Source organism: Lotus japonicus, chromosome 5, assembly GCF_012489685.1.
Source record: "Lotus japonicus ecotype B-129 chromosome 5, LjGifu_v1.2".
In the NCBI taxonomy this organism is placed as follows: domain Eukaryota; kingdom Viridiplantae; phylum Streptophyta; class Magnoliopsida; order Fabales; family Fabaceae; genus Lotus; species Lotus japonicus.
In genome coordinates, this window is record NC_080045.1 from 34756942 (window position 1) to 34820092 (window position 63151).

Genomic DNA, 63151 nt, shown 5'->3' on the forward strand with positions numbered 1-63151 from the left:
CATATTTGAGGAATTTTCGCCCTCGAACTTCGGTGTCGTTCGCCACGAACTATTGTCTATCTCTACAGGGAGCATGGCGTCCGCCCCATAAGTCATTCTGAACGGAGTCTCCCCTGTAGTTGAGTGTTGTGTTGTATTGTAAGACCAAATAACAATTGGGAGTTCATCTAACCATGCCCCCTTGGCCTCCGAGAGTCGGCGCTTCAAACCTCGCAGGATGACTTTTTTCGCCGATTCTGCTTGTCCATTTGTTTGCGGATGCTCCACCGAAGAGAATCTCCTCTGAATGCCCATCTCTTCACAGAACTCCTTGGTTTGATTACTTGCGAACTGCGTCCCGTTGTCCGAGACGATCGCCCTTGGTACCCCGAACCGGCAGACGATTCTCTCCCAGTAAAAACCTATAATTTTGGCCGTCGTAATGCTCGCCAAAGGCTCAGCTTCCACCCATTTGGTGAAGTAGTCCACCGCCACCAGGATGAACTTCATTTGCGACCTAGCGGTGGGAAAGGGCCCGACGAGATCGACTCCCCACATGGCGAAGGGCCATGGGGAACTGATTGTGGCTAGTTGCTCTGGCGGAGCTCTGGGTAGGTCCGCAAATACTTGGCACTTCTCGCATTTCCTCACAAACTCTGCACAGTCCTTCCTTATCGTAGGCCAATAGAAACCCGCTCTAAGGAATTTGCTCGCCAGTGACCTTCCTCCAATGTGGCTTGCACAAACTCCCTCATGGACCTCTGTCATAACAGCCTCGTACTTCTCAGGCGGAAGACACCTTAGGAGGGGCGAACTGAATCCTCGCCGGAAGAGTATCTCGTTGAGTAGCGTGTAGTGCCCCGCCTCCCTCCTTTGCGCATTTGAGTATTTTATTACGTCACTAGGCTCTCCCGCCAGAATGTCAACGATGGGATTCATCCAAGTTTCCTGGCGAACAACCGAAGCCACCAAATGCCCCTCTATACTGGGATTGGCGAGGGTCTCCTGAATCACACTCCGGTTGTTGCCAGGCTTCCTAGTGCTTGCCAGCTTTGCTAGGGCGTCCGCCCTTTGGTTTTGTGTCCTCGGCATGAATTCAACCACTACCTGTTGCAAACGACCCATGAGCTGCCGCACGCGCTTCACATACTTTATCAAGGCCGGCTCTTTTACCTGGAACTCCCCATTGACCTGGCTTGCCACTAGCAGCGAGTCCGTTCTTACCAGTAGACTGTCAATTTGCACCTCAATTGCTAGTTTTAAGCCCGCAATAAGAGCCTCATATTCTGCTTGGTTATTACTGGTTTTGAACTGGAATCTGAGGGACTGCTCCAACACCAACTCCCCGGGCCCCTGCAGCGTGACTCCAACCCCGCTTCCGTTTTCGTTCGACGACCCATCGACAAACAATATCCATTGCATGCTCACCTTTTCCCCGTCTTCCGGCGTCAATTCCACCACAAAATCCGCTAAGGTCTGTGCGCCGACCTTTCCCCTTTTGTCATATTGCAATCCATATTCCGACAACTCCACCGACCACACGACAAGCCTCCCTAAGAAATCTGGCTTCTGCAATACCTGTCTCAAAGGAAGGTCAGTTCTTATTTTTACCTGAAAGCTTTGAAAATACGGTCGTAGGCGTCTGGCGGTGACGAGGACGGAGAGCGCCGCTTTTTCTATCTTCTGATACCTGACCTCTGCCCCCTGAAGTGTATGGCTTACAAAATAGACTATCTTTTGCTCTCCATCCACCTCCTGAAGAATCACCGAGCTTATTGCGTGATCGCCAACAGAGAGGTATAAATGCAAAGGTAGGCCTTGGACAGGTTTCGAAAGGATCGGTGGGGCGGACAGCATCTCCTTGAGGCGGGTGAAAGCTTCCTCGCACTCTGATTTCCACTCAAATGCCGCGTTCTTCTTGAGGCATTTGAAGAACGGGGCTGACTTGTCGTCCGAGTGAGGGAGGAAACGGGATAAAGCCGCGATCCTCCCGGTTAGCCTCTGCACTTCCTTCACGTTGCTTGGGCTTTTCATCTCCTGGATCGCCTTGCACTTGTCTGGATTGATTTCGATTCCTCTAGACGTAATCATGAAGCCTAAAAACTTCCCACCTCGTATGCCGAAATAACACTTTTCCGGATTAAGCCTCATGTTATGCTTCCGAATCCTACCGAAGGCCTCCATCAAATCCTCATGATGATTCGATCCCAGAACCGATTTGACGATCATATCGTCAACGTATACCTCCATGTTCCTTCCTACTTGGCCTTTAAACACTCTATCCATCAACCGCTGATACGTCGCCCCAGCATTCTTCAACCCAAAAGGCATAGTTTGGTAACAGTAGTTCACCCTTGCTGTCATAAAAGCTGTTTTGTCTTCGTCCGAAGGATGCATCTTGATTTGATGATATCCTGAATAAGCATCCATTAAACTCAGAAGTTCATTCCCTGAAGCTCCGTCCACCAGCTTATCTATGCTCGGCAAGGGATAGGAATCCTTTGGGCATGCCTTGTTCAAGTCTGTATAATCCACGCACATTCGCCATTTCCTGTTCGCCTTCTTGCCCATCACAACATTTGTCAACCAGGTAGGGTACTTGATTTCCCGTATGAAGTCTGCCGCAAGCAACTTGTTTACCTCTTGCTGGATAGCCTTCTCTTTCTCGTTTCCCATTCTCTGGCGAGTTTGGGTAATAGGCTTAGCCCCTGGATTCAATGCAAGCATATGGCAAATGAAGTTTGGGTCTATACCTGGCATGTCCTTGTGACTCCAGGCAAAAAGGTCTAGATTGTCGCCTAACAACTTTGATAACCTTTGTTCTTGGTCCTAACTTAACTTGGTTCTTATCTTGAGTATCTTCTCGCCGAACTTCAGCTCTTTGGTTTCTTCTATCGGTGTGGGCCTACTGACACGTCCCTCGCCCCTTGGGTCCAAATTTTCTTCTGGCGCCTCAACTTCGCTGCAACGGTGCCCGACTGAAGCATTTTTCTTCCCATACCGATCCACAACATTACAGTAGCATTCCCTTGCGATCCTTTGATCCACAACAATTCTTCCAATATGCCCACTCGGCAGTGGATACTTCACCGCCAGGTGTGCTGTTGAGATCACGGCGCACAGACGGTTTAAGGTGTTTCGCCCGATTATCGTGTTGTATGACCCCTCCGCCTCAAGGATTAGATATTTGACGCTGATCGTCCTAGCGTTCTCTTCCTCGCCAAACGTGGTATCAAGGTCAATTGCGCCCTTCACCCATACTTGCTCGCCCGCGAATCCCACCAGGGTTCCCCCATAAGGAGCAAGACTTCCCTCGCGCACACCGAGCTGAGCAAACGCTCCGCCGTAAATGATGTCCGCCGAACTTCCCTGGTCTAGAAGTACTCGCTGCACGGTGAGCTGATTAACACTGAGGGAGATCACGATCGGATCATCTAAATGCGGTTTTATTCTGCATAAATCAGCAGACGAAAACTTGAAACACATTGCCCCGCGTCGTGGCTGATTTCCCTGCTACAATCAGCTTTACCACCGCGCGCTGTAGAGCCCGACATTTTCCAGTATCGTGTCCTAAGATTCGGTGATAAGCACACCACTCCGCTTCCACCTGTCCTTGAGAAAAAAGAGACTCCGGTCGTTGTACGGAATCTCGGTAATGTTGTCTGTCTGAAGCATCAAGCTCCGGCGCTGTGTTTGTGGCGCTCGTTTCCGCATCATGTCGTTCCAGGAGATTTATGACGTCGCGAATCAGCCCTCGCCAACCCGCTCCATCACTCGGTTCTTGAGGTTGAAGCTGCACACCTCCCTCGTTTCTCGAGAAAGAAGCTAAAGACCTTGCTTGCTCATCGTGTCGTTGCGGCGGCTCGCGTGCTCGCTCTAACCTCGCTCCATCTGACAATCGATGCCTCACCATTGAGCTCCACTGGTTTTCCTAGATGCTCCAACAAAAAAAATTTGAGACTTAGAATCAAGGAATCTCTCCTCTCAATCACTATCTACGAAGAAAATTTCAGAAAATCGCTCAGAAAAATGAACTTCACTCCCCTAAATCACGATCCACGTAGTCCGGGAATAGAAATCTACCGATCCCCACAGACGGCGCCAAATGTTCCGTGCTAGAACATAGAGAGGGAATGTAGTACCCAAAGTCTGAGGAATGTGATGAGAATGCTTAGAGAGAGAAGCTCTAACCGCTGAGAGAGAGAATGTAACTGAATTTCAATGTCATTATCATTCCAAATGAGCTAAGAGTCCCTTACAATTGGTATTTCCCTCCTATTTATAGAGGTGGAGTTGGGCTTCGGCGCCTCCTTCCTATTCAGATGGGCCAGTTGGGCCTCGGGAAGGGAGGCCCAAGGTCATGGTGCGTCCCCCGCCCAAGGTCAAGTCTCCTGGGCGAGGGACCCAGGGGTCTCGCCCAGTCCATTTTTAAATAAAAAAGATATTATCTAGAAATTGCTGAGTTGGTTGCGGTTTATACATGCCTCGTAAGATAAATTTTTCATTAACAACTCGTATCTTGTTCGTTAGTGTATGAAAATGTGTGGTGCTAAGCAATTTTGTAAGGAGATCAGCAAGTTGATTATTTGTTGAAACATGAGAAACTTGAAGGTATCCTTGTTGAACTTGCTCTCGAACAAAATGATAGTCTAGTGCAATAAGTTTCATCCTTGAACAAAACACTGATTTGCATAGAGGTAAGTCGCGCCCACATTGTCACGTAGTAGTTGCTAAGAAGACAAAATGGTGTACCAAGTTTAGAGAGAAGATTTGTGAGCCTCAGAAATTAATACTGAAGCAGCTGATGTAGCGACTTTGTATTCTACCTCCATGGATGATCAAGCAAATGTGTGTTTCTTTTTGGAAGACCATGATACTGGATTTCCACAAAAAAAATTAGTAGATGTTGATGTGCGATTGTTTACATTGTCAACCCAATCAACACTGGTGTAAGCCAACATTTGAAGCCATTTTAGTCAACTATATATGTTCATGATGTACGTTTTTCATCCCCCTTCATTTTCAACCCTTATCCAAACAGTGAGGAACAGTGTTTTCCACTCATACTCACTCCTCTCCTTTTCCTTTCTTACCATTTTCAACCCAAACAAACACAGTACTAGTCTTTGACCAACATTTGTGGTCTTTTTAACTTTGGATAAACTTTAAAGCCATATGTGAAGGTCTCCCTAATATGACTTAGGTGTTTAAGGGACTAACAAATCTAACTCTATTCCTAGCAATTAGATTTATTAAATGATTAGTTCTAGATTGGACTCTAGACGTCGTAGCTTCCGCTCTTACGCTGAATCAAGCGATATGTTTTACGTGCATAAACTAAAACATAACATTAAAAACAAGAGAAACCCTTAAATCATGTGATAGAAAAAAATATTCCATATAGAACTCAAGAAAAGCACATCATAGTTAAAATAGTTAAAGGCTACATCCGCCCACATATGCATATTGATTTTAATCAACCAGTTTAGACATTACCAACTTTGATTCTTTTCACAAGAATTTTTGACACCATCTTGTACATAGCCAAAGAGATTGGCCTAAAGTTGTTTAGGCTTTAAGGGGAAGCCACTTTCGGGATAAAGGCTAAAAAGGATGAATTCGTCCCTCTTGGCGTGCCATACCCTGTTTACCTGAAATTCATCAAAAAAAACCTTTTTAAATCATGGTGTAGCAAATCCAAAAACTCCTTAATAAATCTGGCCCATCCAGCTTTGGAGTGTGCCACCATTTTTATTTGTTCTCAATCCAGTTTGGCTTCCCTCAACAGTACAATGATATTAAATTTCCATGTTAAGGACCTCATGGACACATCCTGGCCAATGAGATATCCATTCATAATGAGACAATAGAGCCCGATCCAGTTCTCTCATAGCCTGTCCATTTGGTCTGAAACAAGTAAACTTCTTTCCTACCAACGGGATGTCATCAACTTTCAACTGCATAATTGTTTGTTTGAAGAAGATTGCTTTTCTTGCAATGGACAAAGGAGTGACGTAATAGAGCTCCTTTTGCAGGCCAGAAAAAGATGGAGATTTTGAGAACTTATATAAGAGGGTAGCTACGGTAATTAACACAAAAGGCAGAACCATTAACATAAATTGTAACAAACTAATTAATAAGTGATTAACTAACCACAATTTGCATGCACCGGACAATGTACTTGGAGTAATGTAACCATTTTTTAGAGAATCCATAGTTTGTAACAATTTTTTTAACTATGATATGTTCACTGATCTCTTCTATCTCATTTTTATCTGTTTTTTTTTAATCCTCACATTTCAAAAAAGAAATCACTTCATTTTTACTTAATTTTTATTTCTACCTCTTTTTTCATTTTCTATATATGACATGTTATATCTCATATTTTTTCTCTCTTTTCTTTTCCTATAACTCTCCTCTCTCCACCTCTTTCCCACTTATAATATGGTGTCAAGATAACTTTATTCATTTTTTTTCTTTCTACTTCTCTCTTCTTTTCATAATACATCACCTATATCATATATCTTATTTTTACACTTCTCTTCCTATCTCTCTCTAGAGGTGGAGGTGAAACTGGTGTCAACACAAAATTATTCAAATTTTTTTTCAAGATGCAGTAACAATCGAAGATATACAGTGTTCATGGTAATTATTCAATTTCATGTAGCTAGCACGCCAAATTTATTAAAGCTTAATTATGCGGATGATGGTGACTTTATTAATAAGTGATAATAACAATAAAAGAAATAAGTGCTTCAATTTATAAGTAGTGTTCCTTAATTTCAAATTATTTATCAACAAGTAGCCATAAAGATTAACTTTTTAAGGCTGAGTATCCGAAACAAAACGATATTGATAAGAGCTACTCCCCTTCCAATACCATTATTTCCAGGAATCATCATCATTAACATGAAAATTATTTCCAATTGTACACACACTTATATAATTTACCATTACAGATTATTCAGTAACCTAAACAAATTAACCACTTGGACACATACATATAGCACCTCTAAATACTGATATCATCACAGCTTATTGTTCTACCAATAAACCCCTTTGCTCTTAATCCCTTCATCAGGCTCAACATACACACACTCCTTCGCCTCTCTCCACATTGCTTTAAAAATCGGTGTCTCATCAAACCGATAATAATCCCCCAAAATCGGCTTCACCGCCTTGGTCGCTTCCATCGCATGATAATGAGGCATGGTAGAGAACATGTGATGCACCACATGAGTGTCTGTGATGTTATGAAAAACCTTGTTCAGTATCCCATAGTCCCTATCCACAGTAGCCAATGCTCCTCTGAGCCAGTTCCATTCAGAAGAATCATAGTGAGGCAATGCAGGATGCGTGTGCTGAAGGTACGTAATCAACACCAAAAAAGCATTAACAACAAGCAATGGGACACCGTAGATGGAAAGAACCCAGGAAAGGTTGTACGCCGCGGCAAGGCGGTAAAGCCCGTAAAACACCGCGAGCACGCCTGCATCGGAGATGTATATCTGGAGGTGCTCACGGTCAGTGTAAATTGGGCCGTACGGGTCGTAGTGGCTGGCGAATCTGTTGTAGGGTCGGCCGGACACGTTGAAGGCTAGGTAGAGTGGCCAGCCGAGGGTGAGTGTGAGGGCTAAGGTGAGGACTCTTCCAGGAGGGTTGTTGAGGTATTTAGAGTACCAGCCGATGGCAGATTTCTTCTTCGGAACGAAAACCTCGTCGCGCTCGAGGGATCCGGTGTTGGAGTTGAAGGTGTGAAAAACGACTAGAAGGGGGGGTTGAATAGAGTTTTGAATATAAAAACTTTCCACTTAAGATTTAAAGTAATTCTTTTCGGTTTATCTGAGATAGATGGTGTTGCGGATAAAGATAGAGAGAAGAGAGAAGCACACAAGTATTTTATCCTGGTTCACTTGATAAATCCCTCAAGCTAATCCAGTCCACTCGTTAAGGTGATTTCTTCCTTCTTAGAATGAAGGCAATCCACTATTAAGAGTTTGTTACAACTGCACTAGCAACCTGCTCAGTGACTAACAATACAATGAACTAGTAAACACTAAGATTCACTCTCTTAGTCTTCTCAAGGATACTGACCTAACTGGTCCCTTAAGGAATCACCACTAAGATACACAGATCCTAGTCTTCTTAAGGATACTGACCTACCCGGTCCCTTAAGGAAAATCAAACAACTGTTTGATGTTGGTGTTTACAAAGGTTTGCTTCTGAATAAGCTAAGTGTAAACTAAATAAGAACAGATGAAGAAAGTGGAGGCTTGAATCTTTTCTTGTATTGCAGCTCTTGGTTTCTCTCTCTTATCTTTCTTCTTTTCTTCAGCCTTAAATAGTCCAAGGTGTAAAGGATATTTCTGTTGAGAAAATATGACCGTTGGAGGGCATTTCTGGAACTTCCAGAACCTGCTGTGGCTGAACCTTGGTAGGTAGGCTTATCAGAATAGTACACTGCTCTTGTACTTCTTGATAGTGACATTTGCCTTTAACCATTTACTTCTGATCTGACGATGCTTCATGTTGGAACTTGTGAAGCTTCGTGATCAGAGTCAGAGGGAAGCTTGGATCCTCTGACCTTCGTAACTTCTGCTTCTGGACCTTCAGAGCTTCTAGACCTTCAGAGCCTCTGGACCTTCAGAGCTTCTGGACCTTCAGAGCTTCTGGTCTTCAGATCTTCTGATCCTCAGAACTTCTGATCTTCAGATCTTCAGAACTTCTGATCCTCAGATCTTCTGATGAATATATCTTCTGGTGTCAGAATCAGAACCTGTTTGTCAAAACGCTCAAGACAAATGTTAGAGTACCATAATTGTTCATCCAGAAATAAATTCTTGTTATCATCAAAACATAGAGTTGTACCACATGACCAAATCTTGATCTTACAGGAGTGGTGGCGGTGATGGCTGTATTTCCATGAGAAGTAAGGGACTAAGAGGAATGAGTGGAGGATGAGGCCAACCTTGTCGTCCAGCCACTGGTGGTCGCTAAAGGTGTGGTGGCCGCATTCATGGGCGATGACCCAGACTCCGGTGAGGACACAACCTTGGATAGCCTAGTAGAGGGGCCAGGCGAGGAGGGAGAGGTAGTGGGGGAGGGTGTGGAAGTGGTTTATGGCGGCATAGGCGAGGATTAAGGCGATGGTGAGGTCGATGGCGACGTAGGAGAATGAGCGGAGGGCGGAGCGGTGGAAGCAGTGCGATGGAATTGCCTTCTTGATTTGGCTGAGGTGAATGGTGGTTTTTCATGTGGGACCCGTGTCTCGACGACGGGTTTTCTCTGGCCGGGAGGAACGGAGGTTCGGCCCCCAGTTCCCATGTTCACACACCCTGCATGAAATGAAACAAACACAAAATCAGGTTTATACACACGTTTGGAAGTTGGAACGGTTCACGTTTTCTTTTCACATGTGCCAACAAAAATGACTTAAAGTAGCACTCGTTAGTTACATAGGTGAGTTCACAGCAAATTTTTATTGTGATCAAGTATCAAACCACTAGTATGTAACAAAATGAAGATTGTGTGTTTGAAAATATGTTAAGACTTAAGAGTAACTACAAGCACGTAGTATAATTAGCTCATGGTGTTCACCGCCTATAACAATATTAGACTTATCTCTTCGTCACGGATTGTAAATGAATAATGTTCACTTCACCAATTAAATACACCTCCACCTTGTAAGATAAGAAAAAAAATGATATGATACATATATGATGTGACAAAAAATACAAAAAGAGTTCTAAAGAAAAATATAGTAAAAATAAAATGAATTAAAATGTGAGTGAATCATTACTTGATTGTAAACTATTGTTTTGTTACTATAAAAACTCAAGCCATGAAAGTCAGACGACTTGAAACAAGGCAAACTTGTTAAGATTAATTAACATCAAGATTTTTATGTGGAAAAAGTGTCATCCACGTTTTAAGAAACATCAAAACCATTAAACTACAATAATTACACCAACGAAAATGTGGCATTGCTATGAATGTGACCATTGAAAATTAAAGAACGAAACTTTCAACACAAACAATACTCTACGTAACAAGCATAACTCGAAAATTGGAAATCAGTCAGACAAAGAAGGTATATATGAAAAAAGGGCACGTACGCAAACAAATTCCAGCCCTTCAAAATTACAAACAACTACCGGTTATTTAATTTTACATAAACAAACGTCCAAACTCGTATTAAGAACATTTTTTTGAGTTTTCTGGCTTACTTGATGAACGTAACTACCTTCATTCGGACTAATAGAGATTAATTAAGTTGAATAAAAAACAACAAATAGAGTTTAAAGTCAATGACAAATAAAAAAACCATGTCAAATAAATCACTTAAAATGAAGCAGTAACCCAATAAGGTAAGTTAGATAAGTGTCACTACCCCTCATTTTGATCCTAAAGATAGCTCTTTAAACTACAAGTATTATATTACAATTCTCTTTTGTTATAGGACTACTTGCTTTTAGCTATGAATGACGTGTTTGTTTAGAAATCGCATTTTATAAATGCCCTTTTGCGGTTGAAGTGTGACCTTGCCAACGGAAAATCAGGCCCACCACAATCTAATAAAGTAACTCAATTAATCATCTTGCAAAAAATTTTGGTCGAATTTTGCATAATAAACAAACAATCCACAAGTTTAAAAAAAACAAAGGCATAAAGTCCTACACAAACTTTTAGTTAAATTAACTCAGTTCTAGATAAACTCGTAATTAAGTGAGTTAAAAGTGTGAATATCATTAATTCACCTAAAAGTGTGATGATTTAACTCAAATTTTTTCTACGATAACACAAGCAAATGTCAAAATCTCCTGATAATATAATATTTTATTAATTGGCAGATTTTATTCAAAAAAGACGTCGTGAACCTTATGCTATTTTTTTTTTTAACAGATGCTATTGTTTTATTAAAAACATTATATAGAGCATATGTCAGTTAAATATAAAGAAAAGTAATAAGTGAAAAAATAGCCAAATGATATTTACATAATTTTTTTTATAAAAGCCTATATTGCGAAAAATAAGTATTCCGAGGTATGCACTAAATATCATGAATAAAAAACCAAGCAAACCCTAGTACCCCCTTTGATCATACAATCAAAGCGTACACAAAATGAACCTAAGTGCTCACGTTAACAAAAAAAAAGACAAATAGGCTCGCTCACGGTCACAGAACAAAATTCAACGAAATATAGCTCATTTGTAGGCTTCGTAATGAACAATCACGTGTTTGTACGAGAGAAAAATTGGTAGGTGTATTTGGTTAATCCTGCATATATATATTTTGTAATTATGGGAAAAGTGGTAGAGAATGAAGAAACTAATGATTTCCAGATACGTTAAATCGGCACTATCATTCTAGATGAATTTCAATTACACATGCAAAAACGTTAATTTATGGATAGAAACAACAAATTTCTATTGAGAAAACAGTATTGGGAAGCCATGGAATGATTATAATACGAAACAAAATCAGCACCTCAATTCCCCTTAATTTGTGGAATAGCAAAATAAAGGAGAAAGACTCATGATCAAAACATTAGGCAAGAAATGGTCTATATATCTTAGAGTTGGCTAAAGAATAGTCAGATCGAAAACACCAAAATCACATTAATTAATTGTTCAAATGAATTATTAAGAAATGACAATTAGATCTAAAAATATATGGAGAATTTACCTGAAGAAAAAGAAGGATTGAAAAGTGATGTATCTTTTTTCTCCCTCCTCTGTGAGAGAGAGAGAGAGAGCAGCAGCCGAAGAATTCGCTAATTCGATCGTGTGTGAAGGATAGGAATGAAGGTTGGTTGAGTATTTAAACTATTATTACACTCTTCCAAATGCATGTTTGGGCCAACCATTCATGGACGGTGCTGTGTCTTAATACTTTTGGCCCAAATACAATACTACAAATTCATTTTTCTAGATTTGACTCTCTCACATGTTTCAAAAAAAATAGATTTGACTCTCTCACTCATTATTGATACCGCTATGTTTGGCCAAACCCTAACACGCGCATTTAAATTCTTTTGCGGTGTCTTCATTGTTCATATGCACATTGACTAAGGTGATTAGACTTCACCTAAATTTTAACTGTACCAACCAAAATTTATGTACATATTTGATAAGAATCGGCATTAAAAGGGCTTCAAGGGAAAAAGAAAATAAAGCAACAAGTATAGAAGATGGCTCCTTCTCTATTTGAAAATTTATCCAATTTGGAGGAAGAAGAATTCGAGTTTGTAGATTGCATACAATTGGAAAATATGAGTTCAAATGTGTTAAATTAGTTTGTCTAACCTAGTGACAGATCCAAAAATTTAGTATTGTGGGGGTAATATGAAAAACATAACACATTATTATTAAAAATTTTAAAAGAGGTCATAGTGTGGTAGCATTTTCTATTACATGGAGTGTGTGGAGTAATATAACACTTAGTATCATATTTTTATATTTCTTAGAATTATGTGGAGGCAAATGCCCCTATTATGCCTAATGTGCATTCGTGTCTGCACTAACCCTCGCATTGATACAACTAAATTAGAAGTGAGATTTATATTTTTCGTGAATTTTACATGAATTTAAATCAATCAATAAAAGAGTATTGAAAAGAGAATATTAAAGTACTCGTTACTAGCATTTTCTTTATTTCTTTTATTTATTTAACCACATTTGTAAAAAAAAATTGAATTTCGTTTTCCATCATAATTTTGAAATATACAATTGTGAGAATGTTCTTGAGGTTATATCATGATCTTACACAATTATGAGCACTTATGCTAACATTTGAATTATTTTCACCGCAATATGGTCCACTTAATTACTTTAATTAGTGTAATTTCTCAATTTTGTGTCCTATTCAACGAAATTAACAAAGGTCGTGCTAGGAGAAACTTAGGATAAAGACCTTCAAAGAAATCATTTAGCGAAAGATTAGAATGCTTAAAGATGAATTTGTGTGCATATGCTAAACGCAAATCATTGGCACCAAGCTGAATGAAACCTGTGGGACAAGGATCTAGTCGGAGACTCCAACCTCAATGACATATCTTGGACTCCGAAATGTGCAACAACTAGAAAGTGGCTCATGATGATCAACTGAGAGCACTTCTGAAGTAGGCTTGATTCAAAGCGAGACAAGCTTAAGAAGACCTCGAACTATAACGGTGGTGACAAAAGAACATATGATCCAAGATTCTTGTGTTCGTCTTGAATTTTCTAAGAGAAGTTATGCAACGACTACACCATCTTACGGATGAGAACAATCTTTCAGAAGAAGGAATTGTTGATGCGGAACTACAGAAGACTTGAAGAATGAAGCAACCACTGAAGAAAAGAACGGCTTGAAATCCACAAAGACCACACGCCAGTAAAGATCACAAGTCTCTTGTTGACGTGAAGATCCTCATGATAAGAGTTACTCATTCCTGAAGATTATGATAACTCTTATGATGCAGGATCAACTACAGAAGAAGATGTCTTGATCTAGAATGTCTATTCATACGTCAAGATCATATTGTGCTGAATATTTTCTAATGATAATCAGAGGAAAGAGGATTCAAGAAATCTTATCATGATCAAGACAATATGTCTCCAAATGTAAAACATATATTGAGTTGAAGTCATTGATCAATTGGTTGGGAGAGACTTGGAAATATGCAGAACAAAGGGAAAAGTAAACAACACTTACCAAACGATATGTGAAAACCATGCAAGCCAAATTTTCGGGGATTTTTTGTGATCCTTCATTAGTAAATCACACAAGTATATGAACAACCAGCCAATGAACATCCTGACACCCAATGGTTTTGTGATCCTTCATTAGTAAATCACACAAGTATATGAACAACCAGCTGATGAACATCCTAACACCCAATGGTTTTGTGATCCTTCATTAGTAAATCACACAAGTATATGAACAACCAGCCGATGAACATCCTGACACCCAATGGTTTAATTTATAAGTACAAATAGGGGATGTATCGAATTAGCCAAGCTGTAAAGAAGAATAAGAGGTATTAGATCTAAGGTGTATGCCACACAACCTGTAAAGCAGAATGAACAGCTGGTTTTTGAAGCTTGATGGAGCTTGAAGGTTCCTTTGAAGTGTGAACCAAAATTTAAGCCAAAAATCATGAAAAATCAATAGAGGAGGACGAGTGGTAGATGAACTTTCTAAGGTTAGAGCATTCAACTTTAAGCGGGAATCCAGTCGATGAGATACAAGAAGGACAATATATAGTAGATGATCCTAGAGCTATAAGTAGGAGAGTACGAGTTTTAGATCAAAATAGAAATATCACACATGTGACAGAATCTCTACTCTCCAATTAGGGCTAGAAGTTGCTACAAGCCTAGCCTATTCAAAACCGGGACCAAAAAGAATCCCATGAACAGTGAAATTGGAACTTTCGATTAGAGGTTAGGAGATCAATAATATTATTTTATGAAAATCTACAAAAAATAATTTAAAAACTTTACTATTTTTTGGTTACATAGGAAAATCACACAAAAAATACTACACTTGCATTTCTTTATTATAAAGATACTGAATAACCTTAAAAGGGGAAACCTCCATATGTGTAAAGGAGGAGTCATCTATAAAAGTTTGTCTTGCCAACTCATATGCAACTATGTTGATCTCTCTAGGAATATGAGAAGGCATAACATCTCAAACCCCTCATGGTATTAATCTTCAGAATAATATCTAGAATTCAATGATTTTGGAGTTCAACGTTACTATTAATAGCTCAACAGAGTAATGCACTCAAAGCAGTTACTAAAAGAAACATGGTAATTTATAAAGGGCAGCAAAACACCGAAGTGATTCCAAACACACCTAGAAAAAGAAAAGTGTATGAAAAGGTGATTCAAATCTTTCACATGATCGTTACAGCGACTATTATCTTTTTTTTTGTCTAGCCGCATAAGGTTGCAACAATGACTTTTAAAATGAATGGAGAAAGCATTATGCCTAATCAGCCTAAGAAAAATCGTAAGATTGTGTGTGTACTTATCTTAACAAATAACCAAAATATTAATCCTAATATGTATTACGAGCTGATATTTTTTGATTGAAAAAATTGAAATTTTTTTCAATAATTAGAATTTTTTTATACATAGGAAAGATAAACTACACTCCTTCAAGGTTGACCCCTGTATTTCTCATTTCCCAACCTATATGTTTACTAACTTTTACCACCTGAGCTATCCTTCAAAGACCAATAATTATAACATAAATTGACTAATAAATATTTAAAATTTAATATCAAGTAGATTAGATTTTAGTTAGTATCGAAGAAATATCAAGATATATAATTTTCAATGAAGAAAAATATTTATTTTATAGATTAAAAACTAAGAATTTAAAGTAACATATTTAAAAAACTTAAATAATATGAATATAAGTAACTAAAAATATATGATTAAGCGTCACAATTTAAATGGAAAAAGCACTGAATACATCTCTTCCAAAAGGTCTAAGTAAAATTTCATTAGGAGGATCGAAAATATTTCTTGGTTAATTGAAAGAAAAGGGGAAAGGAAAACCTTCAGAAAATAAAACTAATCCAATATATTTGAATTTGAAGGAACAGAGAGAGACCCCACACAACACAAAATAGTAACTTCCTAAATGGTCGTTGCATTTGCATGAGTCCTTAACTTCCTCTACGGAGGACACGTGGCAATAACCTGTCAACTACCTTTAACAATAGTGGACACGTGTGAAGAAGATGGAGACACACTAAAATCTATATAAACACTGGGTGTTCTCCATTTTCTTTCTCTAGACATTGAAACTGGAATTGTTCCACAGAAAAAAGAAGAAAACAAAAAAGTTGAGATATTTTGATTATTGAGAGAGGAAAAATGCAGGCAGCAAAGAAAGCAGTGGAGACCATTAAGGAAACCGCAGCCAACATTGGCGCCTCTGCTAAGTCTGGCTTGGAGAAAACCAAAGCCGCTGTCCAAGAAAAGGTTTTCTTTTTCATCATAAAATGAATATAAATATTTCATTAATTTCTTTCTTTATTCTTTATCGGCATTACTTGATGAAATCTTAAATCTACCATCATATTTTTACTCAAAATTTTTCTTCAATGTCAACATTGTTTATTTTATTAATTAGTTATAACATATGATATCAAAAGTGCAGGTCAAATAGAACAAAATCATGGTTACGAATTTTTTTAATTGTCAAATATGTTTCCCCTAGGTCATGCATGATGATGTAATAATACTATGATAAAATTAAGGATGATGGTGATGTATTATTATGAATGTTTAACAGACTGAGAGGATGAGCGCAAGTGACCTGATGCAGAAGGATATGGCAACAGAGAAGAAAGAGGAGAGGATCAACCAGGCAGAGATGGAGAAGCAAGAGGCACGTGAGCATAATGCAGTGGCCAAAGAATCTGCCACTGGTGGGCACGTGACGGAGGGCCACTACACCGCCACCGCCGCTGCCGCTGGGCCCGGGGCTAAAACTGCTACACACCACCCCGCTGCGATGGGGGCTAACCAGATGCCAGCTATGCATGGGCATGGGTATGGGTCTGGGCTTGGGCTTACGCATGAATTACTCACTGAAGATGTGATGGGATCGCACCCGACTGGGACTAACACTGGGATGGGTAGCACTGCGGCCCATAATGTCCATGTTGTGGGTGGAACTGGCCCACGAAGTGGGCCTAATATCTAAGTTGAATAATAATTAGTTGTAGTTAGGGGTATGGGTTTGTGACTTAATGTACTCTTCAATCCTTGTATAGTTTCAAGTACTCCTATTATGCTACCAGTACCATATCTTGTTAGTCTGTTGTTTTAAAACCATTTAGCCATTTAGGTATTGAACCAGTATTATACACGGTACATTCTATGCTATGAAGTTGCTAGATGTGTTTCAAAAAAAAAAAGTTGCTAAATGTATTTGTTTTAATAAATATAAGTGTGACAATAATGTTTACTGTATTGTGTGTGTACATTTGATCATGTATGTGCATACCTCAATCAGAGGTGGAATTGTCACAATACTTTCTATATCGCATTGATTTATTTCTTTGTTAGTAAAGTTTCTTACGAATTTCTTTTTTATTTCGAAGTGGGTTCATAAAAAATTGATTTATAGAAATTTATATATCAATCTCGACTAAATTTTTAAGATGGATTATTTAATCAACTGCCACCACCTTCCACCACCACCGTCATCGTTGTCATCGCTATCGCCACCCTCCACCTCTGTCACCACCATTGCTGCCACCACCATCATCAGCGCCACTACCACCGCCGCCACGACCATCATCAACTTCCAACAATACCACCATCCGAACCACCGTCACATTGCCACCACCACCGCCCTACAACACTGCCACCACCACAATAGTCTCCACCATCACCACGACAACCACCCTCATCATCACCACCACCACTACCTATCGTCACGACCCACCACCACCACAACCATCTCCTTCAATTGTCATCACAACTCAGCATCATCATTGCCACCTCTATAACCATCACCCTCCATCACCGACATCATCGCTATTGTCAGAGCCACCTCGGTCGCCACCGTCATTCTTACCACTCACTAACACCATCATCATTTTTATAAATATCTATTATGATTCAATATTTCACGAAACATAAGTTTATATTACTTTAAACGAGATGATAAGTTATACGGTGTATGAACAAACGTTGTATAGTATTAAATTTTTATCAGTCCTAATACTATCAGACCTAATACGATAAGGCATTATACTATCAAGTCTTATACTATACAACATACCAAACAAACTCTTAGGGCTCGTTTCATATGTTGTATTATGCATGATAGTATAAGCTTATACAATACATTATGAACTTATACATTGTTTGGTGATTCTATTGTATATGCTTATCCATCAATCTCTTATCACACTCTTATCATTCCTAATCCACCATATAGATGATGGATAAGAAAAGATAAGAGTGTGATATATACTTATTTGAAATTATTTAATCCACTGCCACAACTACCACACCACCACTCTCCACTGCCACTTTTATCGCCACCGCCACCTGCCATCGGCGTCGTTGGCACCACACTGCCTTCGTCGTCATCGTCGCCATCGCTATCACTACCACGCCCTAAAACAATGTCGCATCTACCACCGCCACCACTGCCTTCGCTGTCGCCATCGCCACTACTACCACTACCACTCTACTGCTGCCACCACTATTGCCACAACCATCAACACCACCACCACCATCGCCGTTGTTGCTACCATTTCCGCCACCACCACCCTCCAACACTATCACCGCCACCACTACTGCCACAACCAACTCCACCACCCTCTCACAATCACCACTATCCACTGCCACTGTTATCGCCACCACCACCCTTCGTCGCCGCCATCACCACCACCGCTTTAAAACAATGTCGCATCTACCATTGCCACCACTGCCTCCATCGCCGCCATTTCCACTACTGCCACCACCACTCTACCGCCAGCACCCATTGCCAATGTTGCTGCCACCACTACTGCCACAACCATCAACACCACCACCACCCTACAACACTATCACCACCACTACTATTGCCACAACCAACTCCACCACCCCCACACAATCTCCTCAACCACCCTCCGCCATCACCACTGCCGCCACAACTAACACCCTCCATCGCCGCCACCACCATCGCTGTCTCTACAACCACCACCACGCTCCGTCACCACCACCATTCATCAAACATATGATTGTATCGATTTAAAGGATATGATAAGTTAGACAGTGTATCACCGAACGTTGTGGAATATTAATTTTTTTTCAGCTTTATCATATTAAACCTAATACAATTAGACTAATACTATCAGACCTTGTATTATACTATATGGGATCAAGTCTTGTATTAGGAAGTCAGTTTGCTTGAAGGTGATCTTTTCTATGACTAGACTAAATCATATCCTACATGAGCGAGCTCCATAATATATGAAGGTTTATCTTTTATTATAATATATGATATAATGAAACATCAAATCTTAGGAGCTTTGGTACATTAATACTTCATGCATATAATGCAAACTATTTATATGCATACTTGGTAATTTTGATAAAATGCACAAAACTTCGACCAAATGTTGAAATTATAGCATAGATTTTCAGTCGTATAGTATCTAATTGCAGTTTGCAACAAAAAATTCATAAACAAGGACCCACTTATTGAAAAGTATTTTGGTCTAAAAATAAATATTTAAAACCTGCTGTAGTAGATAAAATCTCTGGTGCATTGGTGCGCCATTCCTCAAATGGTTCACCATTGAAGAACCCATTAATAAATCAATATTCTGTGAAGCGAAGCTAATAATGAGAAATTGAGGAGGAAAATAAAAGTAGAAACTTTTGTGCAACCTCAAGAAGTAGCTTTGAAAATAAACTCAGGACGAGAAAGCTATGGAATCCGAAGCCATTAATAAAAATAATAGCCCAAGCAAAAATGATGGACAAACAAATTGCACTTGACCGAGGTGAAGCTCAGAGTCTTAGCTTACGCAGGTTAGCTGCTCCATGTGCGAAGTGACATCTTTCGCCATACGCACAAGATCCTTTTGCAAAATTCTGACACAACTTGGTCTTGAAGTTACTTCTAAGTGGCGTCGGAGCACCACGAACAGCTGGGGCTGATTTAGGTGGAGCACCACGAACAGCTGGAGCTGATTTAGGTGGGGCAAGCATTGACCCAGTCAAAATCAACTCTCTTACCATGTTACTTGCATTCTCGATTTGTTCAAAGCTTCCCACGAGTTCAATATTTCTAAGATTTGGATCAGATTCATGCTCTCGAATTGAAAGTTTGGCTCCAGTTTGGTAGCATATCTGCTTCGAGTTCTCACCTCCTTTCCCAATGATAGCTCCGGCCAAGGAAGCTTTTACACTAATCTTGGCCTTCGAACTGGCACCAAAGCTAGAAGCAAGACCAGGAGGAGCAATAAGTCTACCACCCATACCACCACCAGTGCCTACTGTAGACCCATTGAGTACTGGTGGTGCAACAACATTTCTAGACGATTGGGATGTTGCTACAATAGAATTTTTATTTAACATCTGTTCAACAACCTTATAGCCGCCAGGAACATGATGCCTAAAATGGCATGCTTCACCGAATGGGCAACCTGCAGTGCTGCAAAAATACATTACGACACAGTCAAATCACCATCAAACCAAATTATTATAATTACATAAAAAGTGCATAGTAACTAAATAGTTTCCACCTTAAAGTTAGTATATAGGACTATAAATATTGCATTAGATAATCAATTATTTGGGAACATGTATAAACTAAAACCTAGAACAATACAACATAACAAATCATTCAACTATTAACTACATAATACAATCTTAAAACACACGTCACGTTTGAGTAACTTTAAAAACAACTAAATTCTATAACAAAGTTGTTGAAAGGGAAACCACTTATAGTAAGATTATTTAACCAAACATAACAGAAACATAGATGACATTGATCAGAGCAATGCCCACTTATAGAGGACCAACCAAACTACAATTTAACATAGTTAGTCTTTCTTACATCATGTCAAGGCTTAATTGTAAAATGGTATAGTAATACAACTTTATATTCAAAAAATATATTAACTCAACAGAGTCAACATAATCTTAGAAGCCTTGTTTTGATTTTATAAAAACAATGAAATGGAAACACTAAGTTAATTCATCACTACTCCAGAACAATAGTTAGAAATGGAAACTCTACACTAGAGCAAAGCAAATAGTTGGAAACTAGCACATGTTGAAGCAATAAGTTATCATTTGTCCTTTATAATAACATACAAAAATGTAAACTGGTAGAGCAATGCTTAATACAATGTTGGAAGGGAGCTTTGGTGCAAGGATTACAGTTGCTACCATGTGCTTAAGATTTCACGGGAAGCCAAAATCTAAATCCGATGCAATGGATTTTTAATGGGTCCGACCATTCCCTAGAAACCACCATGCCGAGAGCTTTGTAGCACGTGATTACTCTAAAGTTTTGGTAAAATGTTATTGTTTAGCTTATGAGTATATCTTATTGGCTCTACCATACTTAACAAATAATACAACCATTGATGTAGAAAACCAACAGGAGGTTTCCAAATGAGGTTAAGTTGATGAACAATAGTATAATATCCATAAAATTTAGAAATGCATTCAACCCTAAGTCACTTCACAGGATCTAAACCAAAACTTTCATTAGTAATAAAATCAGCCTCCTCTATAGTGGCCTATTTCAAATAGTGGAAGCAAACTCGTTATATAGGCAATTGAAGACATCATTTCATGCACCCACAACCAGAGGATAAGCTTGGCAACTAAGCTGTTATTTATCCAACTCATACAAGACCTTCTAATTAGTACCTTATTTCCTTTCATGTCCAATCATTTAAATATTGACAACATGAGGACAAATAAGTTATTGTCAATTAAAGAATTTTTTTATTGACTTATTAGCATTTGTTTAGGGAGATAAGAAAGTAGACAAAAATTAGGAACAAAGATCAAACTCGGTCATTGGTATTAGATATAAAAAAGCATGAACCATATAAAAATTAATTGTTAAAATTAAGATCCAACCAAGGATCAGAGCGAATGAGTGAGACATGTAAAATGTGAAATCACAACACGAATTCTAAGATCCTACACAATTAAATTTAATCACAACCACAACTTTTCATGTATGTAAGCAAAATAAACTTTAAAATTCAATAAAATTGCATAAACATCATGCATCAATGACTATAAGGTCCTACCCTAAGAATAAAACGGAGGGCAAAAAACGAAGACATAAAATCAATTTGTAGAAGTAGAGAAAAATATCATATAACCGAAGAAAACTTGAGCAATGGCACGAGCACGAGAGAAGTTCAACAACAAAATTGGGAAAAAAAGGACAGATAAGAGCAGAACAATAGCATAATAACACTTGAAGAATGACTATTCCACATAACCACCAAAACACTACAAAGGCACAGTACAACCCCCAAGAACGAGTTGTATAGGGTGAACAAAATCACACAACGTTGATCCACCAAAACCTAAGTTTTGTCTTGTCACACCTCCACTGAAAAAATATATTGTCTAGGCACATTGAACTACATCGATGGATAAAGAGTGCTAAATGAGAAGTGTTAAGATTATCTAATAGCATAGGATTATTAAACTCCAGCATGGCAATTCTATGCTCATTTCACATAAGCAAGATCAGATGTAGAATTGAGACCATCGATCATAACTTGCATGATCCACTTGTTGGATTATAATCTAGACAATCCATGAAAAATGTATATATAAATTTATGTCAACAACATTATCAATCACAATTCACGACCATAAAATTAAACTATGATTCTTACCACCTTTTTCTAAAATTTAATAGAATATTTTATATAATTCTATCAAGTAAAGATAATAATTAACAAGTGAAATTATTGAAATGTTTTTTTTCGTCTATCTATGGTATGGAACAGTTGATCTAATCAAAACCCGCATTCAGCCTGACAAGAATGAACAAACCTAATACACACCAAGCTCTGCACAGAGATCTACCTGCTCTACTTGGTCGGTAAGAGTTTTACCCAAGGTAGATAGAAATTGCCAAGACTATCGAGATAAGAGAAAAAATAATTGGCTCACAGGAAAACTGGGTTTGAAGTAGGTATTAGTAATACTAGTTATAGATTGTACCAAAATTACAGTAATGCATACCAAAGTGTTGAATTCTAAGCTATCCTTGACTTCTAGAAGCAAATTCAAGTGGCAAAATTTCAACATAAAACTGAGGGTCTGAAGCCAAGAAAGGCATCATAATAATTTATGATACAATGCAAAAGTGTCTTATAAAATATGTTGCAACGGTATTAGAAGACCCTCTTAATGTATGCTAATTAAGAACCTAGATAGAGAGTGGGATGATAGGTTAAAAACAACACCCTATGTGAAAATGAAGGAACCAAAAGTTCACAATCCACAATGATTCAACAAAGGAGGCTAAGGTTTCAACGCGGAAGCAGAACTCAAAAGAAATATAATTAAAAGAAAGATTATTTTCAAAAGTTGATATTGATACTATTGAAAATAATATTTTTCTGTTTGATAATTTAATTGATGTGTATTATACATGACTTAGAAGTACAATATACACTATATAAAAGTGTCATAGTCTATTTGCACCCTAATTTTCCTAGTCAATCTCAAACATGACCTGAACAAAACGTATCTCAAATATGATCTTACCCAATCTTATCATATCTAATATCTCAATAAACTATAACCTAACATACAATGTTACACAGAAACATCAATACCTAATAAATCTTTACATTGAATGAATTTTGGATAAAAGAAATATTTGCATTGAAAATAAAGGGTCTATTTAGTTTGAGAAAAAAAATTATATTGACTTGTCATTACTAAAAGCAGCCAATAGTTCTATTTATTCCCTATCATGTCATGTTTTCATGTAGAGGCGATATTACTTCTAAAACCACAACATCTCACAAAGGTTGCGAGTATTGCTACGATATCCTTTGAAAACCATTTTCCATTTCAGTATCTTACCTTTTTTACAAAGAGTTTAATGGTTATGCACTGTCAGTGTAAAATATTTTTACACAGAAGTCCAATAACTGAATGTCACGTATTCAAATACATTTATGATCCTTTTTATTTTAATTAAATTAAAAGCTTATTTTTTGATTTGGCAACCTATCATTGGATGAGTGTCAAAAATGTTTACACTAATGGAGCTTTACCATTACCTCTAGGTGTTTCGTATCAACCCAAGATGTTAACTAGGCCTATCCAATCATGGCTCTGCACTTTCCATTCATGTCCTCTTTTTTCATTTTTCATATCCTTTGTTTCACAAGTTTCTGTTTTGTTAGATTTTTCCACCTTCAATCTATTGTAAGTTTCAAATTCTCATTTCTTTTTTCACTCCTCATTAGTCATTGCTTAAAGGCTCAAATTATTCAATTCCTAATAGGTTGAAACTTTATTTTTAGTTCTGAGTTTGTCTTTAATATTGAATGATGATTTTCATACCATTTACGTGTAATATATATCATTTAACCTATACCTAAAATTTCTCTACTAGTGCCCCCTATACCCTCCAGCTATAGCGTATTTGGGGTTGGCAGCAACACGCCGCAAAATATGTTTTAATTTCCCTTTTAAATATTTCTACAAAAGCAACACAAAATATGTTTTCACTATTTCCTTTAAACATGATTTTGAAAACAGAAAACAAAGTGAAAAGAGAATCTCAAGCCAAACTGACCCAAAAGAACTAAATAAGTCACTATGCTACCAAGCAGTATACAAAGCACATCAAGAAGTCACCATGCTACCAAGCAGTAATCAAAGCACATCAAAAAGTCATTATCATCCGCCATAAACAAAAGGAAGGCTATCAAATACCTATTGAGGGTGGTTTAAAATAATGAAAAATGACTTGAATATTTATTAAGTTCACCTCAATTTCTCAACCCAAATTTTCATACAACTAGAATGAGTGATTGGAGACAATTGACCAATTAAATAATAGATGAAAGCACAAATTTTTCTCATGACAAAATGCAAGAGTGCAAGAGTTTTATATGTATATAACATCATTTTGACAACGGACCCAACAAATTAAAGTTTCCTATTAGCTTATTAATGGCTTGCCAATTTGAGTAAGATTTTGTAAGCAATAGAACACATAACACAGTAAGAAATTGGAAAATTGTTATGTATTAAATGAAAAAAAAAAAACATTACACTAATTAAGGAACAAGTTAACCATAGAAAAGAAAAATGATCTATTTATCTATGATATAAAGTTCCTAATGCCCACACTCATTCTGCAAACTATTGTCCTTATCATATGCAATCAAAACTTCATTACTATGTTACTAATTAGACCAAAGAACTGTATGTACCTTACTACCTATATAAAAGCTTTGAATACCTAGTAATTAGTTGTATGGCTATTAAAAAATTATCTCTTGAAATAACTTAATGGAATTTATGAAGGTAAAAGTATTTGTTTAGATGCGAATGGATTCGAACCTGAAAAACTTGGTACATGGCTCCAATTTGCTTCCTACACCAGTTGATAAGGACTCCATTTCTGTTGCAAAATATTAATTACTTTTTCTCAGTTAAAGTTTGAGAAATAATATATGGAAAACTGGTTGCAAAACATGCTCTTACGTTTGAGAAATAAAATACTGGAATTTGAATTAAACAAAAGACCAAGTTATACTAGGTCAACCTTCAACTCAAGGTCATGTGAAATTTACATCCATGTGATTCCAATTGAAGAATCATCCTAAACATGGAAAACTGTGAATGATACTACTTTTTACTATTTGTTTAAATCTTATGGAACATGATGTATGTGGCGTTAAAACAAACTCGAATCTAACAGAAAATCTTTTTGGGGGAAAAACTCAACTTCTTCCTGATCACCTTTCAATGTTGCATTGAAAGAAATGTGAATGATAGTAGTAAACATAGGCATCACATAAACAATTCCACCAATCTATTCGACAAAACAACATCAGAAAGAAATATTCACACATTCTCGTAAGTTTTAACTTTTAAGCAGGTGGTGGCTTCAACGGGAAGCACAAGTGGCAAATTGCACATGACCATAAGTAAAATGCATTTTCTTACATAAAATCACAAACATAAAATGTTTGATAATTTGTAGCTAAATAATAATATAATGGCAAGCGAAAGAAATGAAAATGAAGGATTTGATTGTGTGGAAAACTTTAGCAAAATTTGCAATAAAATCATCTCTAGATAAATAGGAATCAATAAACTATTCTATAAAGGAGTTGTTTTTATCATCATTATAATTACTTTCAAAAACTTTTAGCAGCGCATAGAGAACAAGTTACCAGAACCACAATGGCAAACATTGTTTCAAGCAAAACGAAAGACAAAGCAAAGCGAAACATAAGTGATCAAATGAATGGGGTGTGTGAAAAGCATGCAGTGAAGTGAATAGAAGTTGGGAGGTGGAATAAAAATGAAACCTTGCTTGGTCTTCTTAATGGCACCATTCACAGCAACTTCGGACCTTCCTCGCTTACGGAAATCCATTCCAGTAGATTGAGATTGTAACAAACGAATCTTTTCCAAAAGAAACCCTATCCAAATCAATGCAGAGAGAGAGAGAGTAAGGGTTGGTTAGAAACAAACAGATAGAGAGGGAGCAGAGAAGGAGTTGGAAAAACCCTAACCTGAAGTGGACTCAATGTGGAGAGAGAGCGAAATAAAAGTTCGAAAGAGAAAAACTTCAATCAGATATTATGCATAATATTGTGATTCTCATTCGGATATTGTGAATAATATTACGAAAATAATCCACTCTTAATCCTCGTGGAGGCTGAGCTCTGGCGGCGTTGCCAGTGATCTTTGACGTTCCTATGTGGCGCCTCCAAATGTCAACTTAAGCTTATATGATTTTTTTTATTTCTCTCATTTCCACATCAGATTTACTAGATTAACATTAAATTTACCCCAATTCATTAGCTTATCTAACCCCAAACCAAATTGGACCTAAAACAAAATTACAAATTAATGAAACATAATATCACCCTTAAAATAAGTGAACCCAAAAATTCACCCCATCATCTATATCTTCTTTCTCTTCTTCTACATTTTCTTCTTCTTCCTATTCCTTTTCTTCCTGTTCCTCTTCTTCCTCCACTTCTCCTTCTTCCTCTTCTTCTTTCTCCTCTTCTTCTTCTTCCTCTTCCTCTTCTTCTTTCTCCTCTTCCTCTTCCTCCTCTTCTTCGTCTTCCTCCTGCTCTTCCTCTTCCTTTTCTTCTTCTTCCTCTTCTTCTTCTTCATCACTAATATTTACAAAATAACCTACTTTTAATCCTCGTGGAGCTGAGCTTTAGTGGTGTTGCCAAATGTCTTCGACGATTCTATGTGGCACCTCCACATGTCAACTTAGGCTTCTATGATTTTTTTTATTTCTTTCATTTTCACATCAGATTTACTAGATTAACATTAAATTAACCCTAATTCATTAGCTTAATTAATCCACAACCAAATTAAAGCCACATTTGTGATCTGGAAAAATTTCCTCTACCTTTCCATCTCCATGCTGCTTATGTTTCTGATAAACCGTAGGATTTACCTACACCATTAAACTTCTTAGAGTTGATCAGTTTCATCATTACATTACATTAGCTAGGTTATCTTTGGTGTGACTTTTCAACATATGCACACGTCCTACTTCAACTACTTTTCTAACATAATGGTATTGAAGTCTATGTGTTTTGTTGTGGGAGAGAAAGGTTCAATTGCTAGCAATGTGCAAGGCACTTTGACTGTCACAATCACAATAATCTTCGGCTGCTTGAACCCCAGCTCTTCCAATATAACCTTTGAATCCAAATCGCTCCGGTTCTCACAACTACAACACTGGAGATAACACAATGAGAAGATAAAAATTACAATGCCCCCCTCATTGCAACATTGAGAAGATGAAAATTCATTTTCAGAATTGGCGATCTCCTTCAGTATCACGTTGCTCGGGAGCACTGCTTGTGCGTGGTCGGAATCAATGTGATATTTTCACACCAATAAAATATTATTGATGACACATGACAACAATGACATAAACATCATTAGCCATGTAATCACTTAATAACTGCAAATTAACATCAGCAAACTTTGACAATGACAAAATAGTAACAATAAGAACACATCCAAAAAGATTGACTCGGTAACCCACAAAAGGAAAAAGATCAACTCCAAGCATAGTAAATGACTGATGGTATAACGCAAAAAATAAAAAAATGACTGATGGTATAACTAATTTTCTCATGTTAAAATATTCTAAATGTTCTAAATGGGAACAATGAACAGCCACAGCATGACAAATTTGCAATAAACCACAGGCATGTCCTGCTAAAAACATGTACGCATACATACACAGTATCCCAGGCACATCAATATGCGCCACAAGAGAGAAAAAGAAACAGAAATGAAGGGTTTTCACATCTTCTCATTGACGCCAATTAGTACCTAAGTTGCTCTCCTATGGGAAAATGGTGCTGTCAAATTCAAGCTGGAGCCCAAACCAACGGAAAATTCCTGGTAATAAATAAAATTGACAGCATTCTTCATCTCTATATATTTTTATATCCTGAAACCTTCCGCAGTCTTACTAGAATCCCCCTCCAATGTTACTTCATAGATTAAACTAGCTGGAAAGTTTTTGTATCTGTATGTCCAAAAATGGCATGCCCACATCAACAACAGAGAAGGCATGGTTGCAGTTGTGGGCCCACAGTATTTTATGAACTGACCAAGACTAACTTGCCAAGATTATGCCAGAACTTCAATGTAAAAGGGTCATTTAAACTGCATTTAGGCTTGGTTTGGTTCTATCTTATGTCAGTATATTCAGGAAATTCTGTACAATCATCAAGGCCTGAGATTAAACCATCTACATAACCATGTGGGACCACTTCAAAATTTTCAGTTTCAAATGAACTTTCCCCATTCAAATCAAAAGGGAGATTGCTATCCATATCTATTCCAAATTCGCCCGTAGAGAACGAAGTCATATCAAACCTCAGATCCTTCAGTGATGGCATTGACTCTAACAATGGCCTGGCCTGATGATGTTCACTTGGATCAAGCGAAGCTTTTCTGGACTTCGACCTAGACGGCTTAGTTAAATCAGAAACAGCCGACTTTTGCTTTGCAGAAGATTGTACCCTGGATCCAGATCGAGACCTTCCATCGTTTGTCGGGAATGCTGAAGAAGCCCATCCAGAACTGTCTTCTTCACATGCTCTTGCTGCTTCCCTGATGTCAAAACAAACAAAATACATGAACACCATAAGCAGCTCTTCAATAGTAACAAAGATGATATATACTTTACAGAATAAGGACTTGAGGAAAGAAACTTTGGCGTTGATTGACATATTTAAATACTGCCTATGTTGAGGGAAACAAACAATAGCCAACTGCAATGATGTGGGTTTACTTGATGTGCACAGAAATCCAAGTGTTTAAATCACGACCAAAATTCAAGGTTTGAAGTAACAGCAAAAAAGCATATTCTTTATTGGGTCAGTCATACTTGAATACTTAATATGAATCATCGATAGGAGAATTTTGCTCCAGCATAACAAGGACATAATAAGCAGGCACTGCTCTAATTACAAAGCCCAGAGACAGATAACAACGAAGTTAAAAACACAGCCAATACTCCGTTGTATCTCATCCAAAGAGATAATAGTTGACAGACCAACACCAATCATGCTTATCTATTCCAGCCAAATTTGTATCTCAGCACTGATTCATGCCTCACATGGAGGGGCCAAAAAGAAGACTAGCAATTTGCCAATGTACAAAAAACCACAGAAAAATTTATGAATCATCAATACATAGAGCAACAAAATGTATTTTATTGAGTGGGCGCCCAATCAAAAGAATACGAATTCTTTGACTTGTTTTTTAAAGAACTTGTCACTATGGATGTCACCCTTAATGGGAAAACACCTTTATTTGATACTCATCTTCATGTGGGGAGAAAAGTTGAAGATTCAAAATAATACTCTCAAATTTCAGAGATTTCAGACTCAAATTTAATCATTTAATGCTCCAAATTACACAGAAATCACAATCGCGAATGACTCAAACCTGTCAAATCAAGCTAAAGACAAGGACTTACAAGTAATAACAGGTTCAGAAAATCCAGAAACAGAGAAATGAGACAGGTACAATGACAAACGGTCTAAACCTCTCTAATTTTGTCTAATCAAGGAGAAAAAAATACTTAAAGAGCTCAAAACCGAATGATCCCCAACACTATTACGAGTCTGAAAAGTGAAAACACATCAGGTATTATTCTTTTTAAATCTGTACAGCTTGTTCCATGTGCTACAGGATTAGTCTTTGAGACCACTTATCTAGTACTTAATGATTTGTATGCCCTCCTTGCCATCCGAAAGGCTGTAACTCATGTACCAAACTTTCCATCTCTCACTCAATGATATAAGAATTTATCACTCCCTTTTTGTGCTGTCACTTACAAGTTACAACTTACAAGTTACAACTTACAAAAACAAATTCCAAAGGATATACAAGATGCTTTAAATGTTCCTTAGTGGAAAGAGGCTGTCTTAGTAGAGATGAGAGATCTTGAAAAGAATCAAACCTGGAAGTAGATCTACCTAAAAGACAACTGTGGGATGCGAATGTGCATTCACAATTAAATACAAGACAAATGAATCCATTGAAATGTATTAAGTTTGGTTGGTTGCTAAGGGCTTCAATCAAACCTGTGGAATTGAATACATGATGACTTTTGCACCTATTGCAGAGCAGAACACAATCTAGCTCTATTATTTTGGCTGCAAAGCTTGATTACTAGATGTTGAGGAGATACGTTCCTACATGGTGACATTTTGGAGTGAGTTTACAAGGATGAACCTCCTGGTTTGACATAACTTCAATAGGAAAGTCTGCAGAGTGCAGACTAGGGCTGTCCATCACTTTCTCGGCCCCATTTCTTTTTAGGAGCTTCCATCGGAGCCGTTGAAAGTGGCTCTACTCATATAAGAAGAGAGAGACTCCTAGGAAACAGGAGTCTAGAGAGCGGATGGGCCCACTCCCTATCTCACTGGCCTTTATTTCCTATTTCATCAGGATAAGGTTCATATCTAACATATACGTTTTTTTACCGCTTTCTTTCTGTGTGTGAATTGTGCCTATTTTTACATTTAGGATTTACATATACAACCCATATCATTGGCAAGATCAAAAGTGAATTAATTATTATTTCGCTTAGAAATTTCAATAGAGAACTACCAAATCGAATGACATGGATTTGTTCATACCATTCTATGACTATCATCGATCACTGCTGGTAATAACTATATGGATTAAAGCAATTACCAAGAGATTGGTTTGAAAGATTCACTTTCTTAAGAAGCAAGGCAGTACACAATGTCAAGGTACTACGTTTGTAAGGTATTCAATAGAAGGGAAGAGAGCTTTGCTAATTTTGTATGTGAATGAAAGTACTCACAGGAGATGATTAAGATGAGAGACAGGTTAAAGAATTCTCTTACAGCAGAATTTAAAATAGAAGACCTAGGTCCCTTAACATGTTTTTTGGAAATTATTGCAAGATCTAGAAAGGGATTGTTGTTTCACAAAGGAAATACATCCTCGATCTACTCAAAGGGACTGCGATGAGTGGTATTATAATTTAGGTTAGCAGTTAGGAGGAAAGGAAGATGGGCTCGGTAGATCACATCCAAATTGGGCTAAGAGCACAGGTGATTTGGAGTTTGGACATCATCCACATACTTTCACCACATAACCTTAAGGAAATGGGTAAGTGGGTCATTTCACTTATATACTTCTCGTCCCTTGCATTTCTATCCAATGTTGGATTTCTTTATTCACACTTCCGCTTAAGTTATAAATCCCGGCGGGTTCCCATCCCATCCCAGCCATGCCTTGGGACGAATTTATTTAAGGGTATTTATGGGTTTTCACAACGGAAAAAACCCAAGAACATCAATTTTGTTCGATCTTTTCCTCTCGTCTACCAACTTCTCTTCCGTTCTATCTTCGCACAGTCCCTCTCTTCGACCCTGAGGCCTGAACCAGCCGGCGACCACCACGACAGGACCTCCGACCTTTCTCTGGCGAGCATCACCCCTGTTCTACCCACATCGACCCTCGTCTTCCCTGTTCTATCCTGTAATTAGCATTTCCTAAACTGAAAATAATGCTGCAATTAGCATTTCCTAAAATCCTGTGTGTCGAGATTGGTAGACACTTTATACAGGAGAAGATTGATGGAGGAGTTATTTGTATTGACAACCTCCCAACAGTACCAAAGGGCGGTTTGACCCAAATTTTAATTCCTTGTAAGCAAGTTGGGCATGTTAGATACCTATACACCAACAGGCGGGGGGGGGGAGGCTGAAGTATTCCATATAGAATGGATTAGATTAGTTGTTAAGAAATTTTGGAAAGATGAGATCAGAATTATGTGATCTTAATCTTCTCCTTTTCAGTAATCTCTAATCAATTCTGCCTATAAATCCTACCCTTATGTGAGGTTATTGGTAAAGAAATAAATTATAATTTTCTTCTCCTAAACTACCATTTCATATGCCGATCTCACGTATGAGATTAGGATAAACCACATCAATGAACCAAGTTGTTACCTGCTATGAAATCAACTAATTTACCCCACATTTCATTGACACACCATGCCATTAAATGAAATGCATTCTGTTGTATTCAGTCATACCTGAAACGATCCTCAGCAGCAGATAAGAACACTTTAAGATGATCATATTGTACTGTTTGCTTTTTCAAAGATGGTGGTGCTTCAGTTTCAGTCCCACATATTGATAAATTTATAGCAGGTGGAAATGAAACTAAGGAATCACTGTCCTCTTTCTGGAACTCCAGAGTTATATCTAGTAGATCTGCCCTCACCGGCATGTCTTCACCCAGGTTAGAGGGGACGATTTTGTCATTCTCTTGGCTACTTCCGGCGTCCTCAAGTGCAGCTGCTATTAATTTCTTGCTCTGGGCTAAATTAGAAAATGCCATCCTTTCAGGGGGTTTGTTCAAAGAATTTTGTGATTGCTGGCCAGTGGAAGTGAAGAATCTCTGATCAAAAGAGAGCCCATTGCAGGTGGCGGATGGATTTTGCCTCCGGTTGACATGTGATGCAACCTTCCAGGCAGAAGAAAGCAATGCAAAAAAATGCTTCTGCAGTAGTAACTCTCTATTTACCTGCTCAGATGCAACACCTAACAACATCCGAATGTTATCCTGCAAAAAGAGATTACTTTACAGACCCCCAACAAGAAAGGTAATAGAGATTAGAGAGAAAGGGATTGAGAAAGAATCAATATTATTGAGATGAACAACAAGGAGAAAGGCCTCCTTTCAAGGGTTTCCCCTTCTTGCAGAGCCTTATCTCAGCTCTTAAATCTTTACTCTCAAATAAATCCCTTCTAACCTACAGTCCTACTATTTAAGTTATGATGATTGTAATGTGATAGGAACTGAAAACAGAGTTTGCATTTCTATGGAAAAAGCTCAGAGACTAGCTCTGAGTTAGTATGGCATTACATAGTCTAAGAGGAAAACAACAGAAGATAAATTAGAGAATGAACTTCTCTTTCCTAGGCAAAAGCCACCCCAATTACCAAAAGACTGCCTAATTCTCTCCCTCCTCTCCTTCCCCATATGCGTCTTCCCTCCCCTTGATTCCCATATCTTCCTCACCAATTTCCTTCTGCCACATGTCCGTTCCAAGTAGTCTGCATAACAGAATGCTCTCCGCCTTTTCCTTCGTTATTTCCTATCTTACCGTTATTCTTATTCTATCTTCTCCGAAACACCCTCAATGGAGGCCCTTGCATGGGCCCAACAAAATGCAACTGCCTATCTGTCTAGTCCTTGGCAAACTAAACAGATACTGACCAACTCCCTAAATAATTCTGAGTTGATTCTCCTTGTTTCTTTATCCCAGCATGCGATTGGAAAATTTTCTTTGAATCCTGCTGGTCCCATCAGATCAGATGAAAAAAAATATTCTCACGTAGAAGTTTCAAATTTCAGATGACGAATGCCTAAAAGGAATGATGAGATATTTCGTATACCATCGTATTAAATGAAACATGCAATCGATTCCAAATGAAGATGAGATAAAATACATGAGGTCACTATCATCACCTGCAAATATAAAAATGTGGAGATTAAAATAGACATCTTAAAATTGCAAAGCTAACCTCTGTAACTCTAAGAAGACCCTTTCCAGAGCCAGCATTGTTTATCTTCTCATGATTTGCAGTGTCCATCGAGAACACAACATATTTTTGGAATAGTTCTCTGAATCTCTCACAGCAATGGATAGGATGACGATATCGCCCCCTATATGCTCCGCCAGCAGTCATTCCATAAAGTGTTTCACTAACCAAACTCCAGTTAGTACCATATTCATGAACAATGGCACATAATATTGCATCCTCCTGAGGTAGCCAAAAATCAGCTGATGGAATACAATCTTTGGACCCCTTCTTTGATTTTTCAGGTTTTATTGTGAAGATCCATTTCCCAGGCATTGGAACAATGGATATTTTTCCTCTAACCTTACACCTGCTAGCTGTTTTCTGATCCAAGTCAACCATAGTTTCACATGGCTTTGATTCTGCATGTTCATCTAGCACAACTAATGAGTTGGATTCTAAATCTGAAGAATAGACGTCAGGAAGATCCCTCTTGGATTTTTTGGACTTCTTAAATCTGATTTCTTCTTCACCATCAATTGTCAATATAGACTTTTTCCGTTTTTTCTGCATAGCGGAATTTGGAGACACAAAATCCGGACTAGTGTCTCTTCTTAAATCTTGTGTCTCTTCTTTCACAGATCTCAAGCCAGAGGTCAAAGATCCTTTCTTCAGAGATTTGAACTTTGCTTTCTTTGGTTTCTTTTTTGGTTTGGACTTTGAATCACCTGGTGTTTGAATCCTGTTGGAAAAATAAAAAACATTGCGTTCTCAGGGGTTTTTGTATTTAGTGTGTTACCTTGTTTAAATGCACAACTTTCCACATATTTTAAGACTTGTCACTAGTGAAGTGGTCGGAAAACCAATGAGAATAATAAAATTTTCTAAGCCTGGATTAATACCAAAACCCCAACCCCCACAGAAAACACAGTTCATAGAAGAATAAACATGTACTAAGGTGTTAAAATTTGTTTCCAAACAGTTGTAACATTCTTTTTATGAAGGCTAGTGATGAGAGGAGACAATGAAAGTTCAGTGCTGTCTTACTTTTTAGAATCAAAATTTTCTTCAAGCGCTTCCTCTTTCTGTTTAGCTTCATTTTCAAGTTCCTCCATTAACTACATGAAAACAAAAGAAAACACATTAAATAATACCCATAAGAATACAGAAGAAAAAGAAATTAACATTCATCCATCACACCTGATGTTGAGCCAAGGCCTCTACTTGCTGTCGATAAGCCATAGTTGCAAAATCAGCATCCCAGCCTAGATCAAGAATAAGATAGTGTTCAATTTCAGGAGTATGTCATGCATACGAATAAAATATTTTTGTAAGTCAATAACTCAGTATCTGTAACAAGCCGTCAGTTGTACAAGTTAGCATACTAAACATTTGCAAGTACTAATAGTCATCCATAGATCAATTTCAATTTGAAAATTCAATGGAAAAGGACAAGCATGTTCCATATTAATCATCACATTTAAAATTTCAGGTGTGATGAACATACAGAAGGACATGAACTACATGTTATTTTATAGCTTGTTTCATAATTTAATAAATCCACTAAACTAGGCAAGAGACATGTTATTTGGATACTATCATAAGTGAATCACCCTTTAATGAGGTCTAATCTAATGCCAACTTCAATATTTGAATACATGAATAACAATAATTTGAAATTTTATGAAGCAGAGCAGGACATGAGGTGCTTACTTTCATACACTAGAGGCTCCTCATCTTCATCAATTTCGGCTTCCATCTCCTCCTTATACTTTTCAATGCGATCCAACTCCCAGTCAGTGTCCTCAATCCTGACTTCAGATTCCAAGGCTGTTTTATCTATAATTGGATCCCACAGTTCCAAAAACCGAATGGCATACCGATCAATAGGGCGTAGCTCATTCTCAAAGGCTGAGATAGCTTGTCCACATGCAGCTGCAGCTGCAGCCATCTGTTTCACATCAGCGAGCATGTCAACATCATCTTCCTTGGCGGAAACAGAGGGAGGTCTATCTTCCTTAGGATCACTTTCTTTTAATACTAATGCATTTTCTTTATTCAAATTGGGAACAGATTCACCTAACTCTGCAGGCTCATCATCTTCATTTACATATTCATCCTCATCAAGTCTCCCAATGGCTTCTTCTGTAAATTCCTGGTTGTCCACAGCTTCTTCCAGTTCAACTTTCTTCAATGCCATATAATCTGCTTCATCTTCAACATATTTTAATGCAGCCTCTACATCTGCATTAGTTACGGAAACTTCTCCATTGTTCTGGTTTTTCTCCTTTGGCGTGTTTTTAATTGAAAGTGTTCTATGACCTGAAAATATTTCCATAGGATCAAGCTTCTTGAAGAACTCAGTATTATAACCCCCACTTTGTATAACCAGATCATCAAGTGCACGCTTCTGATTTGCTTTCTTCAAAATATTCTCCTCAATAGTGCTTTCACTAATCAATCTATAGATATGAACTTCACGTGTCTGACCGATTCTGTGGCACCGATCTTGAGCCTGTTGATCCATAGCAGGATTCCAGTCGCTATCATAAAAAATAACTGTGTCCGCTCCAACTAGATTAATACCAACACCCCCACTACGAGTTGACAAGATGAAAAGAAAATATTTGGGGTTTGTATTAAAACGCTGCATTAAAGTCTGCCTCTCCTCCGGTGGGGTTGATCCATCTAAGCGCATGTAAGTATAACCATACAAATTAATGAACGCCTCTAAGATATCAAGCATCTTAGTCATCTGAGTGAATATCAGGGCTCGGTGACCTTCTGATTTTAATTTCCTCAACAAAATTGCTAGTTCCTGGAGTTTCCCGCAGTCAAATTGTATAAGACGCCTATCTGGAAAATACAATTGCCGACGGACAATAGCAGGCCTGATTGGCGACAGTAGGGGTGACAGAACATCAGAACATTGCTGCTTGAAAGATGGGTGCAGTAAAACGGTTGTCTCATTTTTACTGCACCAGCAAACAGGAGAAGGTGCCCGAGTGGCAGGAATAGCAAACATGAAACTTTCAACCACATCAGTCATCCTTTGAAATCGTTCAACTGGGGAGAGAACAATGTCAGCCAGCTTTGATGAGTACAGGTATGAAACAGGGTTTGCCTTCATTTGATGAATATCATGAACAGGATGCCTTATGGTTACAAGGTCCCTTAGAGTCGTTGAGTAGATGGCTCGCTTTTTACACCTCAATGAGTTCCACCATGCAATAGCTGCTGCTCGGTCCTTTGCCTGTCTCAGCCTCTCTTCCCAAATTGCCCTTTGTATCTCTTCAAAAATGTTTGTTCCTTGCAGCTTTTTGTGACGTTTCAGTCCGGGACTAATTACTTCTAGATCAGCCATATCAGAGCGTTCAGTGATTAAAGTTGCAGGGGTTTCAATAGCTTGCACTTCATCACTTTCCCAAGAAGTCATGCGATGGTCAAGATGAGTAAATAAAAGACCTAACCCTTCTAGGTCAACTGTTGAAAAAGAGCTAGGCGAAAGCATGGAGCAAACAGAAGAACTTAACTGAATATGAATACCAGACATGTCAAAAGAACTGATAATAGGACGACCCTCAAATAGGTCAGGATGATTGCAAACCTTACGTAGTTGCATGATAATACTAATCATCCCAAAGAAATTGGCACTTGCAAGAGTGGCTTGGGTCTCTGAACTAGCAATGAAATCTTCATACAAATTCCGTTGCCTCTTTGACAGTCTACAGTATATAACATGCTCACGTTTCATTGGAAGTTGCTTTTCCACATCTCGCTTTAACCGACGGAGTAAGAATGGACGAAGGACATTGTGCAGGCGATCAACAACCTCCTTATTAACTTTTTCCTCTCCCTCTACCATCCCTGATATAGGATTACTAAACCAATCCTTAAACTCTTGGTGTGATTGGAAAACATGAGGCATCAAGAAATGCATGAGAGACCACAGTTCCATGAGATCATTCTGTAGTGGTGTACCAGTCAAGAGAATCCGCCGTTTTGAATTGAAATTCAAGAGTGTCTGCCACCTTTGTGACTTCCAGTTTTTAATGAGATGAGCTTCATCCAAGATCAAGTATTTCCACTTTTTTCGCTTGAAAACTTTGGCATCCTGAATAACCAATCTATAAGTAGTTATGCAAACATGGAAGGAGTTTGGTTTTAACCATCCCTGTCTTTTATGTTTTCTCTCCTTTGCACTTCCAAAATAAGTTAAGATTTTAAAAGCAGGACACCATTTCAGAAATTCAGTCTCCCAGTTAAGCATTACACTAGTTGGTACCACAATTAGATGTGGGCCCCAAATACCCTTTTCACAGGCAAGATGTGCGAGCAAAGCTATCGTCATAATTGTCTTTCCAAGCCCCATTTCATCTGCCAAAATTCCGTTCAGCTTTTTTTCATACATCGTGACAAGCCAATCCAATCCAATATGCTGATATTCACGAAGAGAGTACTTTAGTAGAAAAGGGAACTTTGTACGCACTTTAGTTGTCGAGAAGGTGTTTCCAGTTGGTTGTGCAGATCTTGCAGCTGCAGCTGCATCAGCAATTATATCCTCACTTTCCTTTTTTTCTGAATTTTCACAAGGCTCTTCCCATTGTTCTTCTGCCTGGGACTGTACAGAAGCCAGGTGCTCACCAGACTTGACTTCTTCATCCACAGAAATAGCAGGAACTTTCTGTCCAGAATCTTCCTGGACTGAAGAATCACAATGGTCTTCTGATAGAGCAGAAGCATAATCAGATTCACTTTCCCTATCATCACCTTGCTCCTAATAGACAAAAGCATAAAAACTTAAGCAATGTTTTAAAACCAAAGTTAGGCTTAAGTAACAACCAGATATGATTTATGAATATTACCCACCTTTTTATACCTTGCAAGCAGCTCCTCAACAGGCATGTCACTCTCCTTTTGTAATAATGCAATCTGCAAGAAGTAGCATTGTCATAACAATATAAAAAATATAAACAAAGCATATTGGATAGAACGTTTCTGGTGAATGATCCTGAAATTCTAAAGTAACATTCAGAAGCAATATAGGAGAAAAATAAGCAGATAGCTTCTAACCTCGTCCTTGGGATCGATTGCATCGACACATTCCAGTTTTTCCTCCTCGGATAAAGTTGTTTCATCATCCTGGCAATTGTAATTATGACACAGTTGTCAGTCAGTAAACATGAAATAAAAACAAATAAATAAGTAAAATCTTCAATATATTTAAACCAAAGACTCAGCCATCAATGCCAACAACTTCCCAAATGTATAATCTAAATTCTAATCTGATACAATTACATCCAACAAAATTCTTGACACCAAACAAAATTTATTTTCTTTGGAAGAGTACTAGAATTCTGACTAACAAAAGCTTATATTTCACTATATTTGAACTCAGTAACATATGAAACAAAGGCTTGTATACAAGGTGATAAAGTCAAAGCTAGCCATTCAGTTATTACAACTACAAGCTAACCCTGCTTCTTACCATGTATAAAGGCTTGATACATAATAACTGCACGTGCCAGCAGAAACTAATAAAAAAAAATTGTCCGTAAAGCTCAAGCCATTCAACCTCTTGAAAATGTTCACCATTAAATAAACTCATTTATCTTATAATGTATGTGCATGATATTGTCGTTACAGGTGATGATCAAAATGGCATTGAGGATTAAAGCAACATTTCAAGTACCTCCAAACCAAAGATCTAGGCTGGTTGCAATACTTTCTAGGGATTGAAGTGGCCCGATCACATACAAGTATTTCTATTTCTCCAAGGAAAAATGCCCTTGATACTCTAGAAGAGACAAAGATGCATTATTTGCAAACATGTTAATACTCTTATGGACCAAAGTGTGAAGCTTCTACCCAAACCCGGGGGAGAGCCTTGATAGAAAGTGGCACAAGATAGTGTTCTATCGAATCACAGGATTCCCAACACTAACCTAGAGAAGATTAGACAAAGAAAAACCCAATAATACAAGAGTGAGACTGAGTATTCCAGATACCCAGCAACTCTTCACAATATCTACCCAATTAAAGTTATACCTCTCTAATTCCAATTCACTTCTATTTATTCATAGCTAGCAACAGTTAGTAACTAACTCTAATTAATTACAGAGGCTGTTATCCTCTGTATTTCCCCCTATTTCTCCTCTGTTAGACCCTAGTGTTAAGGGTCTTGGCCTATATCCTAACCCAATCAAATGTAGGAGATTAGTGTGAAAGTTAACGGTCTCAAAATGACAAGACTTAACATTTATTTTCCTGTTAGTATTACGTGCTAGCTTCTCGATTAACCCTATGATAGTCATTGGAATGCAGCTGTTCAGTTCGTAAGTTATATCAAAGAATCACTTGGAATTTCGAAAAGGCTTCTTTATACAAATAGGGGGCATACTAATGTCTTTGGTATTGGAGCATTAGTCCAGTTGCCCCTGCACATTCTGTTCGACTGTTACACTGATTGTTTTATGTTCTTATCGGAGAAATCAATCTCATGGAAATGTAAGAAGCAAAATGTTGTTGCCGGATCAAGTGCAAACACAGTATTATGCTAAGTCTCATAGTACTTGAAATTTTGTTGCTCAAAACACTTGTTCCTAGTGTTCAAATCAGTGAGATACACCATCTCGAGCTTATTCGTGATAATCAATCATCCTTGAATCTTACTTCAAACCTAAGTTGTCAATCCTGGCACGATCCTAGGTTCCCATCCCATGCCACCCCAGCCATGCCCTGGGACGAATTTCCCCATCCAAGCCAGGTTCACTGTCCCGGTGTCCCCGGCCATCCCAGTTGGGATTCCGGGAAAAAATCCCGACCATCCCGGTGGGATAACATTTTCCCAAAAAAATCCACACATGTAAATGCTGGAGTTTTATTTAGGGGTATTATCGGGTTTTCACAACGGAAAACACCCTCGAACTTTGATAAGTTTGATCTTTCCCTCTCTTATACTCATTTCGACCCCCTTATCCTCTCTTCTATCATATATTTATCATTGATTTAGTATGTATGTACAGGGTTGTTAATAGAAAATAGCATAGCATAGCGGCCAGCCCAAAAACTGCTATAGCGTATATAACGGGATGGCCGCTACGCTGAATGTTTTTATATATTATATATAATTATACTATATATAATATATATATGTATATATATATATATGAATGCTCACAAATGATAAATAGGACTGAAATTTCATTCCACTCATAATTAATAGCAAAAAGACACGAGTGTTTTAAACAAAGCTTACTAGCATACAAATAGACATTAGTGTTCTAGCTTCTAAAACCACGAAGCATCAAATGAAAGGCCAAACTAGCTGCTAGCAAACATCAAATGAAAGTTTCTTAATCAATCATAGTCCTCTAGATAGATCTTCTTTGCTGACTAGGAGTTGTCATTCTAAAGAAAAAATAACAGAGATGGAAAATAAGAACAGAGCATGAAAGAAACCTGAGAAAATATGACTTGAACTAAGAACTGAGAACAGAGCATGGAAGAACAGAGATGGAGAACAAAGGAACAAAGAAAAATGAGAACAGAGATGGAGAATAGAGAAAATGAGATAGAGAACAAAGAAATATGAGATGGAGAACAGAGAAAATCAGTAATTATGAATGTCTTTAATTTTGTAAAATGACTACTATGGAGCATTTATACATATGTAGTATAAATTTTATATATATATCCTAAGCTGTGCAGCCCAAAGCCAATCCCAGGGAACAGTGAAGCTTCATAGGGTCTCTCTCTCCAGGATCAGGTAGTCCACATCTTCACAGACATGTCTATTTCCCCGAGCCTCCCAGATCGTTACGCCTTTCGGGCGGGTCAAAACTTACCCGACAAGAAATTTTTCTACCTTAGGACCGTTGTAGTTACGGCCTCTGTTCACCGGGGCTTCAGTCGCCGGCGCCCCTGTCATCAGGTATGATAAATCAATATTGCGGTCATCCCGCTATAGCAGTATTGGGGGCGTGGCGTGTTGCTCTTCAGGATTGATATATAATAACAAGCTGGCTGGAAGCATATGATATCTATGCTCTAGCTTTAGGCGGAGCGTTGATTGTAATTATTATTTTAATTCTTTGCTAGTTTCTGTTGGAAAATATATCAGTATTTATTGTTTTCCAGTCAATTCTAGAGATTCTATTATTGACTTTTTTATATGTAATAATTTTTCTCCTTAATTCAAGGAGTAGTAATTCTCTCCTTAATTCAAGGAGTAATAATTGTATCCTCTCTATAAATACCAGCCTTTGGCTGAGGAATAAAACAGAACAGCATTTACCTATTATTTTCCAATATGGTATCAGAGCCCTAGGTTGGGACTTCTACTGTAGAGCTTTCCACAGCTAGTCTGATCAACCTATTTCCTTCCCCGACCCGTTTCACATACCCATTTAGCCTCCTATGGCAGGTCGCAATAGGTGGCCCTCCATAGCAGAGGCCTACACCGGATCCACAGCCAACCACGACGAACAATCACTTGACTCGGGCGTCAACAGCGGTGATGGCGGTGGCAAAGGAGACGGCGGTGGCCGCGGTAATGGTGGTGGTCGTGGAGATGGCACACCAAAGTTCGTCGCAAACAGTGGCGGTAATGGCGGCAACAATGAAAACAGGAACAACAGTGTTTATGGTGACAGTAATGTCAATATAGGTTGCAATGACCAAGAGGGTTCCTCATACTCCCTCAAGGTCAATATTCCTAAGATGAATGGGAAGAACTATAATGAATGGGCCCAAACCGTTCGTTTGGTATTGGATAGCAAAGGGAAGCTTGGTTTTTTAACAGGAGCAGTAGCTGAACCAACAAGCGGAGACCCTCGTTACAAACAATGGAAATCTGAAAACTCCTTGATTATTGCTTGGTTGGTAAGCTCTATGGAAACTGGAATAGGTAAGCCTTACATGTTTTTGCCTTCTGCAAAGGATGTGTGGGAAGCTGTTAAGGAAACATACTCAGATATTCAAAACTCCTCCCAAATTTTTGGTTTAAAATCAAAGTTATGGCAGGCTAAACAAGGTGACAGGAGTGTAACTGCTTATTACAATGAGCTGTTGACCCTGTGGCAAGAATTAGATCTCTGTTATGATGACAATTGGAGGTGTACAGAAGATAGTGTTCCCGTTGATACTGGAAGATACCAAAGATTGGTTGGGAAACTGATTTATTTGTCACACACTCGACCTGATATTGCTTTCTCAGTTAGTGTAGTGAGTCAGTTCATGCATTCTCCTTTTGAGGAACATCTTGAGGCAGTCTATAGGATACTGAGATATTTGAAGGGAAATCCCGGAAAAGGCTTATTTTTTAAGAAGACTAGTGAAAGAAATGTGTCTATCTTCACCGATGCTGATTGGGCAGGCTCAGTCACGGATAGAAGATCAACCTCTGGATATTGTACCTATGTTTGGGGTAATCTTGTGACATGGAGGAGCAAGAAACAAGGAGTTGTGGCAAGAAGTAGTGCAGAAGCTGAGTTTAGAGCTATGGCTCAAGGTATTTGTGAAGGATTATGGATTCATAGAGTCCTAGAAGAACTTAAGATGAAAATTGAGCTTCCATTGAAATTATACTCCGACAGTAAAGCTGCTATTAGCATAGCTCATAACCCAGTTCAACATGACAGAACCAAGCATATTGAGATTGATCGACATTTCATAAAGGAGAAGTTAGATGCTGGAATCATATGTCTACCTTTTGTGACTTCGAGTCAGCAAACTGCGGATATCCTGACCAAGAGCTTGGCAAGACCTACCTTTGAGCATTTGATAGGCAAGTTGGGCATGATAGATATCTATGCACCAACTTGAGGGGGGGTGTTGGAAAATATATCAGTATTTATTGTTTTCCAGTCAATTCTAGAGATTCTATTATTGACTTTTTTATATGTAATAATTTTTCTCCTTAATTCAAGGAGTAGTAATTATCTCCTTAATTCAAGGAGTAATAATTGTATCCTCTCTATAAATACCAGCCTTTGGCTGAGGAATAAAACAGAACAGCATTTACCTATTATTTTCCAATATGGTATCAGAGCCTCTATGACCGAAAGGTTTAGAGTTTGATCCTTGCTCCCCTCACTTTCTAATTAAAAAGTGGGATTAAGTGGTTATTTGACAAAGGCTATAATAGAATCTCTAGAATTGACTGGAAAACAATAAATACTGATATATTTTCCAACAGTTTCCATAGTTTTCTCTGTTTCCATGCTTAAATCCCTAAAGTTTAGGGATTTCAACTCTGCTTTCTGAATATATATATACACACACACACACTTGTTCATAACACCCCAAAATTATATATATATATATATATATATATATATTCAGATTCAAGTAACATCATCTGCAACTACAAACCAAACCCTACCACACTGATGAGCAAAATCAATTGCAATTATGTCCTCACACATAGTATTATTACCTTATCTTCTGTGCCAAACAAAAAGTCACCATCTTCCTGAAAATATTTCAGAGCAGACATCAAGAACACAGTTAGCATAAAAAGTAAACTATTGAACGTTTAAAATAGAAAATAAGTACAAAAGGGAAAAATATAAAGTGATAGAATGACAGAGATTGTTATTGACATGGTTAACATAATATAAACTCATATGAGCGAGGAAGACATTCAATTGAAATCCACCCCTTAGAAATCCACCTTTCCCTCAGGATGGGAATTGGAAGTTTCATTGTTTTCATTGTACAAGAGTTCCCACCTAGAAATCCACCTTTCATTGTATGAGAGCTCCACATCCTAAATCTTTGCACAATGCTTCTTCCCCCTAGATTTTCCAAACTCCCCATCCTTAGCCACTAGCTCATCTTCCACCAATATCATGGCCCTCATTCATTTTTCTAGGCACTTGTGTGTGGAACTAAATGGTAGGCCACATTGAAAACATTTTCCTTCTAACACATTTTTCATAAGGAAAGTGTTCAGTTCCCCTATTTCTGGTATGGAATGGCGTTGTTGTTGGATTTTGAAGCCATCTGAGGTGCCACTCGTTTTTCTCCTTGCATGTTAGTATTAGAATAATTTTTTTCACTGAAAGCATTAATGGCACTAGCGAGTAGCGAGAAACAACACACTTCCCCCCAATATAATTTTTTTAAAAGATACAAGTGTCCTAAAGGTGTCCAACCAAGAAGAGATGTCGGCTCAAGTGTCCGAACCGCAAAAAAAAAAAATTATGGACGCCGCGAAGTGTCTGGCACATGTCGGTGTCCTACGGGTATCAGTGTCGAGTCCATGTCCGACACTGGAACACTCCATATTTCATAGGTGTTTGTGTTCTTCATAGGCATCCTCCCAATCGACATCGTGCTTCTACATCCACCGAGGAAGAATCTTCCTATTCTAGCAAGTTTCCTTGCTCACTGGCATTCTTTCAGATCCAGAAAGTCGAGCTGGCCAATTTTTTGAAATACTCTCCAACAAACATTCCAAGGCTGCAATTCCCAACTCCATAAGCCTCGGATACGAAAAATCAAACCAATTTGTTAGGAAGTCAACAAAATTGAAATGAAAGAATGGAATTCTCCCAAGGGAATAAGGATTTCCCTTTCCCATATTTATACCCAACCATTAATCCCAACTGACTAACTAACAATAATAACTAATGGACTAACTGACTAACAATTGCCGTTATTCAGCCCCTAATGATATACAATCCTATCATATCAGCTCATGGTTCCCAAATGACCCCAGGAGCATCGTATATATAGATGGACATCTTCATTTGGTAAAGTCATTTTCTTTTCCTAAAATCATGGAGGAGTGGCAGGGGGAGAGACAGAGAGAGAGGAGACGTAGATGAAGTTAACTTATAGAGATATGCTCTAAAAGCATCAAATAAGGGGTACACTCTTCCGCTGGGATAATTTTCCTATAATTTAATTGCTGTGAAGATGTAATAGATAGAAGTGAATCAGCGATCTTCTAATGTCTAAAAAATAGATAGTGATTTGAAAAGCACTGTAACATTTTTAAAACAAATGGGAGCAATCTCTTAAACTTCTAGGACAAAAGTGAAAGTTGAATCAAACTTGGACCAAGTGTACATGTTTGAATAAAAAGATTAAATTAAAATTAAAATGCAATATCACCTCTTCATCAGTAAAATCATATGCAAAATTTTCATTGGCCGTATCACTGGGCTCTTTTAGATTTTCAGATTGACGATCCTTGTATTCAGATAGATTGTTTGTTGATGTAGCTATATCACCATTACTTTCATCCTGTTATTAAAAAATGAGCATTACACTAAGTCCTACTCACTCTGCTATTCAAAAGTGGCAAAACTAAACACATACAACTTACACAACGTCGACCCGGGACCACGCTGGAGTCGTTTGTACCAATTTTGCTGACAGGTGAAAGATCCCCATTTTCTGCAGTATCATAACCACGCCATTGTCAGAAACAAGTATAACTTTTTTAAAGTAAAACAGCCACATACCTGATGCTAATCTTGCCTTACCATCTGCATCACCAGTTCTAGCTATTTTTGCGCCATCTTCACTATGCTCTTGACTAATTTGTGGTCTTTCCAATTCTCCTAATTTTAAAAAAATAAAAAAATAAACGGGGGGGATAAATGCTTCAGTGGTCTATTAAGGCAATCAGTATATACATTGAGGCAGATCAAGCAGGCCACCAGATGGTTTTGTTTTAGAAAGGTATGTATTGAACCATCATACAGCTTTTATCATTTTTTTATGTGGTTTATATTGCCTTCTAAGAGAGAGAATAACTCAGCATTCCAGCGACAAAAAAGTTTAAATGATGTAATAAAATTGCCTTGTTCTCTCCCTTCACTGAAGAGGGGGAGGGGGAGCCCAACCTTTTTCTCCAGCATAACGTTTTCGTAACTCCTCAATCGGAAGATTCATCTCATCATGCAAAGCTGTCAATTCCTCTTGTCTTTCTTCTTTAGTTATAAGTGCCTCATCTTCCTCAAGGGTTTGCTCATCATCCTCCTGGAAACAGTACCACCATTAACATACGCACATACATGAGTTAGGGCTAATCTTCACCCATTGAAACACCAGAGCACATAATCAAATCAAAAAGACAGTAATAGCCTTGTTCAATTTCCAAAGGAAAACCGCCAAACAGAAAACCTGTTCAGTATGCACATGCTTCAATTAATAATATCACAAGCAGAAAATGCAGAAATCAAATTATATAGTCATTTTTAAAGATAACTTAGTAAATGCCTGCATAAGTAAATAATGCCACAACTAGAAAATGCAGAAAACATTAATATAATTTTATTTTAAGATAATGCCCTGCTTTTATTTGGTTGTTTATCAAAGAAAATGAAACAGTGCATGTGATAGAGGAAACCCACATATCTGCACCATCTAGTAGTTCCATTTTTTGTTTCAAAAAATCTAGACCATATTTTTGTTTCCTTTCCACATGAAAATATATCAGTCAATTACCATTATCATGCAGCGGGAATCTTGTATTAAATTTTCAACAAATATGGACTTCAGTCAAACAAACGTGTGCAGATTAACAAAACCAGGTTGAAGTTCATGATGTGTGCAAGTGACCTCAATAGGAATCTGAGATAAAAAATAATAACCAAAAAGTAGAAACTCAATATTTATCAAGGCTTCCAAAGCAACAAAACTCTTATACAGAAAACATCCCAGAAAAACTCAACAATCTGAGACAAGTATTTAACAAAAAATAATACCGATTCATCATCAGATTGTACACCATATTCTTCATCGTGATCAGGTGCATCTGATTGATAGTCTGCCACAAACGGATTGAGTAAAGTTAGAAAAGAAAGTGATCTCGATTGGAACTTTGAAGATAAACCTAACCCACAAACATTAGCTTCCTTAGGTCCATTGGTAATGTCTCTATGTGAATCTTTGTATTGAATACCTATGTGATGCTCTGCAGAATTTTTCTCTGCTGGTTTATCGGCAGAGGTTGAATCCACGAGATTTTCAGCCAACATTGTTGAGTATCTGAAAACAAAAGAAATTTTAAAAGGAAAGGTCACTAGAGTCAAGTAGACTGCCAGCTCAGTATTATAAACCTCGGACCGGATATTGTCTCTGTTAGGGTACTGGGTCAATGAGTCATTAGTTGCACTTGAACTGGTTTTATAAAATATATTTTATAAGAAATAATTTTGTTAAGTAAAATTTTATATAATTAAATTGACTTAATTTATGAAAAAGGTTGGTAAGCAGAACTAAAAAGTAAGGCTGGCGAATGGCAACATTAATAAATTAAATTAGTTAAGCACAATATTAACTAATTATTTTGTTCAACCTGAATTACATAAATATTAAATTATGCACTATTATTATCAGATGGCAATTTGGTGGTCTGCATGCTGTTTTTACTTCCGTGTGGGCCAGGTTTTACTCTCATGTAATGAGATTCGGAAGTTTTTGATGATCCAAAACCAAACTCTCGAGATTGGGTGAGATGAGATCGGGTTCAGCTTATACCAACTACCAAGTTGACCAGTTCTCATCTCACTGCTTTCCAGCATGGTTTATGATGTAAGCACCAATTTATTTGTAAAAGCGGTCAATACCGATGACTGGACCGGTAATGGGTCCAGTTTCCGGTTGAACTGGTGCTGACAACACAGTGCCAGCTGATGCAAATGATAATTGGAGAACTAAATAAATAAAAGGAACCCACCTCTCAGTTTGCCCTAAAAGAAACTCAAGCTGCTTGTCAAGTGCTTTTTTCTTCTTCTCATCAAGCACCATCTGATGCTTGTAAAGAACCTGGGAAAACAATAGAGGACGGGAATGAAGGACATCAGAGGGAATTATGGAAATATGCCAGCAATCAAACCAATTTAATAAAAATGCATTACCAGCTTTTCTATTTTTGTCCAGAATTTCTTAACATCCTTGGAAATATTTAGTGCAACTTTTCTTAACCGCTGCTCTTCTTCCTGTACAGGATGCAGCTCTCATCACACAACAGTATAGGGCGGGGGGGAACATGCATACAATCACCATGTTATGCTTTATATTACTTAAAATAATACAATCACATTGGGAAAAATGGAAGGCTATCAATTGGTTTAATTTACAGAAGAAAGATCAGAACCTTCATCTTCTTTTCACCTCTTGTAGCCTGATCTAAGAAGCCCTTGCTGGCTTTTAAAGCAACTTTCTTTGCGTGAGCTAATTTCCATTTCCTCTCTGACTCAAAGTCCTGCAAAACAAGTATAGCAAGCAGATTTATTAGTTAAAATATTGCCACATTAGATATTTCAGATTTTCAAAGTGAAACTAGGGGATACCTTTGATAACCACACCATCTCTTCTAAGACATGGTCCCAATGAGTTTTGGGTCGCCGAGGCTCCTTTGGAGCTTCAAGAGTCTGGCACAGCAAAACAGAAATAATTTAGAAAGAAAATGGGAAGAGAGCAACATTATCAAAAAATAAGCAATAAGAAGCTCTCATTGAACGATTTGTTTTTTTTTTAACTCTTTTAGATTATTCTAGGAAGATTTCTTACCCTCCTTTCTCACAACTCTTATCATCTACCAATTATCACAAAAACTGTTGTTGGATGAAAGCAAGTGAAAGGTTTTATATCTAACATGCCAAGAGCACTCTGAACTTAAGCGTGGACGATGTAGAGGCACACTGAACATGTGTTGAAATTCACCTTTTATTTAGAAGAAAGGATGCAGCTTGAATAGAACTCAAAACCACTTGTTCATAGAGGCCCCAATACCATACTAGAAGTCTAGAATTAATAACACATTAGGCCTAACTCAACTCTAAAAGCTAACACAAGAGGGGAGGACCACCCAAATAAGGAGTACGTTGGCCATATACCTAGTGCTAGAGATATACAATATAAAACCATCCATGCATATTTATCTAACAACTTGAAACTTTTGGTATAATTGATATATGACATGGCATCAAAGCCTGGCTGAACCAAGTGGCCCAGACCTTGTTGCTCCCATTCTTCTAATAAAAGTTGAGTTTCAATACAAGGGTGTATTGTCCATGCTTGTAAGCCCAAAGAGCTTTTGCATCTACTAGGCATTCAAGGGAACCCAAAGGTAGGCAGATCTCTATCAACAGGCTAAGAGCCAAGTTACAATAGTTAACTTAACACTATAACTTGGGCAACATCTAGGGTGAAGCCGTGGGGCTTCAATGTGAAGCACAATAATTTTCAGTTGGATACACTGTTACAAAATTCGACAGTGGAGATTTTTTACTAGGAACTATGGATTAAAAAATTTAACAATTTGCAATTAAGTTCATCACATGTGGGAGACGGAGTGCAGATATAATTATCGCAATAGTTGTGGCATGGTGCTAGGAAATGGCGTAGCGGTTTTGCCTCTGGTGGTTGGCAGCCGAAGTTAAAACAATCTGCTTGTGCAGGGTGGTAAACAAAGACATAGCAGTGGTGGTAGAGGAAGCAAAGTTTTCGTCAAGGACAAATATCAACATCATCTTCTATCTTTATTATTTTTTAGAAAAGTATTGAAGTACAAAGAGAGACCTGCATATGGTTTTTATTGACTTGGAAAAAGTATATGATTGTGTGCCAAGACAAGTGTTGTGGAAGGCTTAAGAAAAACAAAGGTGTTCGGGTGACGTATATTCGAGCCATACAAGACATGTATGAGGGGGAAACTACTAGTGTGAGTGTGAGAACTCCAGGGTGTGTGACTAATGACTTCCCTATAAGGATAGGTTTATACCAAGGTTCAGCCTTGAGTCTCCATCTATTTCATCTTGTTTTGGACATGCTTACCAGGGATCGACATAAGAACATTCCTAAGTGTATGATGTTTGCAGATGATATATATCTAATTGAAGAATCAAAGGAGGCAGTAAATTCTAAACTAGAGATTTGGATAAGACTTTGGAACGAAGGGTTTTCGTTTAAGCAGGAGTAAGAAAAAGTATATGCATTGCAAGTATAGTAAGAATGTAAGATTGATGTTGGAACTGATCTGAAAATAAAAATTGGAAATGACATCATACCACAGGTCTCATAGTTTATGTACCTCGAATCTATCATAGAAAGTAATTTGGAAATCGACAAAGATGTTACACATAGAATTCAAGTTGGGTGGTTTAAGTGGGGAAAAGCATCATGAATTATTTGTGACCACAAAGTACCTACCATGCACAAGGAAAGTTTTATCGAACAAATATCAGTCCTGTTATTATATATGGCAGTGAATGTTGGGCTTTAACACGACATTATGGGAAAAAAGATGGAGTAGCAGAAATGAGTGTTAAGATGGATGAGTAACCACACTAGAAAGGATAGGATACTCCATGATCATATAAGAAGAAATATTGGGGTGGCGCCTATCGAGGAGAAGCTGACGGAAAATCATACCGGTGAGAAGAGTTGATAACATGATCTTCAGTCTTGCGAAAAGGGAGTCCAAAAAACTTTGGAAGATATTGTTAAAAATGATCTCATTATCAATACTGTTTCTCAAGATCTGGTTTTTTATCGAGCTTAATGGCATAGTGCGATCCAGATAGCCAACCTCACTTAGTGGGATAAGGCTTCTGTTGTTATTGTTGGAAATCTGAAAACCTATATCGCAAATCCCAACACACTTAAATGGACAATATAACTTACCACTATGCCAAAAGCTTAAACAATTAGCAGAGGTGTAATTCTTGACATATAACACCCTACGTCAAACACGAACCATTCTCTAGGTTGAACCTGATCCACAAATGACAAACCTAACATGCACCCCTCGCAACCCTTAAGGCATATCACACATGTTCTGTAGAGCTATAAATACCCACTTAATTATAGAAACCACACCAAGCACCACAATGATAACCATCAATGAGGTTCAAAGAAAATGATGAAAAAAATTTATATACACATTAGACAAGAAAATGTTAAAAAATGGGATCATTGATAGATAACATAAGGGAGGTGGACCAAGAAGAAGGACGAGCTTGGAATAAGAGTTGTTCATAGCATGACATAGTGGCATGATAGCGGAGGAGCAGGGCTGAGTGGCCAATAACTGCAATTCTCCTCTGTCATGTCACATATTGGGGTTGCGACTGTCGTGACTCTATTCACAACGAAAAATTGCACAAATCATTAAAATCATGCTTCATAAGCAACGACTCTAAGGGTTGACCATATCACTCTTTTGCTTCCTACTACTTGCTGGTTTTGGGGGAGAAAGATGGGTTTTATCACTCTTTATTCACCGAAAGGATCAAAACTCTCACACGTACAAGCCTTTGCTCAAACTTCAGAGCCTTCTTCTTGTCAAGCCCTCTGTTCTCAAGCGTTAGGCCGATTCTGGTGGTTTCTAACATCATTTTGTTGACTTCTTTAGTTACTTAGTTTTTCCCATAGTAGTCAATCCCGGATAGCGGCGCGTAGCGGCCGGCCCCAAAAGTGGGATAGCGTGATAGCGCATAGCGGGATGGCCGCTATTCTGAATTTTTTTTATGTAATTTTATATCATTAATAGTTTAATACTATATACATATAAATAGCAAACAATGTCAAATATTGCCTAAAATTCATAACATTCATAATAGAAATAAAAATCATAAGTCTTGAACAATAACACACAACTAATAACTTCTCAAAAGCAAGGTAAAGAAGTCGAATTTGCAAATCTGAATGAAGAATGAAGCTTAATTCTTTCAATTTTGACCTATAATGGCCCTGAGAAGTCCTAACATGCCCATAAAAAGGTTCCCCAACGATTTAAAACGAAGGGGCTTGAGTCATTTTCTCCTTCGTTCATATAGCGCCGCTATTTCCCGCTATTGGCCGCGATCTGCCGCTATTTTGGCCGCTATTCGCGCCGCTATGACCGCTATTGTGAAGTTGGCCGCTATTTCATCTCAATAGCGGCAGGGAGCCGCTCCGCTCCGCTACGCCGCTATAGCGCCGCTATTTGCCGCTATTGACTACTATGCTTTTTCCATTTATGGAAATTTGTTCTTTACCTGTCTGCTCTCTTCTCTTTTGACTTTATAGCCTCTGTTATTGATGTAATCGCATATAAGAGTTTTTCGATTGCTCTTTCCACTCAAGTCCAATGGTTCTCCAGCATCATTCTAGCAACTATCTCCATGTTGAGATTATATGAAATCTGACTATATGTGTTAGGTATTTGTATTACAGGAAGGTCTACTTAACTATAGGATATTAGGATCATCTCTGAGATTAATGATGAACCTTTCCTTCTTTACTAGTGTACCTTGAATCTATATATATTTGTACCCCAAAAATCAAAGATGCACCAATAAAAATTCAGTTTCTCTGATCTCAACTTTGTACCAGAGATTCTAATTAAGGAACCTTAATTTTGAGACAGCCCCTACAATGGAGGCTAACCCATTTTCATATAACCATCACACAACCAAGGTACTGTCATTTTTCTCAAGGGCGCCGGCCAGCCTTCTCTTTGAGCACCGTCACTAGAGACATTCTCACGTGTTTTCCGGGCCTTCATTTTTTGTTAGTTGCCTCACTCACCCATAACTATCTATCGAATGTGAGTCATGTGAGCATGGAAAACATATATGTGCTTCTTACCCAAGCAATGTTCGCTCTCAAGCATTGCTCTCGTTTTGATATCATGCATTATGATCTTTGGGGTCTGAGTAATGTCACTTCTAATTTAGGATACTGGTAATTTGTTACTGAGTTTTCAAGATATACTTGGATTTTCTTAATGAAAGAAAGAACAGATTTATTCAATGTGTCTCAAAAAATTCAAGGAAATCAAATATCATTTGGTCGTCCCATTCGTATTTTGCATAGTAATAATGCAAAAGAATATTGCTCAACTCCCTTTAATTCTTTTGCGGATACTAATGGGATTTCATCAATCTTCTTGTCCTTAAACCGCTGAACAAAGTCGTATCGCAAAATGTAACATCGTCATATCATTGAAACTGTTCGCACTCAACATATAAATGCTAATGCTCCTTTAAAATTCTGAGGTGATGCTCTTATTTTAGGTTTTCTAATAAACAGAATAACAATGTGCCTCATTCTGTTCTATTCCAAATGAACCTTTATGTCATATTCCACCTTGGATTTTTGGGTCCACCTACTTTGTCGATGATCTCACTCAAAGACTTGATAAATTGTCTAACAATGCTAAAAAAATGTGTATTTCTTGGTTACTCCAAAGTTCAAAAGGGGTATTAATGTTACTATCTTCTTTACATCAACCATGGAATCAGAGCATCTTTCCCCATCTCACACCTATTATTGCTCCTTCCTCTACTTTAGTCAACTAAACTCCATCACCTCAATCGGAGCCTCCCAGTCGTCACTCTCTCATAACTTATCAACGTTGTTCATGTATTGAGTTGATATGTGTCCTGTGGAAGGTTCAGGTGACTCCTCTCCAAGTGACTTATCTTTTGCGCAAGTCCTTTCTCAAGCTCCATATACACCTAAGTCTCCAAATGCTATGTCTTCTCATTGTAAACGTTCCCACTCACGATCCCCATCCAATTTATAACTTTCATAGTTATTTGTCGTTAATCTCCTTCCCACTACACATTTGTCTCTTCTTTGTCTTCTGTTAATATGCCCAAGTCTGTCCTGGATGTACTTTTTGCAACCAAGCTGGAAACAAGCAACACTTAATGAGATGGCAGCTTTAGAGTCTAACAAAATATCAAATATGAACAATTGTGGCCACTCCTCAAGGGAAATCTATTGGCGGGTATTGCTGGATTTACAATGGCAAGGTTGCTCCTGATGAGAAGGAAGGATAATCATTTGAAGGCTCGTCCTTGGTTAAAGTGATACTCGGGCGTTTGGCCTTCACTGTTGAGATAATTTCTCACCAGTGGTTGATATGCATTGTCGGCCTTTACATCAGTTGGACATTAAGAATGTCTTTCTTCATGGTAATCTAGTAGAGGAGGACTATATGGAGCAACCACATGGGTATATTGTTCAAGGGAGACTCCTGGTTATGTGTATCGCCTTCATAAGGCTCTATACTATATGGCCTTAAACAGTCTCCTCAAGCATAATTTCGGAGATATTCTACAATTCTTCAGCAGTGTGCATGATTCGTAGTGAGGCAGCATTAACCAAACAGTCTTCCCCAAACCTATGTCAAGGCCTTCCTAATCCTCATGGGTTTCTTTCATCCATGGCTACTAATGGTGATCTAGTTTTCCTAAAAGGCCAACAATATGGCTTTCTTCAATCCCAATTTCTTATTTTTGTTTGCCTCAGCACCACAAAGTCACAAACCCATTTTCATATAGATTACAAATTACTCTTATTCACCAACAACATTGAATGGTGGCCTTCCTTTTCTACTCAAAATGATCCTTAGCCCATCATCGATACCCGCCGGCGAAACCGCCAGATACGGCGGAGGTTCAAATGTGGTTCATGGGAGAAGGCTTCACAGACGGCTACAGGAACAGTGAATGGGAGCCTGCTGAACCCTTCTCTATTGGAATGGGCCCAGCCCAATTCGTTCAAAGCAGTTGGGCCTTGCAGAAAAAAAAAAGTGCTACATGGGTGGACATCAGCTTCTTTGGGCCATTCATTTGTGGAAGTTTTTTTTCATTTCATTGTTGCTTCGAGTCCTGTGTGTACATTCTCTTGTTTCTCATGTGGTTTGGTTGTATTTTGGTTTTGTTAGTGTTTGAATTTTGATGAGTTTCCTTGAGGACAAGGAAAATTTTAAGGGGAGGGATATGTTACGCATATAAATATGGATTGGCCTTGTAATTGAGATATGTTGAATATTGTTGAGATAATGAAACCCCTTCTATCCCTTTGTTCTCTCTTCTCTGTCCCTATTCCCTCTCTTCTCCCTCTCTGAGATTCTGGTTGTATCAGATCTCTCCCTACAAATGTTATTGAGTTTCCAATATCACCTCTGTTAACTGATTCGTGAGGATGACATCATTGTCACTGGCAGCTTGTCTCCCCTTCTTAAGCAGCTAATCTCTAAGCTCAACTCCATTTTTGCCCTCAAACAACTTTGTCAATTCGATTAGTTTTGGGGGATAGAGGCCACACATATCCCAAATGGCTCATTACCAATAACGATATCCGAAAGTGTACTCACAATAATGGGTTCTCCAGTCCCATAATTAGCAGTTGCAAACTTACCAAATATGGTGCAAATTAAGTTCCAGATTCCTTCTTTACAGATTTCTTTCGGGTGCTATCCGATGAACTACAATCACTAGGCCTGAAATTAACTACAATGTTAATAAGTTCTTTCAGTTTATGTGACAACCTCTTGAGGCCCACTGGTAAGTGGTACACACTTCAGGTTCCTCAAATTTATCTTGATTCCGACCTCATTTCCCGGTGAACTAAAAAGCATCCTCTTGATCAAGGTCAAGCATTGAGGCTGAAAAGGAAGCATAGCTGAATTGCTATGGAATCCAATCTTATGTACTAAGCTACAAGAGTCAGTTGTTAGTCCTATCGATAACCATGACAATCTTAGCGTCGTGGCTCTTTCTCATAATCCAGTACTTTACTCCTGGACCAAACATATGCACATGGAACTTGATTTGTACTTGTCTAATAGATTTTTCTGAAGAAAAGCTTAAAGGTGTGTCAATTTGAGCCGCTGATCAGACTACTGACATCCTGACCCAGGCTTTCTTCTCACAAAGATTTTGTATCTTGCATGACAAACTCAAGTGGTCGATCACTTTTCCTTAATTTACCCACCCTGAGTTTGAGTGGGTAATGTTAGAGTAGTTACCAATAGCCTAGCTTACAGCTTACCTACACTGCACGGGTATCATTAAGTTACAGATTGTCATAAAAAACATCTGTTACCTGGATGATCTGTTATACTGTTGTCTACATACATACATCTCTAACAAATCCTTTATATCAGTTATTATCCAATATCCATTCAGTAAGCTCAATATAAACATCTCTCATAAGTTCATTATATTTTATATTTATATTGGCAGGTCTCTTTGTATGTGTTGTCCGGAAAGAGGAGGACTCAATGATTATTCGGTCGCCGGAACCAGAAGTCAAAATTTTGGTGGATAGGGATCCCATAAAAACTTCTTTCGAGGAATGGGCAAAACCCGGCCATTTCTCAAGAACAATAGCTAAGGGACCTGATACTACTACTTGGATCTGGAACCTACATGCTGATGCTCATGATTTAATAATCAACTCAGCTCAGACAAATTTAACAGACTCTCCAATTTCTCTTTGTTTCCTACTATAGTGTTTTTTTTTCATTTTCTGTCACTTTGTTGGTTACTTAAGCCTAGCACGCGCACACATGCATGCACGGGTTTTTACCCAGAAGGCAACTAGATTCATCCTCAGAAACTACGCCAACACATTAAAGAGTAGTGTTGCCAAATAGCAGATATCTCGCCGCTATAGCCACTCTGAGGGCTCACCGCTATCCCTATTTTCCGCAAAATTTTGGCTTTCAGCTATTTTCCGCGATCCACGATTAACAACACTGTTAAAAAGTAATTACCTTGACTTGCACTTTCCATATAAATAAAATCTAATACACAATTCCATCTCTACTTGTATTAACCAGTTCTAATTTCACTGATCCCTCTGGTGTTATTTCAGTTCTTCATTTTGCTTCATTCCAACTTCTAAGTCCCCCCATAAGTAACCATAAGAATAAAGAGAAATCAATGCATGGAACCAAAGAAAAATAAAGACCGATGAAGAACAATGGTGATAAAATGGGAAAAAAATTAGAAAAAAAATAATCTAGAAATGACGATGAAGAAGAAGCACGAACTAACCTTTTGCCGTTTAGCTTTGGTTTCATGATCAAACTTGAACCTGGGACCTTTGGACGCCATGAAGAACACCAGAACTCAACCATCAAGCATATCTATCTGCTTCGTAGCACAAAAAATCACGAAAAAAACAAAAATCATTGTTAGAACTCGCGATGAAACGCGTGGAGGGTTGGATTGTGAACGAGGAAACGAACCTGATTGCAGGAGAATGTTGAAATCGGTGGTGTTGGTGGAGAAACGAGATTGCAGAATGACGAAATGGAAGGTGAAGTGCAACAGTGGAGAAAACCTAACAGGGTGTTTCAAAGCGAAGAAGGAGAAGAGAGAAGAGAGAAGACGATGACGGTGGATGGAAATTGGAAGCAGCAAAACGGAGCGAGGTGGGGACAGCACAGCTTCTTCTACGTCTTTACTTGTTGTTGAAACGCATCGTTTCGCACCGCAATTCTAAGCTTTCTGAGCCCGAAACCCCAAGGGCGCTTCTCTCTCTATCACTCCCTTTTGGTCTTTGCGGTTTTACTTTTGTTAATGTTAAACTAAACTTGCATTTTTTATATATTTGATTTGATAATTAATATCACTTAAGAGAATCTTTTGCATTTAGCCCGACATTTTTAATAATTTTATAAATTGGATAACATGTGAGTGAAGAATTTTATTAAAGAAACCAAATAGATGTTGTACCTTCCCCAAACTAAATCAATCGGTCAGTCATCGACATACATAATTTCCTCATGCTTCTCGCCTAAATTGCTCTCATGTCGTTAAAGTTATTTCAGATAAGGCTCCAGTTAAGGTCCTAAAATAAAATCTTGAATCAAACAATGACTAACACGCCTTAATTAGAGAGAAGCAAGTGCCCCAAGAGAACCCTTAGCTCATTTCGATATAAACACGTGTAATTTCTAATGTGTGACACAAGAAAACTAGCAGGCAAGTGAGGCTAGAACTCAAACCGTTGACCTAGAATTCAGGGTTATTTTTCCTTTTATTTTAGTTATGTTAATAGGTAAATTATGGTATTTTGGTCATTCTATGTCACTTTAGTCTAAGTTCATGCATTTTTTCCTATTTTCTACCTCATTTTCGTGGTTTCTAGCTTTTATTAGATATTTTTATGTGTTTTTTTTTTTGCAGGAGGGGCTAGCAGGGGCCGAATTTTGAAATTTTCACCAACTATAGGTAATTTTATGTAGAATTTCTATGGTTCTAGACTCCAACCTCCTAAAAAATGTGTTCTCATAAATTGATGAGTTTTGAATTTGATTTTTATGTTACATGTGATGATAAAATATTGAGAATCAGGGATACTCTTTGTCATACCTTACATCAACGTTCTCAAAATATACTAAGTGTTAACAACTAATTATCTTCTTCAATAATTGATAGATAATGGTTGGGAACAAGTAAGCAACTATTGGAGAGTGTTATAACCTTATGTGACACTCATCAAGTTAGCCGCATATTGAGTGTAGCGGATATGCAGGATTTCAGCTTGATCAGATCTTTCGCTTTGACAGAAGCTTAAAGTTTCTAGCATAGAAGCCCCTTAGTTTGTGGGCAATGTTCATCATAAGAAATATGATGGAAATATGAAACATTATATTATAGAATAACTGTATTTTATTTGCAGTTGATTTTCAACTATCTAAAGATTTAATGCAGAGGTAGTGAAACATCTTATACTTCAACTTTATATTATATCCTTAGGACAATTTTAACTTATTTCATAATGAGAAAATATGTGAGCTTGTTGAGAAATTTTATTCAGGTGATTTTTCCGAGATGGAAAAAATGAATTTTTCGTTTCAACTAAATTTTGTCATTCAGATGTTTCCTAATATCTTAGTTTAGGAAAAATGACTAGTTTATCTGAGTTTTACCATACTTTAGTTGAAATTAGAGAAACAACACTTCACTTGTTTATATTTGACACTTCATGTTTTCAATAACATCTACAGAGCAATTGTTTTCTGCAATAAAAGTTGTTAAAACTTAGTTTCGCAAGGGCAGTTGCGCCATCTCTTGTCTCATGCTGCATATTTTCGCTGCTTTGGGATGATTTTGAGCTGGTTTGAAGGCACACGCTAGTCATTTTCCCCTTTAGCTGGATGGACTTGCTCTCTTTTGCTTCATGAGCTGGTCTTTTTAATGCTTTGGAGCTTTATTGTCATATGTTGTTTCTTACTTCTAACTTTGTTCTTTCCTCTATTTTCTTTTCCTTTTATGTTACTTTGCTTGCTGTTTTATTTTTCTTATTTGGCCTTATCTAGAAGGCTTGTAGTTGAGTTGTTATAGCTGCTCTTTTCCCTACCTAGAGAGGGTTGTTCTCTTGGTTGTTCAATGTTTCAATAAATTATTATCTTTTCAAAAGAAAAGAAAAACTTAGTTTCGCAACAAGATTGAAGATGACATTCTCATAAATTTATTAGTTGTATATATTGAGTGATAAATTGATGAAAAATCATTGTTTATAGAATAATAGATAAATTTAGTACTACTAAAGAACGAAAAGTTGTATTTAAACTAGTTTTTTATTATTTAAAGTTCATATAATATTCAGTGACAATTTTATTTCGATCCCTCCAACAACAAAATCCTGGATACTCCCCTGCTTACTTGGTTTTGATGTGTAGGAATAAGACACTTTGTTGAAAAGGTTCTCATTGTTTGGTGTTCCTCTCTATGTTTAATGGTTCATTTGGTTAATCGGTGATTTCTAGGGCTTACATTGATTCATAGATAGATTCGAAAATTTATATGAATTTGTGTGTTGTGGGTTCTTAATTTTCTCTTCATGCTTCATGTATCTCTTAGCCATATGATGGCTTTTAGGGGTGGCATGACAATTGAGAAGTTGATGTGAGTTTAGTTTATGAAAGAAATTGTCCTTTGCATAGGGATGGGAATAGGTTAGGCCGCCGGCATGAGCCTCTAGCTTCTTCAATAAAATGGCTAGGTTCAGCCTTTTAAAAAAGACTATTTAGTTAAATAGATCAGACTTGGGCTTATAAAAAAGCCTTTGAAGCCTATCAGGCCAACTTGTTTACTATATTAACTTAATATAATATAATAATTTATTAAAATATAGTTTAAACATCATTGACTCACTGTATTAATTATACTTCCTTTCCAAAAAAAAATTGAAAGTTGAAATGCTTGGTAGGCTACCACTATTATCACCATTGTTAATTTAGTAAAGGGAGTTGTTATTCGCACCCCCACATCTATTTGTAGCCATAGTAACTCTTGAAATCCGAAAACACTCATATTCGTGTTTTTATCTCACTTTGTAATGGCGTGACAAACGCAATTGTAAAGGGCATTAGCCACGCTCTTTTAAGTTGCGTCCACAGCGCACTCCAAAACGGCATTAGTGTCACACTTTGAAAGTGTGTTAGTGACGTAACTTAAAAGAGTGACACATTGCAGAACATACCACTACAGAAAACAGAAGCGTGACAAAATGAGAACAACCCAACATATGATATAAATAGCTAAAAATCACAATTTCAAGATTACAATATTATAGTATTACAAGATTACATTACACTATAACAACATTAACATAATCAAACAAGCTAGTCATTTGTAAGATCTACAATTTCTTCACTCCTTGTTGCGTTTTGCTCCGTAAGCATATCTTTGTATTTACGCATGCGATCCAGGTATGGCCACTCTCAACCACGAGCGTTATAAATACAATGATAGCGTCATTATGGATTAGTCATTGGCATAGAAAAGTCACTTGACATGTACGCCTACAATATGAGGATTTATATTATTGTTAAATAAACTCTTATAATGACCTGTAATGTGTATTCAAAGTAATGTCATTCGTTCATTGTACACTTGTCTGATGGTAGTCAGATTTTGAGGGTTAGCATTCTTTAGTGCTAGCAACATGTTACCTAGCTTAACTTTGTTGTCAACTATTTCACCCACCATGGCTTTTTCTTGACTTGAAAGGCGACCGACAAATGCATGGCCAAGCAATGTCTCAGCTGGCCCATGGTTGTGGTATCCACGTACTACAGTCAACCTCCACAAACCATCTTGTGATGTGTGTCTCGCCTTGAGCCTGAATGGACAATCACACTTTTTGGTTCTCGTGCCCTACCGCTTCAATTGATCCTTGTATGGTATGTACCCACCACCCCGCTCGCACCCCAATATCATCAACTGCCTACTTTTACTCCCAATGCCCTTGCTCCCACAGTCAGAACTTTTTTTATAATAATCAGAAAGACTAATTTTTTTCCTTCATTCCAAACTCAATCCAGAACTTCATCCCGATTTGCAAAAACCTACACATATTCACACATATAAGTATCTCAAACAAATCCAGTACATTTCTCAGTTACGGACGAGTGAAGGTAAACAAGCACAAAGCTACCTTATCTATGGTAAAGTTCTGAGTGTATTCCACATCAATTTCACATTGTTGAAATATGTTTTCCATTGATATACAAAACCTGAGATAATTTCCATAGATAAATAAACAAGGTAAGAAGTTCATTGGAAAAGTTATATGATGAGTATGTGTCTATGAGCATTCATGAGTCATCCTCTGTAGTTGCAAATACAAATGACGGTGGTAACAATGTAACATCCTCAATTGATTCTAGATCTTCATTTCTCATTGGATTTGACCAAATCATGAATCTTGTGCATGAAAGGGAAGAGGTTCGCCCAATGGAGTTCGAACTACAAGTTTATTTTAATGAAGATATTTATATTATTGATGGTAGCTCATTCTGTGCATTGAAGTGGTGGATGAACAACATCTTAAAGTATAAGGTCTTATCTAAGATGGCTGCTGATTTACCGGCTATTCCCATCTTTATAGTGGGCATTTGAGTCTATATTCACTGTTGGAGAGAGAGTCATTGGTGAATTTCGTTCTAGATTGAATGAAGAATCTATTGAAGCACTCATTTGTGAAGGGTATGACTGCGTCAAAAGTATAATCTGATGAAGAAGCCAAAGGTAACTACTTTTTTATAAGTTTTTTGTTATCCTCGTGATAATTATTTTCAGTCTAGTAACATTATTTTCTTATTTTGAAGGTGGGTTAAGGACATGAGGAGATCAACTTGAAGATCTAATGCCATTTTAAGTGTTTTTCTGTGAATGTAAGTTTTTCCTTATCTTTATAATAATTATTTTCAAATATTTTTCAGTATAGTGACATTATTCTCTTATTTTGAAGGAGTTTTTTGCTGGGACTGTTTATGAAGAACACAAGGAGATGATGAATCTTTTTTGCTGAGTTTTTGGAGGTTATTTTTTCATGAGCTGTAGATTTCTTAAGAAGCAGACATCAATTTTTTTAAAATATTGATATAATGTTTTTGCTGATATATTTTCCTATTTTTTTGTGTAGTTGACTAGTTGATACTTATTTTCATTTAACATTGTCTATGAATATATTATGTTATGGAAAGCTTTTGGAGGTTCTTTTTTCATGAGCTGCAGATTAAGTATCATACCAGAAGAGTTGCTTAATACTCAAATCTAATTTTTTTTGCTGAG

The 63151-nt window shown here is 37.7% G+C and overlaps 3 protein-coding genes and 1 pseudogene across 5 annotated transcripts; 1 reads left to right on the top strand and 3 right to left on the bottom strand.

Annotated features, from left to right (window-relative positions):
* Positions 1 to 7007: 7007 nt before the first annotated feature.
* LOC130721106 (omega-6 fatty acid desaturase, endoplasmic reticulum isozyme 2-like) lies at positions 7008 to 9311 on the bottom strand (annotated as a pseudogene).
* A 6465-nt stretch (positions 9312 to 15776) lies between these two features.
* On the top strand, positions 15777 to 16783 carry LOC130721107 (11 kDa late embryogenesis abundant protein-like). Its single transcript, XM_057571842.1, has 2 exons — positions 15777 to 15963; positions 16277 to 16783. Exons 1-2 carry the CDS (start codon positions 15856 to 15858, stop codon positions 16688 to 16690), a joined length of 522 nt encoding a protein of 173 aa, XP_057427825.1. The 5' UTR covers positions 15777 to 15855; the 3' UTR covers positions 16691 to 16783.
* Positions 16784 to 19102: 2319 nt separating this feature from the next.
* LOC130717162 (zinc finger CCCH domain-containing protein 52) lies at positions 19103 to 27671 on the bottom strand. The gene is made up of 4 exons (XM_057567298.1): positions 26256 to 27671; positions 26049 to 26162; positions 25072 to 25132; positions 19103 to 20146 (listed from the first exon to the last, which is right to left on the bottom strand). Exons 2-4 carry the CDS (start codon positions 26113 to 26115, stop codon positions 19501 to 19503), a joined length of 774 nt encoding a protein of 257 aa, XP_057423281.1. The 5' UTR covers positions 26116 to 26162; positions 26256 to 27671; the 3' UTR covers positions 19103 to 19500.
* Positions 27672 to 27820: 149 nt separating this feature from the next.
* LOC130717161 (protein PHOTOPERIOD-INDEPENDENT EARLY FLOWERING 1) lies at positions 27821 to 58128 on the bottom strand. 3 transcript variants are annotated; one of them, XM_057567296.1, is made up of 21 exons: positions 57811 to 58128; positions 57617 to 57712; positions 49127 to 49207; positions 48931 to 49038; positions 48692 to 48772; positions 48511 to 48599; positions 47734 to 47819; positions 47537 to 47598; positions 46673 to 46808; positions 46310 to 46387; positions 46150 to 46220; positions 45936 to 46067; positions 44251 to 44286; positions 38886 to 38954; positions 38682 to 38744; positions 35526 to 38589; positions 35013 to 35077; positions 34860 to 34930; positions 33816 to 34554; positions 32318 to 32850; positions 27821 to 28845 (listed from the first exon to the last, which is right to left on the bottom strand). In XM_057567296.1, exons 2-21 carry the CDS (start codon positions 57674 to 57676, stop codon positions 28419 to 28421), a joined length of 6051 nt encoding a protein of 2016 aa, XP_057423279.1. In that variant the 5' UTR covers positions 57677 to 57712; positions 57811 to 58128; the 3' UTR covers positions 27821 to 28418. The 3 variants fall into 3 exon arrangements, with proteins under 3 accessions (XP_057423279.1, XP_057423278.1, XP_057423280.1); XM_057567295.1 differs by having other exon boundaries at positions 46289 to 46387; XM_057567297.1 differs by lacking the exon at positions 32318 to 32850 and having other exon boundaries at positions 28674 to 28845; positions 46289 to 46387.
* Positions 58129 to 63151: the final 5023 nt, after the last annotated feature.

Coding starts and splice junctions, on each gene's coding strand:
- LOC130721107 (XM_057571842.1), top strand. CDS start 15,856: ATGCAGGCAGCAAAGAAAGCAGTGGAGACCATTAAGGAAACCGCAGCC. Junction 15,964..16,276: donor AAGCCGCTGTCCAAGAAAAG/GTTTTCTTTTTC, acceptor AATGTTTAACAG/ACTGAGAGGATGAGCGCAAG.
- LOC130717162 (XM_057567298.1), bottom strand. CDS start 26,115: ATGGATTTCCGTAAGCGAGGAAGGTCCGAAGTTGCTGTGAATGGTGCC. Junction 25,133..26,048: donor CATTAAGAAGACCAAGCAAG/GTTTCATTTTTA, acceptor ATTTTGCAACAG/AAATGGAGTCCTTATCAACT. Junction 20,147..25,071: donor CCATGTACCAAGTTTTTCAG/GTTCGAATCCAT, acceptor GTATTTTTGCAG/CACTGCAGGTTGCCCATTCG.
- LOC130717161 (XM_057567295.1), bottom strand. CDS start 57,676: ATGGCGTCCAAAGGTCCCAGGTTCAAGTTTGATCATGAAACCAAAGCT. Junction 46,809..47,536: donor TACAATCTGATGATGAATCG/GTATTATTTTTT, acceptor TACTGTTTCCAG/GAGGATGATGAGCAAACCCT. Junction 46,068..46,149: donor TGGTCCCGGGTCGACGTTGT/GTAAGTTGTATG, acceptor TTTTAATAACAG/GATGAAAGTAATGGTGATAT.